This window comes from Lepus europaeus, chromosome 4 (assembly GCF_033115175.1).
Source record: "Lepus europaeus isolate LE1 chromosome 4, mLepTim1.pri, whole genome shotgun sequence".
NCBI lineage: Eukaryota > Metazoa > Chordata > Mammalia > Lagomorpha > Leporidae > Lepus > Lepus europaeus.
In genome coordinates, this window is record NC_084830.1 from 40,319,441 (window position 1) to 40,390,393 (window position 70,953).

Consider the following 70,953-nt stretch of genomic DNA (forward strand, 5'->3'; position numbering starts at 1 on the left):
GGTGCCATCTTGTGTGTTTTCTTACCCTCCTCCGGGTCCACCCAGGATTGCCATTGTCCCTCCATCAGCCAGATTTCCAACACAGCTGTAAGTTTCCCAAGAGCAAAGACTATGTGTTATTCCGCTTTCTGTCCCCGGTGTCTAATGCTAAACTCTTTTCCTGAATGAATGAATGAATGAATGGATGGATGGATGGATGTATACATAGAGACTCCATGTCTTCATCTGCAAAAGGGAAAACCTAGCCTTTCAATGTGGTTGTGAGGCTCGGATTTAGCTGATGCCAACAGCTGAACAGGTGCCTAGCGAGTCAGATGGTAACTTATGTTCTGTCATTGCCATCATTTGTTCAATCAACCTAAAGGCTATTCTCCTGCAACCAAGCCAGAAGACTGAACTGCACCTACTAGGGAGGGTTGTCATTCTGCTCTGATAAATTTTTCCTTCTCCAGGCTTCCTTTGAAGTTCAATGTCAATGGGGCCCTTCTCCAAGTGCCCCTTGTTAAGACAAGAAGTGGGGCTGGTGTTGTGGCATAGTGGGTAAAGCCGCCGCCTACAGTGCTGGCATCCCATATGGGCACCAGTTCAAATCCCAGCTGCTCCACTTCCCCTCTAGCTCTCTGCTGTGGCCTACGAAAGCAGCAGAAGATGGCCCAAGTCCTTGGGCCCCTGCGCCCACGTGTGAGGCCCGGAAGAAGCTCCTAGCTCCTGGCTTCAGATTGGCGCAGCTCTGGCCGTTGCAGCCAATTGGGGAGTGAACCAGCAGATGGAAGACCTCTCTCTCTCTCTGCCTCTGCCTCTCTGTAACTCTGCCTTTCAAATAAGTAAATAAATCTTTAGGAAAAAAAAAAAAAAGACAAAAGGGGATGCACACAAGGGGGTAAGTCCCAGAACTCCGTGAGGTCACTAGTTCTTGGAAAACAAGGTAAATACATTGAATGAAGGGGAGGAAGCACTAGGTGTCTGGGAAGGGTCTGTGACATGAGTGGTCATGGAAAGAGGGGCTGGGGTGGAGAGGGGACAGAACAAACGTTAATACATGAGAAGTTCAAGGGCACCTTGACATTGCGGTATTCCGGAGCTAAGATCGTAGCCACACCCCCACAGGCTCCTTAGACAGTCCTGCGATGTGAGGTTTCATTGCCCTATCTTCATTTGAGGTCCTGGGAGATAGGGGGCAGATATCTGACAGCTGTCAGCAGGCAGTATTCAGATTCACCCCAGGTCTATTCAAACCAGTTGTCACATGTTTCCCCGGCACGCTGCCTTCCCATGGTGTCTAAGGACCAGGAAAGCCAGAAAGCTCTGGGATGGGGTAGCCTGACTTCTGTTTCCTAACTTGAGCTACAGGGGTACCTCTGGGCTCACACCCCAGCACAGGACCTGGCCCGCAATAGGCTCCCAGCCAACATCACAAGGCCAATAGGAACTGAGTTCTGGCTAAGTTCTTACCAGTCTTACCAGTCCATAATAGCAGAGCTGACAAGTGCCAAAACTGATCATTTGTGTCATTCCTAGATGCTTCTCATTTTGTTTCTCCCACAAAGATATGTTTTTGGAAAGAGCTACTTTTTAAAAAGATTCTGTCCTGGTTGCTCCTCTTCTAGTCCAGCTCTCTGCTGTGGCTCGGGAGTGCAGTGGAGGATGGCCCAAGTCCTTGGGACATGCACCCGCGTGGGAGACCAGGAGAAGCACCTGGCTCCTGGCTTCGGATCGGCGCGGTGCACCGCCGCAGCGTACCGGCCGCAGTGGCCATTGGAGGGTGAACCAATGGCAAAGGAAGACCTTTCTCTCTGTCTCTCTCTCTCTCACTGTCCACTCTGCCTGTCCAAAAAAAAAAAAAATTTTTTTTGTTTGTTTATTTGAAGTGCAGAGTAATGGGGGAGGAGGGTGGTGGAGAGAGAGAAAATGGGAAAGAGTTCTTCCATCCTCTGGTTCATTCCCCAAATGCCCACAACAGCCAGAACAGGGCCAGGCCGAAGCCAGGAGCCAGGACTTCATCCAGGTCTCCCACATGGGTGTCAGGGGCCCAGATACTTGGGCCATAGTCTGGTGCTTCCCAAGCACATTAGCAGACAGCTGGATCAGAAACAGAGTGGCCAGGACTCAAACTCCCCATTCCACAAAGATCTTGAGTCAGGAACCCAGAGAGAAATGAGATCTCCATATTTTGCTCAAGAACTATTACTTCTTGTTGCATTTATTTATTTTAAATAGGAGTGATTAACCAGAGTGTTCATTAGATGCCTTCACTATAGGGTTGGCCAACATAATGTGTGTAGAATGTGTAATTCATGTGTAATGACTTTTATTTCATCCTAAGACATCCAAAATTAGAACCTATGCTTAGAGGTATAGTATCTTGGAGCTGGAAAGGCTGTTGACATTCATCTGTTCAAACACCCCATTGTTCAGATGAGCAGTTGAGACAATGTGGCTTGTCTAAGGTCTGGCTTTGTGGAGTGCCAGAGCTGCTTAGAAGTCCAAGATATTCTCTCTGGGTCATAAATATTCAAATTGTGGAGAGTGAGCCATCAAGGGGGAGTAAAATCAAGTTTGGCAGGCTACAGCCAAGTTTCCTTTTTTACTTTTAAAAAACACTTTGATGGGAGCTAACACTGCGACGCAGCAGACCAAGCCACTGCTAGCCAGGTGGACATCTACTACCAGACTGCCAGCCAGTTCTGGCTCCTGCGCTTCCAATCCAGCGCCCTCCTAATGCCCCCTGGGAAGGCAGCAGATGATGGCCCAAGTGCTGGGGCCCCTGCCACCCACTCAGGAGACCAGGATGGAGTTCCTGGCTCCTAGCTTTAGCCTGGCATAGACCTGTCAGTTGCAACCATTTGGGGAGTGAACCAGCAGATGAAAGATCTTTGTTTCTGTCCCTCTGTCTATGGCTCTGCCTTTCAAATAAAACAAGTAATCCATCAATCCTTTAAAAAATGAGACTTTGTTTCCTGGAGCAAGTTTAGATTAACACAAAAATTGCACAGAAGGTGCATTTGTTACATTTGATGACCCAACGTTGAAACACCAACACTAGGTAAAGTCCACAGCTTACATCAGGGTTCACTCCCCGGGCTGCGCAGTTCTAGGGGTTTGGGAAAATGCAATGTCACCCAGTCATTGTTACCACCTCCTGTAGAACAGTTTCACCAGAGCTAACGTGCCCTCTCTCCTGCCGAGTCTTCCCCTCTGCTCCTCCTGAAATTTCAGTCAACTTTTTTTTTTTAAAGATCTTATTTGTTTACTTGAAAGTCAAAGTTATAGAGAGGCAGAGGCAGAGAGAGAGAGAGGCCTTCCATCTGCTGGTTCATTCCTCAGATAGCCGTAATGGCCGGAGCTGCGCTGCTCTGAAGCCAGGAGCCAGGAGCTTCTTCCAGGTCTCCCACGCAGGTGCAGGAGCCCTAGGACCTGGGCCTTCTTCTACTGCTTTCCTAGGCCATAGTAGAGAGCTGGATCGGAAGTGGAGCAGCCGGGACTTGAACCGGTGTCCACAAGGGATGCTGGCACTGCAGGCAGAGGCTTTACCCGCTACACCACAGTGCCAGCCTCCCGACTTTTTAATATAGAGAGAAGTTTACAACATCATGATGCATACCTCACAGCAAAAGTATTATTTTGTGAAACTTATGTTTCAGATATATGTAAATATGTGTCTCTGTAGGTTAAAATCTAAAATATATTTCTTTCTTAAAATATTATTTGAAAGGCAGAGTTGCAGAGAGCAAGGGAGAGGCAGAGAAAGAGAGTGAGGTCTTCCATCTACTGGTTCACTGCCCAAATGGTCACAGCAGCCAGGACTGGGCCAGTCCAAAGCCAGGAGCCAGGAGCTTCATCTGGGTTTCCCACATGAGTGCAGGGGTCCAAGAACTTGGGCCATCCTCTGCTGCTTTCACAGGCACATTAGCAGGGAGCTGGATGGGAAGTGGAGCAGCCAGGACTGAAACTGGTGCCCAGATGGGATGCTGGCACTACTGGCAGTTGTTTAACCTGCTGGGCCACAGCAGCAGTCTCTAAAATATATTTCTTACTGAGGGGCCGAAGAAAAACAGTTCGAGAAAGATTCTTGAAATTCTAAGGGAATAAATCCAGAAAATGAACACACAGATGGAACATTTCATATATGAAATCAAAATAAGGAAAAAAACAAAACTAAGAGACATTAAGAAAATAAGCCAGCAGGCAAAAATTCTCTGAAGAGGGCGTACAAAGAGGTCAGAAAGTTAACTGTTTTTCACCAAGTCAGTTTTGATTTTCACATCGCCACTGGGACTGCAAAGCGTTCCTAGACTCTCAGAGCACGGGGTGGAAAGTTTTGGGGGAGGGGAGGCGGGCTTTTATCCTCACAAACTCATTCTGGTCAGAGTTTCCAAAGACGTGGTCTCTGGATGGCAATCAGCAAGGAGAAAAGTCCTTTTGGCCAGGATTTTTAAGATGTGCTTGGTTCTATGGTTTTGTATGTCTCAGTTTTTCTTCAGAAACATCGTGGAACTAACAGAGAGGCTGTTGTAGTTAACGTCATGTCATGCCACGTGTCTGCAGATTTTTTTTTTTAAGGTTTATTTATGTTTTTGAAAGGCAGATACAGAGAGAAAAAAGGGAGCGATCAAGTGAGAGAAGTCTTCCGTCTGCTGGTTCACTCCCCAAATGGTTGCAACAACTGGGATTTGGCCAGGCTGTAGCCAGGAGCCTGAAACTCCACCCAAGCCTGCACAGGGGTGCAGGGGCCCAAGCACTTGAGACATTTTCCGCTGCTTTCCCAGGCATATTAGCAAGAAGCTGGATTAGAAGTGGAAAAGCAGGAACTTAAAGTGGCACTCACACTGGATGACAGCATCCCAGGAGCCAGCTGAACCCAAGGCCAGGCTTTGGCCCTCACATTTATAAAGGAATGAAATTTATTCTTGAGTTGGAGTCCTTGATTTTTAAGAATATTCTGGGGCCGGCACTGTGGCATAGTAGGTAAAGCTGTCACCTGCAGTGCCGTCATCTCATATGGGTACCAGTTCAAGTCCCGGCTGCTCCTCTTCCGATCCAGCTCTTGGCTATGGCCTGGGAAAGCAGAGAAGATGGCCCAAGTCCTTGGACTCCTGCACCTGCATGGGAGACCTGGAAGAAGCTCCTGGCTTTGGATCTGCGTGGTTCTGGCCATTGTGGCTAATTGGGAAGTGAACCAGTGGATGGAAGACCTCTCTCTCTCTCTCTCTCTCTCTCTCTCTCTCTCTCCCCCCTCTCTCTCTCTCTGCCTCTCCTCTCTGCTTAACTCTGGCTTTCAAATAAATAAATAAATCTTTTAAAAATTATTTGAAGAGCAGTGAGAGAGAGAGAGATCTTCCATCCATTGGTTCACTCACCAAATGCCTGCAGGAGCCAAGGCAAAGTCAGGCTGTAGCCAAGAGCCATGAACTCCATCAGGATCTCCCATGTGGGTGACAGGGACACTGGTATTTGAGCCATCATCTGTTGCCTCCCAGGATGCATTATCAGGGAGCTGGATGGCAAGTAGAAAAGCCAGGACTTGAACCCAGACACTCCAGTGTAGGAGGTAGGCTTCCCAAGTTAATCCTCTGTGCCATGATGCCTACTATTGTACATACATAAGGGACACAAAGGATTTAACACAGGCAATGGCAATATAGAATACTATTATATATCACGAAATGATAACTATCATTATTATAATAAAAAAAATAATATCTTCCAACCCATACCGTCAGTGCTTCTCCTGAGATATAACTGTCCAGGTCAAAGTGAGGGTAAGTCCTTCCAGCAAGTGGACTGGCTCCAAATCTGACTTCTCCTTCCGTTTCCTTTTCACATAGGCACAGTTTCAGCCCCTTGTGTTGGGTAATCTCTAAATCACGCAAGGAGCCCCAGTGTACTTCTTGGTGCGAGGGGGGAAGGGGAAGGGTGGTGTTCTTGAGCTTACACCTCGTTTGCATAACGTACTCTTCGCTTTCAGGGTGAATTGAGAAAGAAGCCCCGTGGGCTGGTGGCGGCAGCTAGAGCAAAGAGTGGTAACTCGGCAGGGCTCTGCGTGTGGAGCAGGAAAGATGTGGTAGTGTCCTAGCACTCCACGTTCTTTGTGACCTGAGCTAGCGCACCTTACAGTGAGGGAGGACCAGGTATTGCACCTGACCATAGGTAAGGTCTTGAGCCCTGGAGCCTCGAAATGAAACTTCCAGGTGGTTACTGGGAGACTGCTCAGACTGCCAGATGTGGAGCGGTGCATTGCAAGCACAGATCTTGGTCTGGTGGTTCCTCCAGCAAACTCGCTACCAGCATATACAGCGAGTATCTCACATCCAAAACGCTTCAGACCAGGAGTGCTTTGCAATTTGGATTGTTTTTCAGATTTCGGAATATTTGCATTCACATAATGAGATATCTTGGGGGATGGGACTCAAGTCTAAATACGAAACTGGTGAATGTTCCATATATATATCTTGCACACATAGCCTGAACATCATTTTGTACAGTGTTTTAAATAATTTTTCACATAAAACAAAATTTCACAGCGTGGAATTTTCCACTTGAAGTGAAATGTTGCTGTTCAGAAAGTTTTGGAGTTTGGGAGCATTTCAGATTTTATGTTTTTGGATTAAGGAGGCTCAACCTACATGGTGAAATAGGATTCAAAAAAAAAAAAAAGAAATAGGATTCATAAAAAGATAAAGTCACTGTCACTTCTGAAGACTTGAGTCTTTTGCCAAAAATTCTCAAGAAAAGAATCACAGGGTTTGGTTCATGCGTGTATCCATTCTCTTATTCAATACATCCAAAAATACTTAGCAGTTTAAAAAATTCTCTATATTGTCTAAAGTAGATTGATGACCACCCGAGTAGATAGAAGTCAGAAGATTGGTGTTTGAGTCCCATTTTCACTAATAACCAGTTGTGAGATTTTGGGGAAGTCTCTTTGTTAGTAAAACATGTAGAAAAATTCTTAGCCTGGGGCGGGCACTGTGGCTCAGAAGGTTAATCCTCTGCCTGCAGTGTCGGCATCCCATATGGGCGCCTGTTCTGGTCCCAGATGCTCCTCTTCTGATCCAGCTCCCTGCTATGGCCTGGGAAAGCAGAAAATGGCCCAGGTGCTTGGGTCCCTGCACCCATGTGGGAAACCTAGAAGAAGCTCCTGGCTCCAGGCTTCAGAACCTCTCAGCTCCAGCTATTGTGGCTATTTGGGGAGTGAAACAGCAGATGGAAGACCTCTCTCTCTGTCTCTACCTCTCACTGTCTGTAACTCTATCTCTCAAATAAACAAATAAAATCTTTTTTAAAAAAAGTCTTAGCCTATATCCTAAGAATTTTTTTTAACAGTCATAAAAAGTATGAAAAATGAAAATGGCTGTGTGAGAGGAAAGATTGGCCCAAGGTCAGTTAGCCAGTAAGAGAGGTCAAAGGTGAGACATAAACTCAGGTGAGCAGATGTGGCCCGAGCTCGGGCTGCTTCATGAAGCGAAGGAACTTCTTTTTGCAGTCAGGATGCATGGGACCATAGGACACTGCAGTCCACGGAGGCGAAATGGGGGCATTTACCACAAACCTGAAGAGGTCTCACAGAATCCTGGGAAGGACCACAGCACGGCCCGTGTGCTGGAGCAGCCTCGGAGACATGGGGGCTGCTGCCTCTCTGTCGTCCTTGTCTCTGCACCTGAGCCAGCAGCAGCCTCTGCCATCCTCTGCTCGCTCATCCCTGGGACGTCACAGGGCAGCCACTCCTGTCCATCATGACCTCTAAGCTCCAGCACCCACAACCAACTGGCAACGCACAGGAGCTGAGGACTGGCACCTCCTGGGTCACGTGTGTGCTCATGCCTGGTCCAGTTGGCTATGGGCTTCCCCACCCCCGCCATCCCCAGCACCCAAGCCTAGGCTCACAGGTGCTCACATGATCAGGTGGGGCTGTATCTTCCAGAGGGCCGCAGGAGGCAAAGGTGCTGCATTGCCAGGCAGAGAGAGTTATCATGCAAAAAGAGGAACTATTTATAGAGTATACTCTGAATGTTTGTGCGATGCATTTCAGTTAGGTCCAAATTCCCTGGTCCAAAAAATCAATTCAATGTAATGTTGTGGCGGGCCCTGAAGACAGACATATGTATGTGTGCCCGAGACATGTCCACAGATTCTTTAGGGACAGGCTTATAAAACTACAGAGAAGCACAAAGAGGGTTAGGTTTCCTGGGGGAGTCATTCGAGTCTCCACATGGGTGCAGGGGTCAAACATTTGGGCCATCTTCTGCTGCTTTCCCACAACATTAGCAGGAAGCTGGATCAGAAGAGGAGCAGCCGGGACATGAACAGGGGCCCATGTGGGATGCTGGCACTGCAGGCAGTGGGTTTACCTCCTATGCCACAACACGGACTCCTGGGCACAGCGTTTTGAATGCATCAAATGCCACTGAATTATACCCTTTAAAATCGTTGGGTGTTTTGTTAATTTCTTTCTTTCTTTCTTTCTTTTTTTTTTTTTTTTTTGACAGGCAGAGTGGACAGTGAGAGAGAGAGAGAGAGAGAGAGAGAGAGGCAGAGAGAAAGGTCTTCCTTTTGCCGTTGGTTCACCCTCCAATGGCCGCTGTGGCTGGTGCGCTGTGGCCGGCACATTGCGCTGATCTGAAGCCAGGAGCCAGGTGCTTCTCCTGGTTTCCCATGCGGGTGCAGGGCCCAAGGACTTGGGCCATCCTCCACTGCCTTCCCGGGCCATAGCAGAGAGCCGGCCTTGGAAGAGGGGCTACCGGGACAGAGTCCAGCGCCCCGACCGGGACTAGAACCCAGGGTGCCGGTGCTGCAGGCGGAGGATTAGCCTATTGAGCCATGACGCCGGCCTGTTTTGTTAATTTCATCTCAAAACAGAGAAAGATTGGACAATTATTCCTCTAGAGCATGAGTGGGGAATCTCACGAGGCAGCTGGAAGGGAAAGGAAGGAGGAGTATCGAGGCTTAAGCCCTCAACTGCAGAGTAGTTCAGTGGAGAGAAGTGCCTGCAGTTGAACCCATCACAGCGCCTGGAGGAGTGCAAGGTGCTGGAAGCTAACCCACAAAGACATCTCCTTGACCAGGAGAGTTAAGACTGTGGGTAAGGAAAAATACACACCAAGCTGTCGGCGGTGAGCACTGGAATGGGGCAGGGACTGATAAGATTTCAGAGGGACTTCTTCCAGTATCTTTTTTAAGGAGAACGAATACTAAGTGTTGTTTTTAAGGCTGTAATTTAGGAACTTTAATTTAGAAGAGAAAGACTATGAGCCAAATAGCTTTTTAAAAAAATCAATAGATGAGACATTCAACAGAATGGGAAAAATATTTGCAAGCTACCTATCCAACAAAGGATTACTATCGCAAGTGTATCAGCAACTCAAAAAACTTAACAACAAAACAAGCAATCCTGTTAAGAAAAGGGTGAAGGGCCGGCACCGTGGCTTAACAGGCTAATCCTCTGTCTTGCAGCGCCGGCACACGGGGTTCTAGTCCCGGTTGGGGCGCCAGATTCTATCCCGGTTGCCCCTCTTCCAGGCCAGCTCTCTGCTGTGGCCCGGGAGTGCAGTGGAGCATGGCTCAAGTCCTTGGGCCCTGCACCCGCATGGGAGACTAGGAGAAGCACCTGGCTCCTGGCTTCAGATCAGCGCGATGCACCGGCCGCGGCGGCCGTTGGAGGGTGAACCAACGGCAAAAAGGAAGACCTTTCTCTCTGTCTCTCTCTCTCTCTCACTGTCCACTCTGCCTGTGGGGGAAAAAAAAGGGGTGGGGGAAGGACCTCAATAGTTCTCAAAAGGAGAAATACAAATGACTAACAAATATATATATAAAATCCTCAACATCACTAGCCATAAGGGAAATGCAAATCAAAACCATAATGAGATATTACGTCACCCCTGTCAGAACAGCTAGTATACAAAAGACAGGGTAACAAATGCTGGTGAGGAATGGACAAAGAGGAGTACTTACACACTGTTGGTGGGAACGGAAATTAGTGCAGCCACTGTGGAAAACAGTGTGGGGATTTCTTAAAAAATTAGAAATAGACTTGCCATACAACCCAGCAATCCCACTACTGGGTATATACTCAAAAGACTTGAACACAATGTATCAAAGTGATACTGGCACCACCATGTTCCAAAATGTCAATTAAAACTGTTTTTCAGGGACTGGCACTGTGGCTTAGCTGATTAAGACCACAGCCTCTGGCACCTGCATCCCATATAGGCTCCAGTTTTTGTCCAGGCTGCTCCGATTCCAATCCAGCTCCTCGCTAATGCATCTGGGAAAGCAGTGGAGAATGGCCCTGATGCTTGGGCCCCTGCACCTTTCTAAGAGACCTGAAAGAAGCTCCTGGCTTTGGTCTGGCCTAGCCCTAGCCATTGTGGCCATTTGGGAAGTGAGCCAGAGGATGGAAGATTTTTCTCTCTCTCTCTCTCTCTCTCTCTCTCTGACTTTAAGAAAAGAAAGACTATGGAGAGGGAACTTGAAAAAGGAGGGTCAGTTTAGGGGTAAGGAATGATTAACTTAATTTGGAACCTAGGTTCATTATACTCTTGTAGCTAAATGAGACTCTGTATCTGGCTATGTGGAATAATAATCATATTTTACAGATTAGGAAACCTTGAGTTTGAGATGACACAGAACACACTGGTCCTAGAGGCAGTTGGCCATTCAGTGCTGTATTTTATTTTCAATATTTATTATTTCCACCTACTTGAAAGGTAGAGCAACAGAGACCGTCCATCTGCTGTTCATTCCCCAAATGACTTCCAACAGCCAGGACTGGCCCAGGTCAAGGCCAGGAGCCCAGAATCCATCTGGGTCTCCCACATGGGTGGCAGGAACCCAAACTCTTGGGCCATCATCTGTTGCCTCCAAGAAGTAGAGCAGGAAGCTGGATCAGAAGCAGAGTAGTTGGAACTCAAATTGACACTCTGCTATGGGATGCCGGCATCTCACGTAGTGACTTACCCCACTGTGCCACAATGCCTGCCCATAGCTGCACTTTAATGAAAGAAACTGAGTGATACCAATACTGTATTTATAAGAACAGTCCCATCGAGGCAGGCACTGTGGCACAGTGGGTTAAATCCCTGGCCTGCAGTGCCAGCATCCCATATGGGTGCTGCTTCGAGTCCTGGCTGCTACACTTATGATCCAGCTCCCTGTGAATGCGCCTGGGAAACCAGCAGAAGGTGCCCCAAGTCTTTGGACCTCTGCACCGACACAGGAGACCTGGATGGAGTTCCTGACTCCTGGTTTCAGCCTGGTCCAGTCCTGGCCGTTGTGGCTATTTGGAGAGTGAAGCAGCAGATGAAAGATTCGCTCTCTCTCCTCCTCTCTCTCTCACTCTCTGTATGTAACTTTTTCAAATAAATAAATAAATAAATAAATCTTTGAAAAAGAAAAAGAAACAAGTCAAGGAGTCCAGGCCTCATTCAGGGGAAGGGGTTTTTCAGAGATATGGATACGGAATGGGAAGACCATGGAGGACCAGTTTAGGAGGTGCCTGCCACAATAGCTAACAATTACATTCTTAGACACCCATATATCTTTTTTTTTTTTTTAAAGATTTATTTATCTATTTGAAGGGCAAAGTTACAGAGAGGCAGAGGCAAAGACAGAGAGAGAGAGGTCTTCTATATCCGGCTGCAACAGCCGGAGCTGGGCCAGTCCAAAGCCAGGAGCTTCTGCTGGGTCTCCCACATGGGCATAGGGGCCCAAGGACTTGCAGCATCTTCTACTGCTTTCCCAGGTCATAGCAGAGAGCTGGATCAGAAGAGGAGCAGCCGGGACTAGAACCAGCACCCATATGGGATGCTGGCACAGCAGGCAGTGGCTTTACCCACTACACCACAGCACCAGCCCCCCATCTATCTTTGTGACTACTTCACTGCTATGGTTTGGATATGGTTTGTCCCCCAAAGGCTTATGTGTTGAAGGCTTGGTGCCCAGTGTGGCAGCACTGAGATGGTAGAATCCTTAAGAGGTGGGACTTAGTGGGACTCCACTGGGCAAGTCAGTACATTCTGAATCCACGGAGGTAGACACAGGCACAGGCACAGCTGGAGCACAAGGAAGCCAAAACTTTTCTTCCCCAAAGAGAAAAGTTCATGGAAATTTCCAGAGAGGAAAATTATGCTTGTGCTGACTCTGACAGAATAAACAAGACTTTATCAGGAGACGAGATGGGGAAGTTTAAAGTTTATCTGATGATTACAATTTGGATGGTGGAATTCTTTTGTACTGACTTTGACGGCTGAGTAGAAATACGGCAAACATGAAGCAAATATTTCATCATTTAGAAAAGCTCTGTCCTTATTAAAATGTGAATGAAGAAACTCTTAGGATTTTATCATCTGGTTTCAAATATATCAGAAATCCTAGCAGTTTACTGCAGTCTACATCTTTCTAAATTAGCATTTAAATTCATATTTTCTAAAAATATTATCAGCACACCGATCAACTCAAAACTTGTATGAAGTTGTCCAGAAATTTAAGAATACAATGTACAATGTGCCTATGAAAAAAGATAAACATTTCTCCTATTTTCAAGGCCTATTTTCACTGTAGTGAAGTTAAACTTCTGGTTTTATTTTCAGTTGTTGATTTTACTAATTGTGTGAGCTTTGTTCCCCCAGCACCCCGTGTTTGCCGACACGCCAGTGTGTTCCTGCTCTCTTCAATTATAGATTTGTTATTCTAGAAGCTTGTAATTAAGAGTATGGATGAACTGTGTTAAGTAAGCTGGCCAAAGTGGCAAAAATGGCAGAATATTCGGTAGGGTTCCCCAGGGCTTCCCTCCCCACGAGTAGGCCGCCGCTGCAGAATACGCTATCCTGTGTTTTTTCCCCTGCAAATCTGGCCTGCTCTCGGAGCCTGTCAGATTTCCTCAGGCTTTGCCCCAGTCTCACCAGACTCCAAGTCCAAGCAACCCCAGGGCAGGACAGAGCACCAGCGGGGAGGCCCCAACTCATGCCAGCTCAGAGTACCTGGAAGAACCCTGCTTTTGCTTTTCTGGCCATTGTTCTCTAACAAAAGGTTTAGTTCATTCTTTTCCTGTGCCTTAGCAACCGATTGTTGGAATCCAGTGCTGCACAGTCTGGTAACTCTGCTGCCAGTGGGTTCTGGTGCCCAGGAGGAGGAGGCAGGCCCCAACACAGACCCTCCCGCGTGAAATCATCTTCACGGACGGCGGTTGCTGGCAGCTGGAAATTTGATTTAGGAACCAATACACTGTTAAGCCCCATTGTTTTCCCGTACAAAGAACAATGAGACTGCTTCTTTTCAAGCATTCTTGTTATATTATAGTGCCCCTCATTTTCTATTCATTCACTTTCTTTGAACAGCAAACACTCTCTTCTTAGTAATTAGGAACAAAGATAAACATGAAACACCCCACTTATTGTCTGACAGTCCATTCCCATTTTCATGACTAAAATTTAAAATGTAAAATAATATTATACATTCCTTCCAAATTAGACCCAGGGATTTTATTTTATTTTATTTTTTTTTTAAAGTTTTTTTTTTAAAGGCAGAGAGAGAGAGAAGGAGGGAGAGAGAGAGAGAGAATCTTCTATTTGTTGGTTCACTCCCCAAATGGCCACAAAAGCCAGGGCTGGGCCAGTCTGAAGCCAGGAGCCAGGAACTCCATCCAAGTCCCCAGCAGGGGTGGCAGGGGCCCAAATACTTGAGCCATCTTCCTCTGCTTTCCTTAGTGCATTAGCAGGGAGCTGGAGCAGAAGCAGAGGAGCCAGGACTCCAAATGGCAACTGAATATGAGACATGGATGTCCAAACAGCACCTTAACCTGCCATGCCACAACACCTGCCTTGTGGTTTTCTTTCTCTATTGCAAGCTGTAGGTTTCCCGGAGGGGATGGGGAGAAATCCATAAAATGGCCAATCACAGATAAACAGCATCCCAGCGTTCGCATGGATGAACAAAGAACTGTAGAGAAATATCACTTCTTTAGGTGAATACGAAGTCTTATTTGAAGTGAACTTAAGCTAATTTCTTTTTAAAGAGCATGTAATGAACAGCGATGAGTGAGCTTCACCTGCACGTTGTGGTTAAGGACGGGAGTGTCTGAGGATTCTCTCTGGTCCAGGTGGGCAGACTCCCTCTCTCTCTGAGCAAGTGCAGGAACCCGAGAGCTTTCTGCTACATGATGTGCCCTCATGATGTCAGTTACTCCACTGCCAAGAAATCATTAGAGGCCCGTATGCCAGGCACAGTTACTCAGTGTTCTGGGAGTTTTTTTTTTTATTTTCTTCAAGATTTATTTATTTATTTTTTGAAAGAGTTACAGCGAGATCTTCTATCTGCCAGTTCATTCCCCAAATGGCTGCAACAGCCAGGGAAGGGCCAGGCTGAAACCAGGAACTAGGAACTCCATCCAGGTCTCCCATGAGGGTGGCAGGGGCCCAAGCACTTGGGCCATCTTCTGCTGCTCCCTCCAGGCTGTTAGCAGGGAGCTGCACTGGAAGTGGGGCAGTTGGGACTCAAACCGGCACCCATGCGGGATGCTGGTGATGCAGGCAGTGGCTTTATCCGCTACATGGGCCCCTCTGTGAGAGGTTTTTAAAAAGAATCAAAATCCTGGCCCTAATGAAACTTATTACCTTATTTCCCAAATTCAGACGACAATTATCACATTAGACAGGTAAATGAAAAGAGCCATGGAAAGGCACAAACCAGACCTTGGTAAGCTCAGAGGAGGGAGCCCGTCTCGCTGCAGGAAGCCCACTGCCCCTGGCTGGGCCCCATCCGAGACTGTGACTTGTCTCATTTACCAGCCAGCTGGACATATTCCAAGGACAAAAGAGGCACAACACCTGACGGCTCTGAAGCCTGGCCTTGGGCACTGGACATCTTTGGATACAAACCTGGATTCTCTCTGCTTAGCCTGGTGATCTGATCTTGAGCAAGTTATACCACCCCGTAGGGCTTGGCCCTTACACTGCTATGGATCTTAAACAATTTATGGCTTTTCTTTTTACCTTTTTCCCCCTCCTATCTGTCACTTTCTGTCATTCCTAACAGTGCCTAGTTTTGTAGCTCTGCTCACCTTTATAGCTATCTTTCTCCAAACTATCTAATTCTCCTGAGCAATGTGTTATCTAGAACCTCATAACAAAAATGTATCCCCAAACAGAAAGTCTATAGTGGGGTATCTGACTTGGAGCACCTCAAACCACAGGCACCCTGGAACTACACTTTCACTAATGTCATCCAAATACATGCATATATATATGTATATATATATATTTTTTTTCCTTTAAGATAGCCCATGCCTTTGTTGGTTTATGGAAAAGTTTGTGATCAACTAACATCTCCAGGCACCATTTAAATAGTAAACAATCAGACCGCTCTTGTCTTGCAGCTGTGCAGCTGATTCCTTAAACCTAAATGATGATCCTTTTATTCATCTCTTGTACAGGCCTGGACTCTTGGTTGCAAGTGACAGAAAGCTAACTGCAACTACCTTAGCTAAGAAACAGGAATTTCTTTGTGTAACTAAAGAGCAAGAAATATGGTAAACCAGAATGCTGACTCATGCCTCTTCATCATGAGCGTTGGTTTCTTCTGGGCCCCTGACAGCTCCCAGCTCATATGGTCTAGGAGAAATGATCCCTTAAGCCCTCCTTTCTGTAACCATTTCTCAGCAGTAAAATCCCAGGGGAAGAATTCTCTAAATAAATATGTCCCATCGTTATTGAGCTGCCTCCACCCCCAAGGTGGGGCGAGGAGATGTCAACCCTCGTATCAATTACTGTGGCAAGACCGGACAGGGCTGAGAAGATGGTGGCTCCCAACAGAGTTCATGGTATACAAGGGAAGGGTTCTTTCAAAGGGATAGGGAGAGCATTTCCTGCAGGAAAGGAAGTGGGTCAGAGTTTAAGTCCCCTACTCAAAGCAGAACTAGGATTGGTAAAGAGGGCTGTTCAACTGCTATGGTACTGTAGGTGGTGGGCTGAGCTTTTTGTCACACCCAAAACAATTATTTTCATGAAAGCAAGTTGTTCCTGTTTCTTGTCTCTATTTAGTTAAAGAACTAATATTTTTTTTTCTTTATTGCATTGGCTTTTCCTCCTTCTAGTTACAATCAGAGGAAGCAAATTTAGGTAGATATGTTTATAAGAGAATCACAAAACTTCAAATTAAATAACCAAATAGTCTTAAAAGTTTCACTAAAAGGACTGGGGCTGTGGCATAGCAGGTAAAGCTGCCACCTACAGTGCCAGCATCCCATATTGGCCTGGTTAGAGTCCTGGCTGCTCTTCTTCCAATCCAGCTCTCTGCTATGGCCTGGGAAAGCTGCAGAAGATGGCCCAAGTCCTTGGGCCCCTAAGCCCATGTGGGAGACCCGCCAGAAGCTCCTGGCTCCTGGCTTTGAATCAGTCCAGCTCCCACCATTGCAGCCATTTGGGGAGTGAATCAGAGGATGGAAGACCTCTCTCTCTCATTTTGCCTCTACCTTTGTAACTCCTCCTCTCAAATAAATAAATAAATCTTTAAAAAAAAAAAAAAAGTCTCACTAAGTACAATGTAGCCTGCAGTCACTAACAATCACTTAAGGAAGCAGAAGCAGCTCAGCTGACAGCAGCCAAGCTGGATTATTTACTAAAGAATACAGGGCAAACCACAGTTCCAGCTAGACGAGTTTGGATTTTGGAGCTACTCTTTTCTAAGGTCTTAACTAAAAAATGTAGGCCGTCAGCCAGGCAGCTGCTCTGAGAGAGAGAGAGATAAACTTATCTTGCCACTACTCAACAAACAATATACTTGTTATCAGATAATATCTGGCAGCAAAATGCAAATGTAATTAATTTTCCAGGGATTTCCTAACTTCCAAGGATTATAGGAAGACGTAAGGGAGGAAACTCCTGGGTCCTGCCCATTGATTATTCTAGTCATGACGATCACATTTAATTTGTAAAACTGGATTATTGCTCTGGCCTCTTACATAGGTTTCTAAAATGAGTCCTCTTATATCAACAGTGAGTAATTTTTGTTTGCTGAAGTAATCAAAGACATCAGCCTCTTGCTTATGACTGGCTTATCACAGAAACCATCCAAGTCACTCAGCAGAGGTCAAAGTGCTGATCTGCATCTAATGACAAACCCACTCACTGCAATGAAAACAGGGCATACATTTTTCTATTCCTTTTACCTGGACTTGAATCTGGCCTCCATTCCCCTTTGCTTGCCCTGTATACCACTGTTTTGTTTTTTTTAACATTTATTTTTGGGGTTGGCATTGTGGCTGTGCCTACGATGCCACCATCCCATATAGCTGCCGGTTAGTGTTCCAGTTGCTGCACTTCCCATCCAGTTTCCCACTAATGGTCTGGGAAAAGCAGCAGAAGATGGCCCAAGGTTGGGCCCCTTGCCACTCACATGGGAGACTCGGATGGAGCTCCTGGCTCCTGACTTTGGCCTGGCCCAGCACTGGCTGTTGCAGCCATTTGGGGAGTGAACCAGAGGATGGAAGATCTCTCTCAGTCTCCTTCTTCCTATCTCTCTGTAACCCTCACTTTCAAAATACTTATTTTGAAAGGCAGAGCAACAGGCTGGAGATGACGAAGATTGATCTTGATCTGCTGGTTTGCTTCTAGAATGGTTGCAGTGGCCAGGTCTGGGCCAGGCTGAAGCCAGGAGACAAGAACTGTATCCTGGTTTCCAACACGGGTGTCAGGAAGCTGTGTACCAGCTCCATCTCCCACTGCCTTCCCAGGTGCATTAGCAGGGAGCTGGACTAGAAGTGGAGCAGCTGGCACACAAACCGGAAGTGGCTTAACCTGCTTCACTGTGACGCTGGCCCCCGAGAGAACACACGCTTAACCACAGCAAGTACTAAACTGATTTTCACTGTCAGTTGCCAAGAGCTGTTAACGTTTGTCAAACTTACATATGTGACTGCATGAAATTTCTCTTATACTCTGATTATATATTTACCTATTTTTTTTAATAAGTAACACCCTTTATCAATAATCTAATTCATACGATCCTTTATATCTACTGGCACACAAGCTAATAAGCTTGAATCAATGGACCAGGATGATCTAAGTGCGAATGGTATATAATTTTATCTTAGGGCTCTTTACTTAATGATAATATTTCCATTGGCACTACCTGTATATTTGTGTCTGAGTAACTAGACTTGGCAAAATAACCAAAACCTCAAACCCCAAATGCAATTAAATATGCTGTTCTCATCATGTAACTATCATTCTATGTATAGTATGTTGTCTATTCCAACGTAGTATAGTTTTTAAGGTTCTATTGTATTCTTTAAAAGCTAGCATTGTTCTCTAAATGTGAAGACACAAATACTAATCACATGGGCACATAGGTTCAACAGCAGAAGTCAAATTGCTTCATGGTGTAAATGATGTTGGATGAGGCCCTAGTCCAGTGGCATGCACTTGAAAAGAGGTCAACATTCACTGATTTCGCTTCACTACTGCTCGCTCCAATCTCTGTAACCTTCTGTTCCTCCTGCATCTCTGACATGGCTTAATGGCCATGGACAACTTCTGAGACCTTAGTCATTCTCCATGAATGAGTACAACTGCTTCCAAACAGCTGCCACAAACTTATAACCCTTTCTCTCCCCACCTCTTTTTTTTTTTTTTAATTTTTATTTATTTATTTTGACAGGCAGAGTGGATAGTGAAAGAGACAGAGAGAAAGGTCTTCCTTTTTGCCGTTGGTTCACCCTCCAATGGCCGCTGCGGCCAGCGCATCGCACTGATCCGAAGCCAGGAGCCAGGTGCTTCCCCCGGTCTCCCATGCGGGTGCAGGGCCCAAGGATCTGGGCCATCCTCCACTGCCTTCCCGGGCCATAGCAGAGAGCTGGCCTGGAAGAGGGGCAACCGGGATAGAACCCGGCGCCCCAACCGGGACTAGAACCCGGTGTGCCGGCGCCGCAAGGCGGAGGATTAGCCTGTTAAGCTATCTCTCCCCACCTCTTAGTCTCCCCTTTTCAAAAATATAAACCACTCCCATGATTGCAACATTTCCCAATGCTTTTGGGATAAAAAATTCAAAATAAAAAAAAGTATGTAAATGTATTTACATATTTGAGAGACAAGGAGAGAGAGAATGTGCACACAAGCAAGAGAGCACTCCCATTAGCTGGCTCACTCCCCAAATGTCCACAAGAGCTGGGGTTGGGAACTCAATCAAGGTCTCCCATGTGGGTAGAAGGAACCCAAATACTTGAGCCATCACCCCTGGCTCTTAAGGTCTGCATCAGCAAGAAGCTGGAGTCATGAGCCAGAGCCAGGAACCGAACCAGGTACTCTGATGTGGCACACATCCCCGCTGCCAACCTTGGAATAGAGTTTACCACTAACTTGCCATTTGCCAAAGTCAGAACTCCTTTTTCATTATGTCTGAGGAATCCGAAAACCCTGATCACTCATTCCCCCTTGGAACAAATGCCCTCCTCCTCAAGTGGCCTGACAGTGCTATGTCATCATTCTCTACTTCTTTGGTGGGTCCTCTTGGTCTTCTCTGCCAGCGCCTCTTCTTCCCAGCATTTCGCTAGGTCTTGTGCTTAGATAGCTCTTCCTCTACACATCAACTGCTCTTTAAGGACCACGTCAAACTCATACCTGAAGTTCTCCAGATCGCCCTATTTCCAGTGGCCAGAAGCACAAAGGGAACAATCTTTTAACAATGTATCTTTAGGGGGCTGGTGTTGTGGTGCAATGGGTTAAGCCACCACCTGCAACACCAGCATCCCATATGGGCACCGGTTCAAGTCCCTGCTGCTCCACTTCCAATGCAGCTCCCTGCTAATGCGCCTAGGAAAACAGTAGAGGGTGGCCCAAGTACTTGGGTCCCTGCCACCCACATGGGAGACTTGGATAGAGTTCCCAGCTTCGGCCTGGCCCATCCCCCAGCTATTGCAACTGTTTAGGGAGTGAACCAGTAGACACAAAATCTCTCCCTGCTCTCCTCTCTCTAATTCTGCCCTTCACTTGGCTAAAACTTTATTTTTAAAATGCATCTTTGCGCATATCATGTCCTTGTTTAAAGGGCTCCAGAGTAAGAGTCCAAGTTCCAGTCCCTCCTTGGTTCCCCCTTGCTCTACCATTTCAATCCCATTTGCACTCATGTTCCAATGTTGGAGCCAGAAGAATGACTCGCCCTTCTCTAAGTCCGCTGATTTCTGTGCCTTCTTCTCATCTGTTCCCCTTGCCTGGAATTTTGGCTGTTGAAATCACCCCCACCTGTTCCCAGCAGTCTTTCTCTCACTTAGCTGCAATTTCCTCCGTTCATAAATTCCTTGCAGTGTTTCATCTGTTTATCTGTCAACAATTCAGTATTTTTAGTAGTTGTCCTATTCCCCCCCTGCTAGATGGTAAGCAAGATTTAAAGTGGGGCTTCATCTGTAGCTTCGCTTCCTCCAGGGGGCCTAGTGAGGTTGCCTGCCAACAGAACTTTGAAGAAATGAAAAAAAAAATGAAACCAAGATAGCACAGAGCAAGAGAGAGAAAAACAAAACTGGTGGTGTCCACAGCTGATTTCCACCCAGTATGCTCTAATCCAAAGCCTAGACTTCAGCATCACCACATAGCCCGCCTCTCACCAACCGCGTGGCTGCTACAGTGGGGAAGAAAGGGAAGAAAACATCAGGCTCTTAATCTCACAGACCTCAGTTCCGCAGAGGTGTGGTAATGGGTAATTTCATTTGTGTCCCTGAGTCTGGGTGTGCTACAGGGGAGCCCTCAGGGTCCCTGATCACCTGTGCTTAGACATCTAAAAAAATACAAGAATTAAAAGCTATGTAGGTGGGGCTGCCACTGCCTGCCATTCCCGCATCCCATATGGGTGCCAGTCCCAGACCCTGCTGCACCACTTCCCATCAAGCTCCCCGCTAATGGCCTGAGAAAAGCAGCAGAGGGTGGCCCAAGTGCTTGGGTCCCTGCACCCATGTGGGAGACCCAGACGAAGCTCCTGGCTTCAGCCTGGCCCTGGCCCAGCCCCAACTGTGGCAGCCATTTGGGGTGAACCACTGGATGATCTCTGTGTCTCTTCCTCTCTCTGGGTAACTCTTTCAAATAAATAAAAAAAAATCTTGGGGGGAAAAAAAAGCTATGTAGGTCACATTAGGCTCACTAGTAAAAAAGTTTGTTGCAGAGAAAATTCAAATGACCGCGACAACCAAGGGGTTAAAGTAATGTGCACTTTATAACATCACTAACCCTTCTCCAATACTGGTCCTGCATTAATAAAGCCCTACCCTGCACCAACCCTTTCTAAAACGAAGACATAAAAGCCACAGTCCTCGAAAAAAATTCCTGCAGCTCCTTGTGCACCCCGCAACCCACGGGCAGCGTGGACCGTCCCCCGCAGTCACAGGCCTCTGTAGCCACCCCAACACTGGGCCGTGAGGAAACACAGCCCCCGGGGCCTCCCAGGGCTTGCTACAGGGAACACCGCAGCCATGGCGCCCCAGGCCTCCGCGGGGGTCCGCGCCGGATCCCGGCCCAGGCCAGCCCGGAGAGCCGAGGCCAGCGTGCACCCCTGTCCAGCTCACAAAGCGCAGGGGCCCGCCGCGGGCTAGAGCGCGGGACTCCGAGGGCGGGGTGCCGGCCGGCCGCCGCGCGCGAGCTGAGCCGCCTCCCCGCTCGCCCGCCCACGTCCGCGCGGCGGGCCCTCCGCCTGCCCGGGAGCCGCGGGGTGGCGGGAGGGCGGGAAGCGGCCCGGGGGGACCCTGCACCTGCCCGGCCGGGTCGCACCGCCCCCCGCCCCGGTCGCCGGCCTCCTCCCTCTTCCGCCCCCTCCGTCGCCCACCAGCCCCCTCCCCCCTCCCCGCGGCAGCCGGGCTCCGCCCCGCTCGCGCGCTGCCGGCCGGCTGTGACGTCACCGGGCCCCGCCCCCGGCTATAAATACTGGCGTCGCCGGCGCCGCCTTCCCACACTCTGCCTCTCCTCCTGGCTGTAGCGTCTCCTTTTTTTTTTTCCCCACTCTCCGGTCGTCTCCTTCTCTGCCTCTTCTCATCTTTCTCGCGGTGGTGCTCTGCGGTGTGACGAGGCCGAATCCTCTCCCTCACCAGGCCCGCGCCTCTCTCCTCTGCCCGCGCCGCTCCATTTCTCTCCGGCCGCCGCCGCCACTGCTGCCCAGCTGGTGTCGGTGCCGCGCTTTCCCCCCCACGTCGTTCCTGCAGCCTATGGCCCAGGCCGCCTTGGGTATTTCTGCTCAAGGTAACCACATCCCTCTTTAAAAATTCCGCCGAAAAAGAGAAGACGCTTTACCCGACTCTTTGGGCCGTTATCTCACGTGAGTACCGATCCGAGGGCGCGGGAGGGGCCGCGGCGCGGGGCAGGCTCCGGGGGGCGGCCGGGTGCCCCCGCTGGGCCCCGATCCCGCGGCGGCGGCGGCCGGGTGCCCCCGCTGGGCCCCGATGCCCGCGGCGTCCCTGCAGCGCCCGCGGCCGGCCGCCCCGAACATGGCGGACGCCGGCGTGTGCGGCGGCTTGTCGGTGCCTCCGGCGGCGACGCGACTAGGGCGGCGGCGGCCCGCGCCTCGGGGGCTTGGGGGCGGCCGCCGGGCTCTGGGCCGGGCCGGAGCGGGAGCGGCCGCGGCTCGGGGCGAGGGGGCGTGTGCCGGGGGCGCGCTCGGGGGGTCGCGGCCGCCTGCCGCGGCGTGCGGCCCCCACCGGGCTCCCGTGGTGCATTGCTGTTTCCGGGGAGGGGGCCCAGCCTCAGCCCCGAGGGGCCGGGGTCCCGCAGCCCGGCCCGCGCGCGCGGCGCGGCCACCTTCGCCGCCGGGGTTGGGCGGGCGTGCGGCCGCCGCGCTGGGCTGCAACGGCCGGGGCCTGGGGTTATGAATGGAGCGGGGCGGGCCCCGCGCCGGCCACCGGTGACAGCTGCAGGGGAGGTCAGGTTCCTGTGGGGTGGTGCGGGAGCGCGGTCCCCCTCTGCTGGAGGAAAGTTGACGCCGCTCGGGGCCCGGCGGCGGGGAAGCCCCGGTGTCAGGTAGCGAGCCGGAGGCCTTTGGCCCCTTCTGGAAGCCTCGGGGCTGCTGCTCCGCCCCTGCGGCGCTCCTGATTGGGCCAAGTGGCCTTCACTCACCCACCCCAGTCACCTCCCGGAGCCTGAGGATTAGTCACCATGGCTTCGCTTTCCCGTCCGCGCCGCGGTTCCCGGGCAGAGAGGGAGAAGGGTGGGCTGGGTGGCTTATCTGGTGCTACCGTGAATGCCATCAGTCAGTGGTGGTGACGTGTTTTAACCCTCCAAGCACGTATCTGGGGAACTGCTGGTTCAGAAACGGGAACCGCTCGGGGACACGTGGTGGTCGAGTAGATGGAGCTGGTTTTGTGGTGGCATCTTGGGTACTTCAGTTCTATGTGTTCTGTTTCCACCGTTGAAACCTCCGCCTTGGAGTAGAATCTGAGAACTCCTGGGGGAGAGAATGGCGGGATGCACAAGAAAGGTTGCTGTGGACGAGGTTGGCAGACGCATGGTTAACTTAAGATTGTCTGGCAGGGCCCTTGATAACCCTATAATGTCTTACAAATGTGAGATCATGCAGATGCTGGTTAGGAAGACGAATAAGCCCGAGCCGTTTATGTTAATTAGGAAGGGTGGGCTCCTTGAATGACAAAGGTAAAGGCAATGAAGCAGTCTGTCTGCTCTAAGCTCCTATAAATTTTCAGACATAGAAGGTGAAATAATGGTACCCCCATCTAGATTCTACTCTTACTACTGTGCAAAATCTGCTTTGTCCATCTTATTTCTTGACACATTTCAAAGAAAGTCGGAGTACTTATTCCCCAGCTTTAGTATACACATATCTTTAAGTAGAGCTGGGTACCGTGAGGGTGGGGGTGTAAATTTACATAAGGGTTAGTTCTGCCTGTTCTAGAACTTAGATGTAAAATGGTATAGTACACTATGCATTCTTTGGCATAAAAGGCTTCTTTAACTCAGCGTGTTTTTGATGTTCACCCATGTTGTTCCTCTTTACTTACCAGTAACAGTCATTCTGTGACTATGTTGCTGCATTTTTTGAAAGTAAACATTTTAGAATATTTTAGTTTTTCACGGAAGTAGTAACAGGTCTTGCATACTTACGCAGTTAACATTATTAACATCTTACATTGTCACAGTACATTTGTCAAAACTAAGAAAATGACTTTTGTACTATGAATTCCAAATTTTGTTTGGATTCCATGGTTTTTCTTTACTGTGCCTTTGCAGGAGGGTGTTCCAGAATCCAGCCCAAGGCACTGCGTTGTCTTTAGTTGTCGGGTCTCCTCTAGTCTTTGGTCTGAGACAGTCTCTCAGTCTAACCTTGTCTTTCATGGCCTTGCCTTGACAGTCTAGAGAAGTATTGGCTGAATTATCTGGGTGAATACCTCCCAATTTGGGGTTGGCTGATAATTTTTTTCTCATAATTAGGGTGGAATTTTTGTTTTTTTTAGAAAGACTACTACACAACAACTGTAGAAATCAGTAGTCAACACAAGTGTATTTTCATAGAAATACTTTTTTTTAAGATAGAGTTTTGGGGCTGGCGCCGCGGCTCAATAGGCTAATCCTCCGCCTTGTGGCGCGGGCACACCGGGTTCTAGTCCCGGTCGGGGCACCGATCCTGTCCCGGTTGCCCCTCTTCCAGGCCAGCTCTCTGCTGTGGCCAGGGAGTGCAGTGGAGGATGGCCCAAGTCCTTGGGCCCTGCACCCCATGGGAGACCAGGAGAAGCACCTGGCTCCTGCCATCGGATCAGCGCTGTGCGCCGGCAGCAGCGCGCCTACCGCTGCGGCCATTGGAGGGTGAACCAACGACAAAAAGGAAGACCTTTCTCTATCTCTCTCTCTCTCACTGTCCACTCTGTCAAAAAAAAAAAAAAATAGAGTTTTGGAAAGTTACTGTCAAAGTGATGGGTGTTCTGTGTGTGTCTCTGGTCTACTCACCTCCTCAGACCCTCTTTGATAAAGTGATGTAGCTGGAGACATTCTTTTCAGATAAGTAACTTGATTGTGGTGTTGTGCCCGATCCAATTGGTTCCACATACCATTCTAAACGAAAATAATGTATCTCTCCTTTCCTTAAACTACTTCATCATATCTCATCTTAATGAAAATTCCATCTATGCTCTATGTAAATGGCCCTTTTACCCTTTGTACCCTTTTATTATCTCTTAAACATATACCTTTCAAATTTTGGAGTCATGTTGCCTGCCTGTATTTTTTTGTTCATTGAGAATGTGTCAGATATCTCCACTGAACAACATTGTTGAAGATCTGTTGTGTAACGGTCTTGATGTTGCACATCACTGCTTGAGTTGCATAGCAGGAAAAAGATGAATAATGTCTCCGCTACCCTGATTATTCTGTTCCTTTGAATAATTGAGAGTGAACTGTCCCCAGCATGAATTAGATTTTTAAAAATTATTTCTGAAATTATCTTGAGAACCTAACGTTATAATCATTGTTCCCTGCTGGTATGAGTTCTTTCCTTATCATTTGTGTTTTAAGTGTGATCAGCTTCCTCTAGCTAGAAAGAATGTTTTACCTCCCTCAAGGGTGCCCTTACCCTAGTTGAATGAGATAGGCTATATAAGGGCATGCTTAGGGTGCTCTTGAGGTTCTCCAAATTTTTGACCTTAGAATTTCTGGTTCATAACATTTCCTTCTCATCACTCCTTTTCTAGCAAGTTTGGTGAGACTGTATTACTTTAAAACAATAACTGCTGAATTGCAGATAGAAATAGAGGTCTTGCATTTTGGCTTACGTGACAAATCTGTCTAGTTAAATCATAGGTGGTGATCATTTCTAATTACTCAGTTTATTGCTTGGTGTGCCAAGCACTTTCACATTCATCTGTTCCTGGTAATAGATTGAAGTAGAGCTACACAGGAGGAGGTATGAAGAGATAAACCTTTTAAGAGGTCACTTGTCCAATAGTATGAGATAGTTCTCGGTAGTTATTTCAGATACATATATATTGTATTAGGTAAATCATAAATCTTTTTGGCATAATAGGAATTTAGACTTAAAGAAGAATCTGAATTTAGGAGTAACAGCGTATTCTAGGTAGTTAGGTAGTTACTACTAAAACACGTTAGATAGAAAGTCTTTCAAACATGATTGGAAATTTTAAAATTTTAGGCCACGTCCAGTCTGGGTTTTGGAAGACAAATACAAGCAAACATGAATAGAAGGAGGCTGGAAGCCCACAGAGTAAGTAGGTAAAGAAAGCAAGTTGGCAAGATGACCATGATGTTAAGTTCTGTGAATTATGTGGTACAGCAGCTTAGGAACAGTCACTACATGGAAAAAGTCCTTGGTACAGTTGTAAAACCCTTTGAAAACATTATGTGTAATGTGACTTTAATAAAGCAGACTCTGTTAAAACTAAAGTTACTCTCAGGTTCATCCTTAAGTCAACCAGCTTGAAACACAATCTACCTTTTTTTTTTTTTTTTTTTTTTTTTTTTAACATAGAACTACCAACTGTTTCTTTCGTTTCTTTCTTTAGGGCGAACTTTCTGACCAAGTATACAACTACCCAGAGGGCCTAGGAGAAGTGCTGTATAGAGAGCAGTTCGACTTCAACGCTGAGCCACCTTGGGAACCTAGCTGATGATAGGGGGGTTCCATCTCCTAACTTGTCCATGTAAGTATTTCACCTTTGTTTGGGGGCTGGGAGGAGGTATTGCTGCGTTGCTAAGTGTGTCTCAGAACCTGAAATTTTATTTACCTCTTTAAGTGCAGTGACCATAAAGTTTTTTGAAATTCTGAAATAGAAGCCTGATACTTATGGGTTCGACTTGACTGAGATGTAGGAATCATTTGCCAATGACTGAATCACTTAAAATATATCTTTGATATGTAACAAATATTACTATAAGCACATATTGCAGGATAAGTTTTAGGAAATCTTACTAGCTCCGGTATTATGCAGTGTGGTTTTGAATTTAAGATGTCATAAGATCATTCAGCCATTTAACTCGGTGGACTTAAGTACTTGGGCTTCATCTGAAAAAATAGATTTTTTTTTTTAGTAGTGTTCTCATTCCACTCTGTGGGAAACTATTCCCTACGGCAGGGGTGGGGAACGTCTGGCCCATGCACTGTGTCAGCCTCATAGAATCGTTTGGTCTAGCCCTGCCAAGGCGGCTGCAGGCAGGACTCAAATCCAGTACGTTTATACCTGGCTAATTTTTAAGTTGATAATTTTGTATGGCCTGTGAGTGATGCTGTAAATATCCACAGGGCCTTGGCAGACTCAATGTGGTTTTCTAGAGTTTATATTCCTTTTCATGAACTGACTTCATATCGTACTCAACTAGCAGGGAGAACTGGTTGTTTTTAGGGGACTAACTGGAAGATAATACATGTGTGTTTCCAGTCAGGCTGCCTTCAGGTTGTCAGGGACAGGCTTTGGCGGCTTGGTTTTCTGCATAGGGTTTGACTTAAGTTTTGAACTCCTGTGCCCAGTGTAATTACACAGTCAACTGTTGGTTGAATTTGAACTGCTAGATTTGTGTGGTTGATTCTTATAAGTATGTAGTAGTATATGGACTTCTTGCTACTGAAATTTGAATTTTGGTGTTGAAATTTGGACCTTTTTTAAAGTAGACTGGAGAGTTGGAGGGACTAGATTTAGACATTTTTAGAAAAGCTGAGTATATTGACTAACTTGTTATTTTAAAGACTTACTTAATTGAAAGGCAGAGTGACAGAAAAAGAGGTTGTCCCAAGTGCCAGCAACAACCAGGACTGGGCCCATGTGGTGGCAGAGACTCAAGTACTTGTGTGCCTGCTACCTTCCAGAATACACAGTCCCACGAAGCTGGAACAGGAGTAGAGCTGGGACTGCAACCCAGATCCTCCAGTGCCTGATGTAGCGTCACAAGCACAGCTGAATCCACTGGGCCACAGTGCCAGCCCCTGATTAGTTTTTCTGTGGCTGGATCTTGTTAAACAGATTTCATCAAATAAAAACATTTTATATAATTAGAGTATACTAAAGCAAGAATTTTATAAATACATTTGGTAAATCCAATTGGAATTTTAGGTTCAGGTTTGTCTGTTCTACTTCTCACATATCTGATGTTTTCACCCTAAGTTCACATGGAGATTTAAAATTTTTTTTTTCCTTCTTATGAAGTGGAGTCTAGTTGACATCATAGTCACTGATGGATGCCAAGGTGGGAGTTCAAGACCAAATTTCATCTTTCAAAGATCATCATAAAGGATATTCAAGTCCCATAATAACGGATATTAATGGGATCTGAACTTTGCATTCTTTCTAGTAGTGTTTTCTCTTCTATATATATATATATATATATATTTAAATTTTTTTCAGATGTACAAGTTTCATGTATTTCCTGTGTACAGATTCAGGAACATAGTGCGACTTCCCACCCATGCTCCCACCCTTCTTCCTCCTTCCTCTCCTATTCCTATTCTTAATTTTTACAAAAATCTATTTTTAGTTAACTTTATACACTAAGTATAGAGTAAATTTATATTATGAGGGGGGAAAAAAACACTTCCTCAAAGTCAAGACAAGGGCTGTTAAAAATCATCAAGTCTCAATGTCAGTTTCACTCATAGGTTACTTTTTAGGTACTTGATTTGTTACCACAGATCAGGGAAAACATATGGTATTTGTCTTTTGGAACTGTTATTTGGCTAAATATGATGGTGTAGTGTTTTCTCTTAAAGACACAAGAGACACTGGTATCATTAAGCTGATAGATTACTGAATGGTTCTACCAAATCCAGAAAAAGTCTAAAACAATAAATAATACTTCAGAAGCCAGAAAGTCAGTGGTGTGGGAATGGAGATAAATAGAATATACTGATTCTGCTGGTCTGGCAGCCAAGTTGACTGATTCTTAAATTTATTATGCCCAAGAAAAATGTATGTTAAGCTGTAATACTTTATGCTTTGCCGTAAAGCATCAGGTCCATAAATGTAAGAATTTTTTTTATTGATTTGTTTATTTGAAAGGCAGAGAGACGGTGAAAGAGATCTTCCTCCTGCTGGTTCACTCCTCAAATGCTGGCAATAGCCAAGGCTGGGCCAGGCGAAAGCCAGGAATCAGGAACTCCATCCAGGTCTCTTATGTTGGGTGGCAGGGACCTGAATACTTGTGTCATTATATGCTTCCTCCCAGGTGCATTGACTGGAATTTGGAAGCAGCAGTAGAAGTGTCTTCCAGGCACTCCAGTAATGGAATACTAGTTTCCCAAATGGTGGCTTAACCTGCTGGACCACAGCACCCTTTCCCCAAAGTAATTCCTTTATAGTTTCCTTAATGTGACCTAAACTAATTTTGGGAAATAAACTTGACCTGAATCTGTTCTAATTTGAGACTGTTTTTAATCTTATCCCATTTAATGTTAATATTCCTAAATTTTAATCTTAACCCATTTAATGTTAATATTCCTAAATTTTGCTAATATTGTGATTACAGAAGGCTGATTCATATTTTGGTTACATTTGTTTTATTTACATGTCTACACACAAAATACTGTTTCATATCAGAGATTACAAATTTAGGACTATCTGGTCCCAAATGTTTCTTGAATTAGTAAAAATGCAGAAATGTGTTGTTCTCACATATAAGTGTGCTCTATTGGATACTAATATCCTGAGATTAATTTTTTGTGGAGCAGTACTACTATTTGGAAACCATTAAAAGGACTTAAAACAGTAGCCTTCGTGGAACTTACTTGTCACATGGCATTGCAAGGCATGGGCTATATGAACTCTGAACTGTGTTTATTTGTAATTACCTCAGTTTTGTGCAGGTTACCTGAGTTCTATGATTTGGTTTCAGGATTAGGTGTTTTATTGTTTGTTTGTTTTAAAGATGTATTTGAAAGGCAGAATTACAGGGAGAGATCTGCCGGATCACTCCCCAAAAGGCAAAAACCGCCAGGCAGAAGCCAGGAGTGTCATCCAGATCTCTCACGTGAGTGCCAGGGGCCCAAGTACTTGTGTCATCTTCCACTGCTTACCCAGGTGCATTAGCAGGGCGCTGGATCAGAAGTGGAGCAGCTGGGATCCCAGTGGTGCAGGCTGCTGTGCCATAACATTGGCCCCTCAGGATTAGGTTTTAAGTCAAGGAACCACCTGAACATTGAGATCATTCCATTATGAACTCTTGTAGAAAGTCTAGAATAATATGTGTACAACATTTGAGTGCTGTACAGATATATTGACAATATTTTAATATTGATTTTTTTTTTAGGTTATTGTGATGGGCCCCCTAAAACTTTAAATCTGGAAAACGAAATAAGCCTGTAGTAATTCTAGTGGATCTGGTGATTAAAGTCAGATTAAATTAACTATTCTCATATACCTGATAGTGTAGTTTGTATTCAAGTACAGATGTGCCTTAGATATTGTGGGTTTGCTCTCAGATCACTGCAATAAAGTAAGTTATATGACTATTTTGGCTTCCCAGTGTGTATAAAAGTTGTTTACACTATACTGTAGTCTTTTAAAGTGTACATTATGTCTGAATAAACAATGTACATATCTTAATTAAGAAATGTTGTTGGAACAGGCATTTAGCCTAGTGGTTAGATGCCCACATCTCTGGATTTGATTTCCTGGCTCCTGTCCCTCAGGCCAGCTGCCCACCAGCGCAGACCTGAGAGGCAGCAGTGGTGACTCAAGTAATTGTGTTCCTGGCCTTGGCCCTGGCTGTTTGAGATATTTGAAGTGAACCAGTGGTTGGGACTTCCGTCTTTCTTATACAAATATTTAAAAATTAAAAATTAAGATTCCCCCCCCCCCCAATAAAATTTTGCTGCTAAAAAAAAAAGCTAATAATCATCTGAGCTATTTGGAAAAGGATGCCAGTGGACTTGCTGCATGAAGGGTTGCCACAAACCTTCAGTTTACAAGGTATGCCTGGATAGAGTAGATCCAATTAGTTTATTTGTTTAAATGGACTTCACCAATGGTTTTAAAACTTTTTTGCTGGCCGGCGCTGTGACTCACTAGGCTAATCCTCCGCCTGCAGCACTGGCACCCTGGGTTCTAGTCCCAATTGAAGCACCGGTTCTGTCCCGGTTGCTCCTCTTCTAATCCAGCTCTCTGCTGTGGCCCGGGAAGGCAGTGAAAGATGGTCTAGGTGCTTGGGCCCTGCACCCGCATGGGAGACCAGGAGGAAGCACCTGGCTCCTGGCTTCAGACTGACGCAGCCCACCGGCTGTAGCGGCCATTTGGGAAGTGAACCAATGGAAGGAAGACCTTTCTCCCTCTCTCTCTCTAACTCTGTCTGTCAAAAAACAAAAACACTTTTTTGCCCAGATGTCATAAGTTGACTGTTCTTGTAAGACGTTTATAAGGACATCAGCATTTTACATATTCATGCTCTGCCTTCTAATTGTTTTGAATTTACATGTCTTAACAGGACCTGCCCTATTTAAGTTAGGATGTTAACAAATATTCTTTATGAATTTGTCAGTGCTACTTTTTAAAAGTATGTTTATCAAAACCCTTGCCATGATAAAGTAATATTTAAATGGTGGCTCAGTGCTTGTGTAAAAGTAGAAAACTATTCTGTATATGCACAGTGTGATGATTGTCATGTTAATGGATAAACAAGATTTGGGGGACATGGTATTCTTGCTTTAGGTAAATTAAGAGAGCTAAAAAGATTAGAGGGGATAGAAGGCTCTTGCATTAATTGTAAAAGATAGATGAGCTGAGAAAAAATTTGAGTAGTGACTACTAACCTGTGTGTTCTGTTAAAGCAGTCTTCATCCAAACTATTCTTGCTTCAAGAGGTTTTCAGTTTGTTTCTCATGTATCTTCCTTAAAACCAAACATTTTGGGACACTGAACTCCAATTACTGCAAATGAGCTATTGCAGAAAGGTTTGGAAACCGTAAAACCTAAGGAAATAGTAGGCTGGCCATTGTGCAGATAGCCCAAGGAGGCACTCCTAATTGAATTGCTCACATACTGGCAAGGCCCAGAAAACAGATAATATGTCCTTCACCTGCATTCCAAGATCCTCCTTGCCCACTTAAGCAATTTGTCGCATAATGGAACAGAGGTTTAGCCATCTGGTTCTCTAATCCACTGTTCTTCATTGTATCACACAAGTAGAAAGTATTTATTTATCAATAGTGCAAGTCTCCATTTAGGAATTACTTCCTGTGAAATTTTGTTACCATTTGTTCATTTATTGTCTAGTGCTGTCAACTTTTGGATTGATCTTTGTTACTTGGGAGCAAAGGCATTTTTGGGAATGGGTTTTATTTTTTTGCTCTGTGATGTGCAGACTTAATCTCTAGAACTTTGAAAATTTCTTATAGAAACAGCATCCTTCAGAACAGTAGCCACAAGACAGGTGGCTATGAATTTAATAAATTAAAGCTAAATGAAATTAGAGATTTATTTTTTTAAAAAAAGATTATTTATTTATTTATTTGAGAGGTAGAGTTAACAGACAGTGAGAGGAAGAGACAGAGAGAAAGGTCTTCCTTCCATTGGTTCACTACCCAATTGGCCGCAATGGCCGGAGCTGCGCCGATCCAAAGCCAAGAACCAGGAGCTTCTTCCCGGTCTCCCACATGGGCGCAGGGACCCAAGGACTTGGGCCTTCTACTATTCCAGGTCATAGCAGAGAGCTGGATCAGAAGTGGAGCAGCCAGGACTTGAACTGGCGCCCATATGGGATGCTGGCAATGCAGGCAGCGGCTTTACCCACTGTGGCACAGCGCTGGCCCTGAGGGCAACATTCTTAATCACAGCAGAGAGCTGGAGTGGAAGAGGAGCAGCCAGGACCCGAACCCAGCGCCCATATGGGTTGCCAGCACCCCAGGCCTAGGATTAACCTACTGCTCCACTGCGCCCGCCACTACTTTTTTTTTTTTTTTTTTTTTTTTTTAAGATTTTATTTGTTTACTTGAAAGAGAGACAGAGAGAGATCTTCCATCCACTGGTTAACTTCCTCCGTTGCATGAGACCACATCCTAAGTGCTAGGGTGCTATCCAGCACCAGTAGAGGACATTTTACTCATCCACTGGAAGTTCTACTGGACAGTACTACTTTGGGAGAATTATTGTGAGCAGAGTAGCAGTAGCCGTAATCTTAAAGCATTTATTAACAAAACTGTACAGATTATATACAGTGTTCATTCTCCATGATTGTCTAATAAACTGATTGTTCCTTAACTGTAAGGGGTTTCCAGTTGTATATTCTATCTAGTTGAATTCTTCAGTTTCCTAGCATGTTCTTAGGATGTGACTCCTTAAATAACTCTTGTGTGCTCCTACAGGCTGCAATTAATATTAGCTTTATGTTGACATTAGATTATCTCTTATCTGTTTCTTACTCTTTGCAAGGATCCTCTGACACCCAGTTTGTAGTACCTTTAGATTCAACATAATCAGCATGCTGTATGTGAGTTGACCAAGAGTAGGATAGGGTATTAGAGTATGTTAACAAGGACATTGAAACAAAATAATTCCCACATACACAAACGGGAGTATTTGAAGATATCCTTTTTTAAAGATTTATTTATTTATTTGACAGAATTAACACAGAGAGAAGAGGCAGAGAGAGAGGGGTTTTCCATCTTTTGGTTCACTCCCCAGCTAGCTGCAACGGGTGGAGTCGTGCTGATCTGAAGCAAGGAGCCAGGAGCTTCTTCCCAGTCTCCCACATGGGTGGCCTTGGGCCATCTTCCACTGATTTCCCAGGCCATAGCAGAGAACTGAATCTGAAGTGGAGCAGCCACGTGTTGAACTGGCACTCATATGGGATGCTGGCACTGCACGCGGCAGCTTTACCCACTACACCACAGCACCAGCCCCTTGAAGATATCCTAATAGGACAATAAGAATGAGTAAAAGATTTGAAAACCATTTGTTACTAACCTAGCAGTTCTACTGTATTATGTGCCCTAAACTCTGGCACCTAGACCAGTGCTACTTAGAACTGTCAGCAGGATTGGGTCTCAGAGAGAGATGTGGTTCACTCCCAAATGGCTGCAACAGGCCCTATTGGGCTAGGCAGAAGCCCGGAGCCAGTAATTCCATCCTGGTCTCCCATGTGGGTGGCAGGAGCCCAGTGACTTGGACCATCATCTGCTCTCTTCACAGGCTCATTTGCAGGAAGCTGGAATCGGACGTGAAGCAGCCAGGACTCAAACCAGCACTCGGATAGGAGTTGCTGGGGTTGCAAATGCCAGTTTACCTTGCCATAATGCCAATCTTAAGTTTTATGTATAATTTTTTTTTTTTTTTTTGACAGAGTGGATAGTGAGAGAGAGACAGAGAGAAAGGTCTTCCTTTTTGCCATTGGTTCACCCTCCAATGGCCGCCGCGGTTGGCGCGCTGCGGCCGGCGCACCGCGCTGATCCGATGGCAGGAGCCAGGTGCTTCTCCTGGTCTCCCATGGGGTGCAGGGCCCAAGGACTTGGGCCATCCTCCACTGCCTTCCCGGGTCACAGCAGAGAGCTGGCCTGGAAGAGGGGCAACCGGGATAGAATCCGGTGCCCCAACCAGGACTAGAACCCGGTGTGCCGGCGCTGCAAGGTGGAGGATTAGCCTGTTAAGCCACGGTGCCGGCCAATAAAAACAAATTTTCCTTGTGCATAGGCGGCAGGTAGGCAGTGAGATCTTCCCTAAGGTAACTAAGTTTCTTTAAAAGGTTTATTCATTATACTGCATTGAAAATGGGAAAGCTAGAAAATTTAGGATTAATATACATCTCAATTACCAAAGGGGGTTAAATATTTGTGTGCAAGAACACACATACTGTCTCCAGCTAAAAATTCCATCTTTACATCGAATAATCAAAACACTTTGCTTTCTAAGGGTGCCTAATCATGTCTGCTCCATATGTAAAAGTAATACGGATTGCTGTGAAAAATCCTGAATTTCATTTTCTCCTTAAGATACATTTTAACATTTCTTCTGAGGCATTTTGTTAGATAGCCTGTGTACAGGCACTTCAACTTAACCTGTCTGGCTTATTCCTTTGGTTTTCTCCTTTTTTTTTTTTACTTCTTCCATCCATCCTGTTTATTCTTATTCCCTTTTAAAATGTTCTTAGGCAGTCACTTTTGGTGTTCATCCTCTAGGGTTACTCAGTTTTTTTCCAACCTCATCACCTGAAAATACTCAGTGTAGGCTTTTGTTACTGTTTGCCGTTTAATTTTGCTGCAGTATGGCAAAAGTTTATTTGATCTTAGGATCACCACCCAGTTAATTGGAAATCCTACCAGGTTGAGTATGTAGCTTCCTGGAACTGCTTTTTTTTTTTTTTTTAATTGATTCTAACTTGCTCCAGGCCTCACATCCATTATGCCGAAGTCATCCTTTTTCAGTCTTCTAGTGCTCTCCTGGGCAACTATTTATTTGTAAAAGTATTCTGTATGGGTAAGTAACCTTTTTTTTCTCTTGTAGGTAGTATGCAGAGGAGACTTAAGATTGTCTGTTTTTATAAGGTTGTGAGCTGTTGCCACATCATCGAGTGTTTATATAAAAATATAGGTAGAACTACCAGTAGGCATTTTCCGTAATAGTGTAAGTTTCAAGATATCTTAAGCTCTCATTTTTAATGAGCAAAAGATGTATTAGACAAGTGGTTGTATATTAAGGTTGGGTTTCCTGCGTAGGTGTCTCGAACAGTACTCTCAACCTTTCAGCTCTCCCTGTTCTACTTCCAGGGAGGTCTTCACTTCAGAAATCCAAGACTCATATTCATCCAGCCTGGTGTCAAGTGGGCTGTTGCTGCCAGAATTATCTTGTGATTATTTGAGAGATGTATCAGTTTCTTCTGAAGTACAATCAACTGTAGAAGCCTTTGTAGCAGGTGTGTAACAAGGCAAGTGCCCAGCTGCTGCAGCCGCTACTCTCGATGAACATGAGGACTGAACTTCCTCATGAACGGCTCCAGGGAGCAGCGTTTGGTTCTTTGGAGCCTTTTGTTTCTTTTGGCAGCTCTTCATGGAAAATGTATTGTCAAAAAAACACCGATATAAAGGTGTAAATAAGGGGTCGTTATGTCTTCTTTTCTTCCCAGCTATGAGTCCAAGAAGTGACTGCTCAATGAAAATAGTGTCATGATTATAGCAACTATAATAGTGTAGAATAATCTGAATTTTGGACCATATATTAATAAGATACTTGTTTTTAAAAAGAGTTTAGATATGCTTGTGTGTAGAGAACACTTTTTAGTGTGTATTATACCAGTAAACTTGAGAGCTTTTATTGAAAATAAACTTGTTACACTAAAACATTTTGATGAGGAGAACCTGAGATTCTCGCTGAGTAGATTTTGGAAAGTGCAATGCAACTAAGCCAAGGCCCAGCAGCACAGAGTGGAGTGAATGGTGGGCCATGATGTGTTGGAGCCAGTAATCAGTGCCATTGCTCATTTGGAAGCCAGAAAGTACAGCGCAGTGTCCATTGGGAGACTTGGGGAGAGGCCTGGTTTCACTGTGCTAGGAGCTTGTGAGGTCCTGGAAAGTGTTCCTTGTGCTGTCGAAAACCGGAGTAGTAACAGCGTGGACCTGGCGTGCAGTATAAACTGTGCCCACTCACGACATATGCACTTAGCTTTCATGCTGGCTCCTTGGAACATGCCATGTTTCAGATTTTCGGCTTAACATGTAATTTGCCAATTAACGTTAGTGTTTCTTAAAAATGCTCTAGCTAAATGTTTCTTAGTGCTTTAAATGAAGCAAAAATGTTAGAACACAAACCCTTTTTTGTTATCAGAGTGCTGTAAAGTGTTTTTGCCAGCATATTAAGAAAAATATAAAGACTCCAAGAGGTATGGCGCTCCTTTGAGTTAGGGGTATTGAAGGTAGGAAAGACTCAAGATCAGCCCAGCCTTGCCGACTTTTCAGTTGTTGGAAATTTTGAACTTCCAAATGACACTAGGTTTGCACAAAGACTATATTGCCCAAATTGTATTGGAAAACCTGTATCCTTGAAAGTATTTATATTTTGCAGGTTGTTCTGAGGGGTTAGTTTTTCCTGGACCTAGCTTGGGTTTACAGTAACTGATAGTTGAGCATTGAATTTACTTGTGGGTGACTTGCATATCAAAGCTATGCACTCCTTAGGAATGTGAAAGATGGGCCTCTGTTTTCAACAGTTCTTGGAGTTCCTTACCACCACTTCTAATTCTGTTTCTAAGACCCTCCTCTGGGCCAAGAATTTCTGGGAATCCCAAAGCCTTCAGGAAGTATGTAATTATTTCCTCATCATTCTTGGTAAAATTAAGGAAATCAAATAACATTGCATATGCTGCATCTTGTTAATGCTTTTGGGTGTGCCTGAATGCTTTTTGTCAAACTGCTGGTACAGTAAGAACTTTCTTATCAGCGGGATCCTTTTTTGTCAGTTTGGTTAACCACCTGCACTACTTCTAAAGTGACCATTCCATTTCAGAGATGAAAAGTCACTTCACAAACAATATATATTTAGAGCAGGACTTGCTTTCCAATATTTTTACTCACTTTGGTAGTATATTTTCATTTTGATGCCATTATTTGCCAACTTTTTGTTTGACTTTCGATTCACATTTCAAATGATTGCCCTTGTAGAAAAGTCTAGTTTACAGTGACAGGAAGCAGTTCTCTGGTTGCCTTGGTTGTGTGGGGTGGAGTCAGATTTACTACAAAAAGCACATGGGAGAACATACCTTTATGGTAATGATGATAATACAGTTGTAGATGTTTGTCAGAATGGATGCATGTTATTGCATGTTAACTATTGATAAATAAGGTGGATGAGAAAAGAAATAGTTTCAAGTTTTAGGATCTCCAAATCTAAAACCAGACAAAGAATAAGAGTAATAGAGTCATAGAAAGCAAAGTAGAGGGGCCAGTGCTGTGGCATAAAGGGTTGAGCTGCCAGCATACTGTATGGATGCTGGTTCAAGTCCAGGCTGCTCCACTTTCAATCCAGCTCCCTGCTGATGTGCCTAAGAAAGCAGCAGAGGATGGCCCATGATGCTTGGGCTCCTGCACCCATGTGGAAGACCTGGATGAAGTTCCTGGCTCCTGGCTTCAGCCTGGCCTAGCCCTGGCCATTTTGGCCATTTGGGGAGTGAACCAGCAGATAGATCACTGTCTCTCTCTTTGCCTTTCAATTTAAGTAAAATAAATCTTAAAAAAAAAGTAGGAAGGCTAAACAGTTTGATCACCAGCATCTCCAGAGGTAGCCTTTTTACTTAATTACTTGTGCCTCAGTGTCTTCATGTGTAAAATGGGGATAGTACCGTTATTGTAGTTTTGATGGTTAAGAGAATACTGAATAAAGAGCAGTGCCTGGCATACTGCTATAAACATGCTTGCTGTTATATGTAAGCCAGTTTAGCAGGCAATGAGAAGTTGAATCTACTAGATAATGTTCTTGAAATGGCTGGGAAAAAAAAAAAAAAAAAAAAAACCTCTCTGTTCCTGTGATTTATTACTCCAGAAAAGCTGTCAAGGATGTGGCAATCAGCAGGTAAGACTAGATCCAGTGCATGAGGATCTGAATGTTAGAGGAAAGTGACCAGTCTTGTAAGTACTGCGGCTCTAGGACACGGAGGTTGATCTTGTCCTGGTTGAGGTTTTTAGCACGTGGCAGCAGTTAGTTGCCTGTGGTGGTCCATAATTGATCATCAAAGTGTTCCCCAGTGAGAGGGTACATCAGAGTTTGTTAAAGATGGAATTAAAAGAGAAATATTTTGGTGCAAAACATTTTTAAATCCATGCATATGAGAATTCTTAAAAGTTCATGAAAAACAGATTTCATGGGCTTCAAACATCTTGCACCTGGAAAAACTTTTAATTCAAGTATTAAGTGCCCTCCTACTTACATACAGTAGAATATGCTTAGAGATTCAAGAACCGAAATAATGGGATAAAGGGAATTTTTAGCACTTTTTAAGGTCTAAAAATCTTGATTAATTTTTTCCGTTAGTAGAATAGATGGAAGCTACCTGTTAAAACAACAACAAAAACCAGCGGTACTAATCAGGAAATTCATACTTTGCTCCTTATTTACCTTGACATTTACCTTTCTGAGTGAGTGGCCCCTTTCTATTGCCTTTAGTGCTTGCTTGAATGTGTCCCTGAGATTCATTTTCTAGCTGGAGTTGCTTAAAACACACATCCTTACCCAGGGCAGATTTAATCATTTGTGGTGTAGCAGCCTGTAGAAGAATGCCCAGGTTGTGGTTTGACTAAGTACTAGATTTTATGCAGATAAGCGTAAATTTACTCCTTTGGTAAAACAAAAGTAATTCCTCAGCTTTCCATGTCTACCACAGCATGAAAGAGATCGGACAGTTGGACTAAATGTAGTCAGGTTCTTGGAATATAAAACTGTTAGTGTTAAAGATAAAGCTAAGTATTATTGTATCTCATGACATTTGACTACAAGTATATCTTATTGAGGAGTTGTTTTGGGGTACTTTGGGAACCATTGAATCGGGATGCACTTCCAGGATAAGAAACCTTACTTGACTTCTAGCATGGGGCCTGGGGAGGGGGGTAGGGGGGAGGAATCAAGGACACAGGCAGGGGCCGGCGCCGCAGCTCACTAGGCTAATCATCCGCCTGCGGCGCCGGCACACCAGGTTCTAGTCCCGGTCGGGGCGCTGGATTCTGTCCTGGTTGCCCCTCTTCCAGGCCAGCTCTCTGCTATGGCCCAGGAAGGCAGTGGAGGATGGCCCAAGTCCTTGGGCCCTGCACCCGCATGGGAGACCAGGAGAAGCACCTGGCTCCTGGCTTCAGATCAGCGCGATGCGCCGGCTGCAGTGGCCATTGGGGGTGGTGAACCAGCGGCAAAAAGGAAGACCTTTCTCTCTGTCTCTCTCTCTCTCACTGTCCACTCTGCCTGTCAAAAAAAAAAAAAAAAAAAAAAAAAGGACACAGGCAGGAAGACTGAGGTTTTACAACGGGTTGCTGAGACAGCCGGTCTAGGCCTGTTATTAATGTGGCAGTCTGAAAGCGGTACCAGACAGTGAGACAACAAACCAGTGTTATGTCAGTGTATGCTGCTACAGAGAAGAGGAGGTGAACTGGGGGAGGAGGAGAGGTTTATTTGGTTGATTGATCAGCTGATTGACTGGAGAAGGATAGGGTTAAGTCTGAATGAAGCTTTTTTTTTTTTTTTTAATCCTTAATAACTGGCTCAATGTACAGGTAGCTGGCTTATACCTTGTTACTGATTTTGATGACATTTTTGTGTAACATTTATCCTGCAGTTATGTGTTATGGATGCAGTGTATTGAAGTCAGACTAGTATTTTAATAATTTCTTGGCTACAAATAGTTGTCTGTACTTTATTTTCTAAAATTTATTTGAAAGGCTATGAGAGAGGAAAAGATCTATTTGTTGGTTCACTCCTGAAATGCCTGCAACAGTAACAAAGCCAGGTGTCCAGAACTCAGTCCCAGTCTTCCATGTGAGTGGCATTGACCCAAATCCTTGAGCCATCACCTGCTGGTTTCCAGGGTGCTCATTAGCAGTAATGCTTGGAACCCAGGCATCCTGATATGGGATGCAGACTTTTCAAGTGGCTTCTTAATCCATCCTGTCAAATGCCTGCCTCAAACTGTCTAGTTAAAATGAGTAAAATTTTGTTACAAAGCATAACACAAGAGACTAATGTAGCCTGGGTCTGCAACACTGGGTACCTAGGTTGACCATGGCTTATGATAAATTGTGCACATATGTGAATTACCCTCTGAAGAATACTGAGGGACTGATGTTCCGCACAGTGACAAAGTCACTGCTTGGGATGCCTGCGCCCCCTATTGGAGTGCCTCGGTTGAGTTCCGTTCACTCTACCTCCAGTTGAGCTTCCTGCTTACGCACACTCTAGGAGGTAGCAGGTGATGGCTTAAATACCAGAGTCCCTGCCACCCACGTGGGAGATCAGGATTAAGTTCCAGGCTCCTTGCATCTGTCTTTCCCAGCTCTATTGGAGGTATTTTGGTGAGGGAACCAGTTGATCTCTCTGCCTTTTAGATAAGATGAAAATAGAAATTTTTAAATAACAAATTGTACTGGGCTTTTTTTTTTTTTAAGAGATTTACTTTTATATTTGCATTTACTTTTCAGTGGGCATTGTTTCTGAGTGTTACCTGATTGTGTAAATTCCTCACTAAATTGGGCACTTGCCATAGGCTTTCATAATTATTGAAGTAATACCAACTTTGATACAATTTCTGTTTTGACAGTTTGTTGCATATTCTAAGGACCCAGACATAGGCTTGGTGGCCCGTCTCTTGTTTTTCCTGGTTTATGACTTTCGGCTTTGTGGAATACGGCTGAGATGAAAGGATTTATTGACGATGCAAACTACTCCGTTGGCCTGTTGGATGAAGGAACAAACCTTGGAAATGTTATTGATAACTATGTATATGAACATACCCTGGTAAGTGCCATCTCACATTTCTCAAATACATTGTTAATATATTCCAAATTTGAATACATCGGTGCTTTATTAATTTCTAATGTGTGAATCTGATAAAATTGCTTGATTCAGTTGTTTTCCAGCTTGACTTGAAGCACACCTCCACTTTTGTTCTCATTGATGAGTGTGATGTGGTTTTTTATTTCAATTCATTCCATTAAAAAACAAAAAAACTTCTTGGTGGCCGTTTCTCTGCTATTCCTTTTAGTGCCTGGCTCTTGTGTGTCCTATTTATTTTCTTGACATAATTGCCAGAAAACTTTCTAATTGATACATGACCCACATTTAGGTTTCTTGACTTTATTCTTCCATGGATTTTAATAAAATGTACATGTAGTCTTGGTTGTGGATTTTGACTGGTAATTTATTCTAAGTGCTTAACGCCTCTGTACCACCCCAGGAGTCAACTTCAGCAAAATCACGCTCCCTGCTACTTACCTAGGTGATTTACTTTCATTTTAGACTTAGTTATAGAATTTATTGACTTGTTGGAGCTAATTTCTCATATTCCCAAATTTGTTGAAGAATCATTGTTGTGTTACTGGTGTCCAGTAATACGATAACCCCAAAAAGTCTCCATTTTCCTCTGGCCCTTCAGTCTACATACATATAGATAGACTCAAGTTTTATGCTCACTCTGGAAAAATCCCTTTATATCTCTCCTTCTTCGCCATTAAGCTTCTTGGGGAAAAAAAAATAGTGACACTTGTTACATTATTCAACCGATTTCTGCCCATCTATCAACAGGAAGCTCCTGGTTAGATTTTGGTAACCTTTTCTTAGTCACCTATCCTTTTCTGGCTTTTGCAACAGTTTCCTGCTTCAGGTAAATTCTTTGAAATATTTCTCTTATCCATTCTTGGCCCACAGCCTAAATTAAATTATCCCACAATTAGTAGGGTTTATTTGGAGTCCTCTGTTCTGTTTTCTGATAGCCTCATTGCATTATGTGGCTCAAAGATACTACTTCGTCTTGTTTCTGAGTGGGTCTGTCTGCCCATCTGTCTTTTTTCTCCCTACCATCCTTTATTGTCTTCTGTAGTTCTGTTTTATTAATTCAGTTTGCCTTTGCTCAGATCATCCCAGTGACCTCCTAACTGACCTGCAAGCTTTGCATTTTCAACTCCTATGGTGCCTAAGAAAGGAAACTGAACCTGCCCCTACCTTTTTTTATCCTTGTTCTTTTTGTGGTGCCCTTAGAATACTGTGAATGACATGTCTGTGACAGTGGGTAACTTGATCACAGCTGTTCCAGAATTGCCATATCACTTATTTATTGGAGGGGGGGTGGGCCAGCAGGGTGAGATCGATTGATCTTCCATCCACTGGCCTCACATGTACGTGATGGGCTCAAGCACTTGGGTCATCCTCTGCTGCTCTCCCAGGTGCATTAGCAAGGAGCTGGATCAGAAGCAGTTGGAACTCCAGTATGGGATGCCAGCAGCTTAGATTGCTGCACCACAGTGTTAGCCCACAAGATGTAATTTTAATGGAGCTGTATTTAGTTTTCTTAACATTCCTGGTTCTCACTGTATTAGAAAATTAGATGCTGAGCTGCCAGCTGTGTTTTTTATGTTTTTTATAATCAAACTTTTTTTAAAAAGCTTTATTATTTATTTGGAAGGTAGAGTTATGGAGAGAAAAGGAAAGAAATCTTCCCACCATTAGTTTACTCCCCAAATGCCACAATGGCCAGAGCTGGGCTAGGCCGAAGCCAGGAGCTTCTTCCAGGTCTTCCATGTGGATACAGGGGCCCAGGAACTTGGTCCATCCTCTGTTGCTTTTCCAGGTGCATTAGCAGGGAGCTGGATTGGAAGTAGAGCAGCTAGGACTCAAACCTATACCTATATGGGATGCTAGCATCTTAGGCGGTGGCTTAAACCACTACACCACAGTGCCAGCCCCCTATAATTTAACTTTTAAAAAACTTGTTTGAAACAGATCTCCTTCATGCTGGATCACTTTCCAGATGACCACAGCAACAAGGGTGGACTAGGTTGAAGCCAGGGTCAGCTCCATCCAGGTCTCATGTAGTGGGCAGGAATCTACTCAGAGCCATCACTGCTCCCTCACAGGGTGCACATTATCAGAAAGCCCATGAAGGACTCAGGGCTGGAAATTCCAGTGCTGTGAGCATCCCAAGGAATGTCTGAACCAGTGCACCAAACTTCCACTGTTTAAAAAAGTTGGAGACAGGGCTGGTGCTGCTGTGTAGCCAATTGGGCCACCACCTACAGTGCCGGCATCCCATATGGGCACCGGTTCTAGTCCTGGCTGCTCCGCTTCGGATCCAGCTCTCTACTATGGCTTAGGGAAGCAGTAGAAGATGGCCCGAGTCCTTGGGCTCCTGCACCCATGTGGGAGACCCAGAAGAAACTCCTGCTCCAAAGCTTTGACCATTGTGGCTGTCTGGGGAGTGAACCAGCGGATGGAAGACACACATAACACACACACACACATACATCCCACCGCCTCTGCCTCTCTGCAACAATGCCTTTCAAATATATCTTATGAAAAAAAAGATTTGGAGAAGCATGGAAAGAAAGGTTTCCTTCCCTCAACTACCAAGAAGTGAACTTGAAGCATTTGTCACTTAAATTGATAGGTTTTTTAATCTCCAAGGAGAGAATATTTTATATGGCAGTATGTAACAGCAAAAAGGTCTAAAAAGAACAAATATGCTTTTATTAGTCACTAGATCTGGTTAATAAACTTTAAATATGCTGGTGAGCATGTTCATGATCTTTTGATTGTGTGTTTTTTTGTTGTTTTTTTACATAACCATAACAGACAGGGAAAAGTGCGTTTTTTGTGGGAGATCTTGGAAAGATTGTGAAGAAACACAGTCAATGGCAGAATGTAGTGGCTCAGATTAAGCCATTCTATACAGTGAAATGCAACTCTGCTCCAGCTGTACTTGAGATTTTGGCAGCTCTTGGAACTGGATTTGCTTGTTCCAGTAAAGTAAGTTTTGTTTTTGTTTTATTACAACATTTTAAGATTCACCTAAACTTTTATTTATCCACAGCATAGAACAGTGCAAGGAAGTTTGACTTTTGGGTGGAGTTTTTAAATAATTGTTTAAATTTGCAATTTAATGTTGGAAATTTAAAATTTTATTGTGATCAACCTTTGTGAAGCTTTCTCTTTATTATTAATCAAAAATTATTTGTTCTTCTTTCTTAGGCTAGAGCTAGCCATAGAGCAGGCTACTTCTGACTGCATAGGCAGCTATTTCTAAACTACCAGATTGCTCTGGTACTTCTTTTTAAAGGTTTTTAAGACAGAGCATCACCAGTAAATGAACTGTAACATTTTAGAATCTTAATTTAACCTCAGACAATTTTTTAGCCAAAAAAATGAGTATAAATTAGTAATACTTTTACTTTCAGATGACACTATCTAAAATCTTATTTCACAGAATGAAATGGCTTTAGTGCAAGAATTGGGTGTGCCACCAGAAAACATTATTTACATAAGTCCTTGCAAGCAGGCATCTCAGATAAAATATGCCGCAAAAGTTGGAGTGAATATCATGACATGTGACAATGAAATTGAATTGAAGAAGATTGCACGTAATCATCAAAATGCTAAGTAAGTGTAAATCTAAATACTTAAGAATATTGTCTTGCTACTTACTTAGAGGGTTGGGTTTCTCTTTAGGCTGGAAAGAAGGAATATGGTAGGGCAGTGGTGTGATGTGATTAACTCACCTTAGTTAAGTTTCCTGGGTGCTGTTAACATTCTATTGGATACCTATTCTTATAAATCTGTAACTCAAGGGAGAAATTTTGGTGTGATCATCAAATTGTGGCTATAGCTGTGCTACATTAACCTTCTTAGTTATTTGATAAGTTGGGTGTAAGATGTATGAGGATACCTCTGAAAAGTTATGGAAATGGAATTAAAAGTTAATTTTGATGTGTAAAGATGAAAGGCTAATCTCATGATAAGGTGGAATTACCACCTTGGAAATCACTGAGCACACATGGGTGTAGAACCTGTGTGTATTCATAACGTAATATGCATTTCTACTAACCTTTAGACATGCCCTTGTATTTTCGGTTGTTCTCCTGTATAGGTAATGGCTTTAATCTACTTATACACTCAACTTTTCTTGAGTGGTTAACCTACATGAAAGTGTCTTTGGACCCTTGTTCATAGATTCCAGGTGGTTTCCTTTAGCTTTACATTTTTTCTTTTTTATTTATTTATTTTTTTTTTAATTTTTTTATTATTTTTTATTTTTTTTGACAGGCAGAGTGGACAGTGAGAGAGAGAGAGAGACAGAGAGAAAGGTCTTCCTTTTGCCGTTGGTTCACCCTCCAATGGCCGCCGCGGTAGCGCGCTGCGGCCGGTGCACCGCGCTGATCCGATGGCAGGAGCCAGGTGTTTATCCTGGTCTCCCATGGGGTGCAGGGCCCAAGGGCTTGGGCCATCCTCCACTGCACTCCCTGGCCACAGCAGAGAGCTGGCCTGGAAGAGGGGCAACCGGGACAGGATCGGTGCCCCGACCGGGACTAGAACCTGGTGTGCCGGCGCCGCTAGGCGGAGGATTAGCCTATTGAGCCGCGGCGCCGGCCACATTTTTTCTTTTAACATAAATTTAAGCTTTTTTTTTTTTTTTTTGCAACTATATACATCCAGAGGTACTTTTTGCAGTTTTGGGGCAGAATTCACATTGTGAACTGATGTTATTTCAAGGCTTTAGAATAAGAGTGGAAGTGTATTATTATTGGGCAAACTGTAGAGAACACCTGGTTTTCTTTAAAAAAAAAATTTCCTATTTGTGATCTTCTGAAGAAAGGCTTGGGTTGGGCTGTTTGCTCTTTTAGATTGTAAACTGGTACATTCTTGAGAACTGGCCTGTTGCCTTAAGTAAAATAATTTGCTGTTATTGGCTTCGCCCTTTGATTGTCACGTATTCATCAGGACTTTTCTTGTAAAGTTTCACAAACAGCATTTGTGTATTACATCTAGTGCAGAGTTGGGGAACCTTTTTTCTGCCAAGGGCCATTTAGATATTTATTAACATCATTTGCAGGCCATAACAATTATCAGTTTAAAAACTGGCCTGCCACAGATTTACTGAATTTCGAGTCCTGCTTGCGGTCACCTCTAGGTGACTAGGGCTAGCTAGACCAGGTGATTTTGGGGGCCCAGGAGCTGGATGGTCACCACTTCTGGTTTGGTGGTTAATTCTAATAATAGAAAAATTGAAGTAGTCTAATCATTCTGCCTTGGTTGTGATAGTTTGGAAAGAAATACCAAATTGAGTTCAGTCAGTAAACTATAAGTTTGCAGTTGAGAAACATAAAATAACTCAAAGCTTCTCAAGTTTTTCATTTAGAAAACTGCTGGGATGCAGGGGATGGATAGGAGGCGCATCGGGAGTGTGCAGTGAGAGTGACTTGGCTAAGGACAATTTCAGGACTTTGGAGACATTTAAAGCCCTGGTATTTGTATTGAAAGACAATTATGGCATTGCTATTCAATTTAGTCTTTCTAGGTGGAGTGATGGACTTCATTTGAAAGTAATGTCGTCTTTCATTACAGGGCCCAACCGACTCTTGGTGCTACAACAAACAGTCTTAACTTGCGCCTTTTCCAAATTCCCAACCTTGTAAGCTTCATGCTGTAGGTCCTAATTGCTAGTTTTTTCTCTATACAGGATTGTTTTTCATTAGGTTCACTTGACTCGTCCGACGCTGGATTTTGGAGCACTGGCAACATAATCAACACACTTCCTACAACCTTCAGGCTTCACATGTGCTGATGATGGTGTAAACCAACTCTGCCCCAATCATCTTCCCCTTCTCTTAGGGTCTTACTACATATTGCAACAGAAGATAATATTGGAGGCGAAGAGGGTAACATGAAGTTTGGCACCTCACTGAAGAACTGTAGGCATCTCTTGGAATGTGCTAAGGAACTAGATGTGCAAATAATTGGGGTTAAGTAAGTATTTTTTTTTTTTAATTTTGTTTTATGGTGATAACATGTTGCTGGTTATTGGTGTAAGACTTTATTTTCATGAAATCTGAAGATTGGACTTCTTTGGGTTTGTAAATGTATTTAAGAAAAACAAACATGCTTTCTCCTTTATTACTGAACCTCTCCTAGAGACAAAGCAGCCCATAATATCCTGATTAGGTTAGTGCAGTGTCATTGATTGCGCTTCTTTTGGGTTGGTAGAAGTCTAATGCATATTAAAATGGCACTCAAGGGGCTGGCCTTGGCACAGTGGGTAAAGCTGCCACCTGCCACCTTGGCTTCCCATGTAAGCACTGGTTCAAGTTCCAGCTGTCCACTTCCTGATCAGCTCCCTGCTAATGGCCTGGGAAAAGCAGCGGAAGATGGCCCAAGTGCTTGGGCCCCTGCCATCCACGTATGAGACCTGGAATAAATCTTTAAAAAATAAAATGATATTCAACTTCTAAGTTACATTATTGCATTTTTGTTTGCTGTGTGAAGACTTTTTCCTCCTTTGAATCCCCATGGAGGGATGAGTTGGTGTTTGGTATAGCTTTATAGTTTATTTATATATTTATAAAAATATATTTATATATATTTATAAAGTTTATATATAAACTGCATAGTTATATATATATATATAGTTTATTATTTATTTGGAATAAGACAGAGTTGGAGGGAGAGAGAGCCATCTTCTATCTGATAGTTCATTTCCCAAATGGCTACACCAACAGGGACTGGTCTAGGCCAAAGCCAGGAGCTGGGAGCTTCATCTGGATCTCCTGTGTGGAGGTGCCCAAGCATTTGGGCCATCTTCTGCTGCTTTCCCCCTGCACATTGACAGGGAGCTGGATCAGAAGTGTAGCAGCCAGCACTACTTGAACCAATGCCCGTATGGGATGCCTGCATCACAGGCAGCTGCTTAACCCACTATGCCACATATGTCCAAGTATCCCAAGAGCTATACCAAGGGGCTGGTATAGTGGGTTAAGCAGCTGCCTGTGATTTCAGCATCCCATATGGGCATTGGTTCGAGACTGGAGAGCAGAGGTTTGAGTCCTGGCTCTGTTCCCAGCCTAGCTCATGGGTCCCTGCCACCCATGTAGGAAACCTAGATTGAGTTCTGGGCTCCTAGGTTTGGCACTATTGTGGGCACTTAACAAAATGAACTAGCAAATGGAAGATATCTCTGTCTGTCTCTCTTTTTCTTTCCCTCCCCCACCCCTTTTCCTCCCTCTTCCTGTTTCTCTCTCTTTCAAATGTGTAAAATAAGTAAATAATCCCAGGGCACTTTAGTATGTGTTTGTGTCCTCCTCCTCTCCCTCGCCCACTCCCCTTTTTTTGTTTTTCTAAAAGGTTTATCCACTGGTTCACTTTCCAAATGCCCGCAACATTTGAAGCCTGGACCCTGAAACTCTGCATGTCTCCTGTCATGGCAAGGGCCCAGGTACCTTGCTGCCTCCCAGGATGCATTAGCAGGAAGCTGAACTGGAAGCAGAGCCCATCCCTCCTTTGTGTTGTTGTTGTTGTGTTTTTTTTTTTTTTTTTAATTTGTTTTTTGTTTTACTTGAGAGGTAGAGTTACAGAGAGAGAGGTCTGCCATCTACTGGTTCACTCCCTAAATGGTCTCTCATGTGCGTGCAGGGCCCCCAGCACTTGGACCAACTTCCACTGCATTTCCCAGGGAGCTGGATCAGAAGTGGAGCTGGATCAGGTGGAGGCTTAACCTACTGTGCCACAGCACCTGCCCCAGTGGGTTTTTTTAGTGTGAGATAACAAAGACCTGAAGAAGTTTAATGATTTTATTATAGTTTGAGGACATAGCAACAGTAAGTTCTAGATTTTCTGGGTTACTAGTCTTGGTTTAGTGAAAGGTCTTAGTTTTTAAATGACCACAAAGGTAATCTTGTTAATAGTTTGTCTTTCTGTACCATTTTGTGTATAGACATAGGTGATTTTTAATGAAATGTTTATAAATGAAGAATTGAATCTTGCTATATGCCAAACAATAGACTCCATGTTTGTCCAGCTAGTTGGTAATATTGGCATGTTTGAGAACTCAAATTTCAGTGTACTTTTATTCTTCAAGTTAAGGAAAAATCAACTTTTTAGGAATACAGTTTATGAATTTTAACATTTGTATAACCACTGCTGTAATCAAGAAATAAAACCGTATTTCAGTGAAATTTAAGTATTCTGTTTGGAAGCTTTAATAGTAACACTAAAAAAAGTATGACTTACTCAGTTCATCTATGGGGTCAACACTGTGGCGTAGCAGGTAAAGCCACGACCTGTGTTGCCAGCATCCCATGTGGGTGCTAGTTCAAGACCAGGCTGCTCCACTTCCAATCCAGCTCCCTGCTATGGCCTGGGAAAGCAGTAGAAGATGGCCCAAGTCCTTGGGCCCCTGCACCCCCACATGGAAGACCCAGAATGGCTTTGGATGAGCCCAGCTTCCACCATTGCCTCCGTTTGGGGAGTGAATCAGTGGATGGACGACCTCTCTCTGCCTGTGCCTCTCTGTAACTCTGCCTTTCAAATAAATAAAAAATCTTTAAATAAAGAATTCGTTTGTATTTTTATTTTGGCACAATTGATGCAATTTTGTATTTGGTTGGATGAGTGTTTAAAGCTTTTGTGATCCAATTTGATTGGCACTTGTTACTTCATACACATAAGCATTTCCTGTTTAATTTCCATTGAGCATGATTTCTTATTAAAATTCTATTTATAGAATGAGGATAATCAGGTTAATAATATGTATACTTCCAGTGTCAGTACATTCAGTGAATGATAAGTTAAAGGACTTACAGGACTATAAAACTTGCTGCTTTATTGTTCTGTTTCTTTATTTCAGATTTCATGTTTCAAGTGCTTGCAAAGAATCTCAAGTATATGTCCATGCTCTATCTGATGCACGATGTGTTTTTGACATGGCTGTGAGTTCTTTGTTTATTTTGTTATTTTTAAGCCAGAATAGTTTTTAAGACTAAGACTTGATGTTTTCTACCTGTGTGAATTTCTCTCATCACACTTAATGTCATACACACTTCAGATAAGCATTCCAGGCTTAATCCATTCTTAATAAATGGGCAAAAGAGTGAAATAGTAATATACTATAAGACAATACAGAAAAGATCATAAGGACAATATATATATATATATATAGCATCAAAATTAGTGTTTTTTTTTTTTTTAATAAAACTCAAGAGAATTTGCTATACTAAAGATCAGAACAGAATTTAAAGTGTGTTTTTCATTTCTAGGGAGAATTTGGCTATACCATGAACATGTTAGACATTGGTGGAGGCTTCACAGGAACGGAGTTTCAATTGGAAGAGGTAACTTTCTCAGTGCATAGACAATTTGAAAAATAACTTTGTTACTTAAATAGAGGGCATAAGCCGATAACATTTAAAATCATAAGAAAATGTAGTTGGGGCCAGTGCTGTGACGCAGCGGGTTAAAGCCCTGGCATGAAGCGCTAGTATCCCATATGGTCGCTAGTTCTAGTCCTGGCTGCTCCTCTTCGGATCCAGCTCTCTGCTATGGCCTGGGAAGGCAATAGAAGATGGCCCAAGTCCTTGGGCCCCTGCACCCATGTGGGAGACCTGGAAGAAGCTCCTGGCTCCTGATCAGCGCAATTCCCCAGCGCAGCTCCCCAGCCATCTAGGGAGTGAACCATTGGATGGAAGACCTCTCTCTCTGTCTCTACCTCTCTCTGTAACTCTGTCTTTCAAATAAATAAAATAAATCTTTCTTAAAAAAAAAAAAAGGAAAAGAAAATGTAGTTAGTTGGAGTTTAAGCCACCACCTACAACTCTGGCACCCTATATAGGTGCCAGTTCAAGTCCAGCTGCTTTACTTCTCATCAAGCTCCCTGTTGATGCACCTGGGAAAACAGAAAATGGCTGAATTGGTTGGGCCCCTGCACCGATGTGGGAGACCTAGAAGAAGCTCCTGGCTCCTGGCTTTGGTCTGTTGCAGCCATTTGAGGAGTAAACCAGCAGATAGAAGATCTCTCTTCTCTAACACTGCCTTTTAAATAAATAAATTTTTAAAAGAAAATTTAAAAAAAAAAAAATACAGTTAGCTTCAAAAAATTTGATAAAATCCTTTGAATCCGGCCAGCGCCGTGGCTTAACAGGTTAATCCTCCACCTTGCGGCGCCGGCACACTGGGTTCTAGTCCCGGTTGGGGTGCTAGATTCTATCCTGGTTGCCCCTCTTCCAGGCCAGCTCTCTGCTATGGCCCAGGAAGGCAGTGGAGGATGGCCCAAGTGCTTGGGCCCTGCACCCGCATGGGAGACCAGGACAAGCACCTGGCTCCTGGCTTCGGATCAGCGAGATGTGCTGGCCGCAGCGGCCATTGGAGGGTGAACCAACGGCAAAAAGGAAGACCTTTCTCTCTGTCTCTCTCTCACTATCCACTCTGCCTGTCAAAAAAATTTAAAAAATTAAAAAAAAAAAATCCTTTGAATCCTGTTACATCACAAAAAGTTTCTAGTTCTATTGTTTTTCTGTACTTTTTGTAATTAAAAAAAATTTTAAAGCATTTATTTGGAAGGCAGAGTTATTTGGAAGGCACGTGGTACAGGGGCCCCAAGCACTTGGGCCGTCTTCCACTGCCTTCCCAGGTGCATTAACAGGGAGCTGAATCAGAAGTGGAGCAGGTGGGACTTGAACCAGCATCCCAAGTGGCATCTTTACCCACTGTGCCACAGTGCTTTCCCCATGTGTTTCTGTACTTGATGTCATGAATGAACCCACAACTTTGATAACTTTAGTTATTTTCTTTAGATGGACTTCATTCCTTAGCTCCTCACCTTCCTCCTGCCCTCTTCTTTGTTTTCTATAGTATGTAGAAACTTGATTTTCTTTTTTAAGACTTATTTATTTGAAAGGCAGTTGTGGGGTGAAGGTGGAAAAGGGAGTATGGGACACAGAAGCCTCCATCTGTGGGTTCATTCTCCAAAACAGCTGGGGCAGGGCCAGGCTGAAGCAGGAACCTAGAACTCCATGTAGGTGGCAGGGAGCCAAGCATTTGGGCCATCTTCTGCGGCTTTCCCCATGCACATTAGCAGGAAACATTGGAATTGCCCTGGTAGGAACCAGTGCTTGGATGTCAGCATCATGGGCAGTGGCTTAACCCATTGTGCCACGAAGTCAGCCCCCGATGATTTGAAATCTTGCTGCTTATAGCAATCAAGTATAGAAAAATGACTTAAAAAATAAATAAATAAAACCAGTAGGTATTTGCTATTGGAGTTAGGTGTATATATTTTTTTAATTGTCTTCCTGGCAGTTACAAAGTAAACTTTGACTTGAAAACCTGCCTAATTAATTGCTTGAAGATAACTTCAAAATTGCTCAGCTTCATAGTGTGTAATTGGAACTGTGTGATTTTCCTAGAAAACTTTATTATCTATTATTCAATATTGTGACTTATGTTATCCAGTATTGACACTGTATCTGGGATTATAATCCATAGGTTAATCATGTTATCAGCCCTCTGTTGGATGTCTACTTTCCTGAGGGATCTGGTATTAAGATCATTTCAGAACCTGGCAGCTACTATGTGTCTTCTGCATTCACACTTGCAGTTAATATCATTGCAAAGAAAGTTGTTGAAAATGGCAAACTTTCCTCTGGAGGTGAGTTCTAAATTTCAGTTTTGTTTTTGTTAGTAGATCATTCTACTTAGTTTCTGGGTAAAAGGACAGGTGCTTCTTAGCCAGCTGTAGGCAGCCGGGGAACTTTGCAAAAAGCCATAGCCAGGATCCTATTCTACGATATTTCATGAATCCAGCTCTCGGTATACTGATGGTGCAGATACGAATGTTGTGATTAAACTATCAGGTGATTGTTTCTCGTCCTTTGTGCCACTGTTTCATTGTGATCTGTGTTATTTTCCTCTCCCCTTACGTGGGTCACAGGAAGACTCTGCCCATAGTTCCTTAGGTACCCAGGGCCTACAAAAAGAAAACCTTTCAGTTTGGTGGGGAACATCCTGCCCATGGACCATCTAAGGCCCGTGAAATCATTTTGTAAAAAATAGCGATCATTGAATCTGTTAATTTATTTTACTGTCCCAGATTCGAGTCCTTGTGTGACATGTCCGTAACACTTTTTCTGGTGCGTCAAGGTGTTTCAGGCTCATTTTCTCCTTTCCCTGCCTCAATCCTGTACTCGGTTGTTTCTCCAAGAGGTCCTTGTTCATTTTTGTGCACTAAAAGCAGAACTGTTGGGTCATAGAACAGATGTTTTCAAAGGTGAAAGTGTTTCCAGTAAGTAGGTGGTGGTAGTGGTTCGTTGTGGTTGTGAATTGCTCTTCTAAATTAATAATACAGAGCACTTTTTCATGTGTTCTTGGGTCCCCTTTGTGAACTGGGTGCTCCATTTTTTAGGCTGTTTTGTTTGAGGGTTTGTCAGTAGTGGGTATCAGTCTTGATTTTTGAGTTTAATAGCTTGAGAAATGTGGAAATTGCATCCATTTGTTTTAAATATATCAATCTACTTAATGCCTTTTACACTATTGTGCAGTTTACTATAAATTGATCTTTGCTTTCCCTGTTTTATTTCAGTAGAAAAAACCGGAAGTGATGAACCAGCCTTCGTGTATTATATGAATGATGGTGTTTATGGTTCTTTTGCAAGTAAACTGTCTGAGAACTTAAATGCCATTCCAGAGGTTCACAAGGCAAGTTTTATTACAAAGAATGCTAAGACCTGTTTGGCAGTTTACAAACCAAGCTGCTGGGTTTTTGCTTTGTAAGGGTATACCCCCAATTTTTTTTGGAAGTGCTCTACAGTGGGGGGAGATGCCTTTTTTTAAGGATTCGCATACTTTTTTTTTTTTTTTAAAGGCAGAGTGGATAGTGAGAGAGAGAGACAGAGAGAAAGGTCTTTTTTTTGCCGTTGGTTCACCCTCCAATGGCCACCGCGGCCAGCGCATCTTGCTGATCCGAAGCCAGGAGCCAGGTGTTTGTCCTGGTTTCCCATGCGGGTGCAGGGCCCAAGGACTTGGGCCATCCTCCACTGCCTTCCCGGGCCATAGCAGAGAGCTGGCCTGGAAGAGGGGCAACCGGGACAGAATCCGGCGCCCCAACCGGGACTAGAACCCGGTGTGCCGGTGCCGCAAGGCGGAGGATTAGCCTGTTAAGCCACGGCATACTTGTGGCTGAGTCACTTTAGTTCATTGCTCTGACGTGGAGTTAGCAGTACCACTGAGGCTAAAGAAGGAGCAGCCTGGCCCTTAGACCTACGCTGTCCTTCCGTGGCACGTTGAGTCTGACACAGTGAAGTGTGCTTATCCATCCAACAAGTTCTGTATCTGAGTGTGAATAAAAACTAAAGAGAGCCACACTTTTCTTTTCCTACAGAAATGCAAGGAAGATGAGCCTCTGTTTACAAGCAGCCTTTGGGGTCCATCCTGTGATGAGCTTGATCTAATTGTGGAACACTGTCTTCTTCCTGAGCTGAATGTGGGAGATTGGCTTATCTTTGATAACATGGGAGCAGACTCCTTCCACGAACCGTCTGCTTTTAATGATTTTCAGAGGCCAGCTATTTATTACATGATGTCATTCAGTGATTGGTAAGGTGTTTTTTGTTTGCTTTTTAAAGATTGATTTATTTGAAAGGCAGCTTAAAGAGAGACAGAGGGACATCTGCTGGTTCACTTCCCAGGTGTTTTCAAAGTCTGGGGCAGGGCTGAAGCCAGGAGTCAAGAGCTTCTTCTGGGTCTCTCTCCTGAGTGCAGGGCCCCAAGCACCTAGGCCGTCTTCCGCTGCTTTCCCAGGCACATTAGCAGGGAGCTGGATTGGAAGTAGAACAGCCCGGTGGTTTTATTTTTAAACAACCGGGTTATGTGAGGTGATTTTTTTATTTGCTAATAACTCCTGTATCAAGTATGTGACTTAAAATAATAGATAAATGATAATCTTTTAAAGGGTTGTTTAAAGACTAGATATAATCCTATTTCCTTGTCCATTTGTGATGTGATTGCCGTGTCTTTGGGCTGAAATTCAGATTTTTGCTTATTTTTATGTAGGTATGAGATGCAAGATTCTGGAATTACTTCAGACACAATGATGAAGAACTTCTTCTTTGTGCCTTCTTGCATTCAGCTGAGCCAAGAAGACAGCTTTCCCACTGAAGCTTAAACAGGCACTAACGCTTCTTTAGATCTGAAGTTGCAGGTTAAGCTTGTCTGGTCTACATTCCAGTGTGGGGGGAAAATTCAAACAATCTTATTTGTTAATTATCTTGGAAACAAAAATGATTAGTAATAGCCAATTGGGACCAGACGAAATCAGTTTTCATCTATAATTCATTGGGGGTAATGGGAGATTTAGATAATGTATCCAGATTTAAACTTACCAGTTTGTTCTACCCCTTAAGCGTTTAAAGTAAAATATGCAACAAAATGGATGACTTAGCGGAGATGGAAGCCCATTAATTGGGTTCCCCATTAAACCGTTTACATACAAGTACACAGTTTTTATACTAAGGATTCGTGTTTAAAAGTCTTGTAAAGTTAATGTCTTTCACCCAGATATATCAGATGTCAGTGGAAGACGACCAGTGTGACTTCATTAGATACGTTTAGTGTATTTAGGATGTGTAAATTTGTGCTTTGAACTGTAGTTTAATAAATGTAAAATTGCATCATAGTATTTGTTGTATTTGACCTAATGTAACCCTTGTATGATTGCAATAAAATTTTGTGTAGATTTTACTGTTTTTTCAGGCTAAAACTTGGGGGAAGGGGCTAGCTAGCAAAGGTAGTTTTGGAATAGATGTGTATATGGACTGTTGTCGAAGGTTATTTTTCTTTATAGCCCATTTAAGTTTAGTTTGGCTCAGAACTTTTTCAGTTATTTAATTAGTAATTTAAGTAAAGTGTTTGGTAAATCCTTGTGAAGCTCAGATTCATTATGGAGAGTTGATGTGCAGTAGTAGGCATGATGTTAACAGTTTAACACCAAAAATGCTAATCTTGAGTAAGCCAGTTGTCATCAGTGGGTGTTTCTGTGTAGATAGGATACATAGAGTACCTTAGTAAATTCTTGGAATCACAAATCTTGTGGCTGAAGTGGAAGATTCTATTAAATACTTGGGGAAAGGTGGGGGAAGGGAGATAAGATTGCAGAAAGCTGCAGAGCACTAAAACTTAAAGAAGGGCTACACCTCTATCCAGAAACCTGACGCTCTTTTGCACGGATATTTAAATTCAGAGTGGGGGGTGGGGTGAATGAAGCACACTTAATTTCTTCAGTTTTCTAATTTCAGTCATTGCAAGTTTAGGCTTTTTTTGGTTTTGGTTTGAACTATTCCCTTATTTTCTTATTTCCCATTTGTTCAGCTTAGTAATTGCTTTTAATTCTTTTTATACTAAATCTTTATGGTGGTTAGGGGAAGGGAGTTAGCATCACTAACCTGACAGTTGTTGCCAGGAATTTGCTTTGTTCACTGCTAGTATATTAGTAATCCTAGATCTCAGAATCACAATAGTAATAAGCAACAAGGGTCATTTTTTTCCTAACTTACTCTATGTTCGGATGTGGAATTTCTGTCTCCCAAGAGGAAATGTGACTTCACTTTGGTGCCAACAGACAGAAAATTCTACCTGTGCTACATAGGAGAAGTTTGGAATGCACTTAATAGCTGGTTTTTTGCACCTTGATTTCAAGGTGGAATGAAATTAATCATGAATCTCTAATAAATTTGAATCTCAAACCAGTAGGTGCTTACTATTTTTGATTTGATTATACCCATTTGAATTTCACGGGTTCTATTAATGAAAATAAAATTAGGACCCCAAAGTCCTTGTCATTTAATTCCCTTGGACTTTTCCAAGGGGTAATATTTATGGGGTTTTATGCAAAATTCCAAGCTGCATTGCAACATTTTTCTTTTTATAAATCATAGCAAGGAGGAGGAATTGTTCCCTGCCTTCTTTACATGTACACTGTTGTGGTCCAGCAATGCCAAACCTTTTAAAAGGTGGTACAGCTTTTGAATTCTTGACTGCAGGCTTGGGCTTCATGGCGTGTCGGTTTTGCTGTGTCTGTCGCAGAGCTGTTCTACGTGAAATAGCTCGGAGTTGCAAATGTTACATGGGAATGATTTGGTAACGTAAAGAAATGTCTGTGTTGTATTTTAAAGACTGTTTGCCATAAATCTGAAGTTTGAACCTTGTATTTCAATTTGGTATGCTAAAACAGTTCATGAATTAATGTAAAAAGAATTTTTTTTACAATATTGTAATCTCAGTTCAAGATTTAACTGAAAATATACGACCCAAATGATTTCTATATAGTAAAATGAACTGTAAAGGTGACTTGTGTGTGATTCTGAATATACAGATAAAATGTTCTTATTCCTCATGTTTTATTTGGTGGCGTCATGAAATAGAGGGGAAATTGTACATAGCTGCTTTGTGTACATAACTTGCAAGTGTTCTTTAGGAATCTTCCTGGATTTGTTACCAAGTAGATTGAATATGTTATAGAGTAGTGCTGGGAGTTAGGTATGGAATGGTGAGGGTGTTGGTAAAGTCCAGTAATGTATACTAAATGAAAGAACCAGCAGCTCTAAGGTGGTGTAAGGTAATGGAGTCGCGGCTGCATTGGCAATAGACGGTGGCATAGGAGTGCAGAAGATCTTGTGATAAATGGGTAGCACCTTCCTGTGGTTAACTTTGGCCCTAGAGTCCATTTGCGCTGTTTCCTGAATAACGGTGTTAGACTTCTTTGTGCATGTTGGCGCTTACACCTTTGTTGCCCCTCAGTTTTTAGTAAAAACCTGCAGAGGGTGGGGCACATGGCTAAAGTTTGTCATTTTACTTCTGTAGATTTCATTGGTTTCCTATTTTCTGAGCTCTGTAATTCTAAGTCTTGTGTTTTTCACTTCGGTGAAATTGGAAGTTTCTAAACTTCCAAGCGAAATTGGAGCAAACCATTTATTTCTAACATTATTCAGATTTTGACATCTTAACCTACTTCCTTCCAGCCCTGGATATTCTGCTTTTATCTTAAAGTGTCTTTTTAAATGATTTTTTTATTGTTTGAACGGTGGAGAGGCAGGAGGGATCTTGCATCTGCTGATTCACTCCCAAAATGGCCGCAACACGTGGGGCTGGGCCAGGCCAGAGCCAGGAGTGTGGAACTCTTCCTGGGCCTGCCAAGTAAGTGACAGGGGCCAGCATCCACTGCTTTTCCAGGTGCATTAGCAGCAAGCAGAGTAGTGGGACTCAACACTGGCCATGCTGCGGCATCTTAACGAGTTGCCTCACAGCACCCACCCATCTTCTGTTTGTTTTGTCCCTTTCAGGAGTGGAAGGACTCCTTAGCTGTCTGGGTAAGCTTTGTGACACAGTGGTAGAGAGCTCATGGGAGGATTTGAGTGCGGTTTGTCAGCTAAAAAAATCATCTGTCCAGGCAAATCAGTTAAGACCTTGGGCTGTTACATTGAGATCTTGCAGATCGGTACTCCGCCTGAGGGTGGCGGGCCTGCTGCCAGCCAGCATCCTGGAAACCCAGCAGGGTGAGAGGGCTGAACTGCTGCCAGCGGATAGGACGCCTGTACGGGGTGGGAGGGCCCTTGCCCAGGCCTGCAATGTAGGAGAAAGGATCTGGCTCTGCGGATTAGGAGTGCTGCTGGCTTCTGCCTTCACAGCCGCCCTCCCCCCCTTTTGGTTGCTGCACTGCTTGCAATTGCATTTCCTGAAAATGCTGAATTAAACACTGATCTGCCTTCCAGCTTCCATTTTAGTTTTTCTTCCCACCCTTGTGCAAGAATAGGTGTGCATTGCCAATCCACTGGGGGTAACATGCCCCTTGGAAAATGCCACATGCTTAAGCATATTTGTCGAAGTAAGGGCCCTTTAGATTCGGGGAGACCAACTAATGTGCCTCAGAATGAAATCGGGGAGGAAATTGAAAGGCAGCGGGCTGTCCAAGCTAGAAGAGGTAGTGCTGTGCCCAAGGTTACAGCAATAGTGCATGAAGAACCTAACCGATGATCCTTTGCCTCTGTGATGACACAGACATAGAATTTAGTTTTTGCATTCATCTAAAATTGCTCTCAAATTAAGGGCAAGTTAGGTGATGCTGCCTTCATGCTGCCTCCCCAGAGGAACTGGCTGGAGAGTATTTGGGACTCAGAATCAAGGGGGTCAGGGAGGGCGTTGGGAGTGCAGAGCTGAACAGATGAAGTTGACAGAGGGCCTGGAAAACTCGACCCTGCCTCCCCAGTGACATGGTACTGAGTTCCCTCCCTTACCGCGCATGACTCAGGCTTGTTTTAAAGGAGGGGCTTCCAGCGCGGTGCTCAAACTCAGTGCAGTGGGAAGTAAACACTGCAACAGTGTTGCCCTTCACCATGAAAAGGGAAGTGGAAGGGTTGCAGCTTGCAAGTTGCCCTCAGATGGGGAAGGACATTGGCTGTTAGATGGAAGTTAGGAGGCTGCCTGTGGGTGGGGGTGGCCAGTGGCGCACCAGAGTGCCTGGGATCGAGCCCTGCCTCCACATCCCATCCAGCTTCCGATAATGTGTCTCAGGAGGCAGCCACAGTGACCTACACACTTGAGCCCCAGCACCACTACCTCCTTGGTAGACCTGGCCTCGGCCTGGTCCAGCCTTGTCATGAGCATCTGGAGAATGAACCAGCCGATAGAAGCCACTGTCCCTCCCTCTCTCTCTGCCTTTCAAACAAAACTTAAAGATGAAATGGGTAAGGTTAGCACAAATGACATCAACCTGAGATCTTCCTGCTAAAGGGGGGCCCATTTGTAAGCATCTATAGGATCCCGGGAGGCTGGGAGGCTTTTCACAGCGCAGTCGGAATTCCCCAGGCCATAAAGTCCAAGTGCGAGGTGAGGTTTCAGATCGGTTCCGTGCAGGCTGCAACTCCAGCAACCTGGTGGCACTGGCAGGTCGTCCCACTAGATGGCGCTCCTAGATTGCCTTTGCTCGCAGTGTGCACAGCTGTTTGCACCTAGTGGTTAAACTTTGTCGCTTTGCTGCTGCTTCCCAGCCTTTACATCGCTATAGTGTGCTTTGAGGTGAGGAGGAGTAGAAGGAAGGGACATCCCTGCCTCACTTTCCCTCCCCTGAGTCCAACAGCCTTTGCCACTGCAAGTCCCAGAGTCCAGGTTTCAGTTACCAAGCCAGCTGCTGCGCAGAGTGCCCTGCGCCTCCAGGCACGTGGTGTTCCCAGGTGGGCTCTGAAGGCCCTGGGGTTAAAGACCTCAGGTCCACCCCAGAGGCGACTGCAGCCACACAAAGCCAAGCTTGCTTAGCCTGGTCCACTCAGGGAACCCACAGTGCAGGCCCACCTTCAGAGGCAGGCAGAGGGTGAGAAAGGGCCTTTGGTGGGGTAGGTGGGTGGGGAGGGGGTGGGGGGTGAAAAGGGACTCTGGCTAATTGGTTCAGGCCCAAAGCAGCGGCACAGTTGCCTGTATGGTGCTGTCCAGGAGTCTTCGCTTTTTGTGATTGAGGAGTTAAAATCCTGAAGGTGGTTTCTCAGACACTGATTCTTAAATGTCTTCATAGCCAAAGTGTGTCCGGCTTGGGGCTTTGCACACAGACTTTGAAGTTTTACCACTGAAATATGGGTGCACCAAGGTGAGACCTAGCCTGTCCTCCACCTTCCCAAGATGCCTTGCTCTCGGGGAGCCATGTTTTCTCTCCACATCTTCAGGCGGGTTTTTTCCATCAGGTATCACCCTTTGGTGTGGGCCTCTGCTTTCAGAGGCTAAGGGGAGTGGCACTTCTTGTCGTCTGAAACTGACATGAGTATTTTTTGCATTTTGTCCTTTATCTGTGATTCCCCAGTGCCCATCGGCTCTCTGCAGGTGGGCTGAGTCCTCTCTGCCACCCAGCCTGTCCAGACCAAGCATGTGGCCATTGTGGTGACGTCCCTTTGTGTTCTAGACAGCACCCCTGCCCCTGTTGTGGCCATCTGCCCCCACCCACCTTCCACCCGGCTCTGCACCAGGAGGCTGCCCTACATGACTGCCTCAGTGGGAACAGGCATTCCCAGGCCCACTCCCAGCTAGCTGGATCTCAGCCTCCCACATAGCTCCATCAGGCTGTCTTTGCGTCTGATAGCCATTTCTTCTTGCCCTGTGCCTTCAGCCCCGGGGAACTGAGCCTGCTTAGACCTCACTGATGGGTCCCGTGTGCCATCTGTGGCCCGCATGTTCTCTCTGCCCCCTCGGATCCCAGCATGCAGCCCCTCCTTTCCTCTCTTCTGGTCCTGCCTGGCTTGTCCTGAGATGAGGTGAGAACTCCACACATTGCCTCGGGGACAAGCAAGTAAGACAGAATCTCACGCATTCAGTCACACATTTGTGGAGCTCCTCCTCGGTGCCAGGCGCTGGGAACGGTTCCCGAGGGAGACCAGCGTGGGTCTGGTCGGTGTGCACAGCTCAGACTACAGAGGAGCACCACGTGGTGCTTGACGGCGCGCTCCCCTGGGGAAGTGACAGTTGCACGGAGATGTGAATGGACAGTAGGAGCTAACTAGATGGAGAGACGGAGAACATTCCGTGCAACTGGTGCAGGGCGTGCAGCAGTGAGAAGCAGGAGGCCTCGACCAGGTGCCACAGGAGCATAGGCTTGGCACACAGGTGCCACCACAGGGCCACCAGGCTGGGCCCTGCGGACCTTTGTATGGATGTCCACTTTTTATTAAGAGAAATGGGAGGAGGCATTACTGTTTTTATGGCTAGCACCTCAAACCATTCTGCAGGTCATGAGCCTGGACAGCTGCTCTCAAGGGCCCTGGGGTGTGTGTGGGCATTTGTGCTTCAAAGGGCTTTGTCCAGCTCTCTTAGGGAGAAAGGATGGAGTAGGCATGGAGTTGGCAGCGGACCCAGCGGGGGGAGGGGGAGGGGAGAAGGGAAGGATTGGAGAGGGTGCGTGGGCGAGGATGGGAAGGAGGGGTGACAGCTGAGTTTCTAGCATGTGCAGCTTGGCAGATTCGGGCTTGGTCCCTGGCAGGTCGCAGTTGAGGACAGGCGTCATAGGCAGGTTTGGGGTGGGACTCAGGAGAGACAGAGCAGGGGACCAGTATTGCCTGGAGGCTGCACAGGAGCAGCACCACTCAGGTTACCGTCGCCTGGCCTTTTTCTCCAGGTGTGTCCTGGGTGGGGGTGTGTGGAGGAGGCCTCTCACCCAGACCCCTGGACAGGATGAAGAAGGGACAGGCACACCGTGCCGAGCCTCTTGGAAGGTTAGCAGAAACACATTCAGCCTCAAAACCCAGTGAGCTGACTTGCAGCTGATGCTACGGTGCACGCACCCTACCTGGCATCAAGTCACACACTTCGCCACCGGAATGCACTCCGTCTCCTTACAGGGGTTGTTCCAGACCCGATGGGGGGAGTGGGGCGCTGTGAATGAGTCTTAAGTCCCAAACCCACCCGGCCTCCAGACTCCCGTTAAAGGGGCGCAGAAACCACTTTACCATCCGTCTCTTACGCCTAGGGCTCAGGGGATCATACAGAGAAATGTTAAGTGGCCCTGATGATGTAAAACATGATCCTTTTAGGTTCACTCCCCAAACGGGCCAGGCTAGACAAAACAAGAACCGGGAGCTCCATTTGAGTCTCTCCTACGTGGGTGGCAGAGACCCAAGTACTTGAACCATCGCCTGCTGCCTCTCAAGGTGCACGTTGGCAGGGAGCTGGAACCCAGAGAGGAGCCCAGACTCCAGCCCAGGCACTCTAATATGGGACGCAGCATCCTTGGCAGCGGCCTAACCTGCTGGGATGCAATGCCCGCCCCGACTAATCGGTTTTCGATTTCCCAGATCACCGAGGACGGAGCAGTGAACAAAAAAAGGCCTCGGCATTCAGACCTGACCATGCGCAATTTTTTTATTCTATTGCGAATGCATGCATGCGTAGAACTGCAGTGCGGCTGTGTGGATAAGGACACTGGTTTGCACTTCTGCACGTCTCAAAATGTGCTGCACACAACGCATTTGTGATTTAGGCTGCCTTTTTTTTTTTTTTTTCTTTTTTAAGAGCGTGATTTTTAATGAACCCCCGTGCTGCCGACAAGCCCGAGCCTCCACAGTCAGGCGTCGCTGCAGGTCCGTTCGGGGCCAAGGGGTTCCCGGTGCAGCGCAGACGCCGCACCAGCAGAGGGCGCTGCGCGCTCGGGGCGGGGCCGCCGCGCGCTTTTCTCCCCAGCAACACCGGCCGGCGCGGCCCTCGGAGGCGCGGCCTCGCGGCTTCCCCGGCCGGGCCTCTCCCCGCCCCTCCCCCACCCTGGGGCGGCGGCCGCGACCCGGGCGGGCGGGGGCTGCTGGCGGAGCGGCCCGCGGCGCGCCGGGGGAGGAGGAGGACGAGGAGGAGGAAGGGGAGGAGGCTGGCCCGGCCGCCGCTGGCGCGCACTTTGGAGCCGGATGGGGAGACGTGACCGCCGCGACTCGAGCTGCGCCGGGAACAGGCGCGGGGGCGGGCGGGGCGGCCGGGCTCGGGGCACCTGGCGGCCCCGGGCGGATGTGGGGGCCGCTTCCGGGCCCGGGGCGGGGGGTGCGGGGGTGGAGGGCCGCCGGGGGCCCCTTCTTGCCCGCAGCCTTTGGTCAGAGCGCCTCTCCGGGACCCGGGAAAGAATACGTGGCGTGGACGTGGATGCCCCCACCCCACCCCCGCCAGCCTCGGTTTGCTGTTCTGCAAAGGGGGGAAGCAGACACCCACCGCCCATCGTAAGCCTGTGGCTTGCGGCGACCCCCAGAACCGAACGGCCAGAATCTGCGCGGGACGGAGCAGGACTGTCATCCCTAGACCCGGGAGGGGGCCCCCGGGCTCCTCCGCCTTTCCCACGGCCCCTGACCACCCACCGTGCGCCCCCATCTCCACGGGGAAGCCCCTCCGTTCCGTCCGGGGATTCGGGGGGGTGGGAGGGGAGCGTGCGTGAGCGTTTCTGAGACTTGCTTTTCGCCTTGGGTTTCATGCTCCAGGGTTAGGACCGGCTTTTCCAGAACTCTTAGTTGCAAGGCTTGAGCAAGAAAAAATTCCTGGCTCCTGGAGCAGAAAGACAAGGAGGAGTGAGGGCTGGTCTTCCGGATCGCAAGCTCCCGAGTGGGCTACTGCCTCAGTGTTCTCAGCTGTCAAATGGGAACGCCACTGGGGGATGGGGTGACAGGAGCCTGAGGCCCGGGAGGAGCCTCTTGGGCTTACCGACTACCCTCGTGAGTCAGTTCTGCTGTGGTTGTGTGGATCCTCCCCCCGCCGCAGCCTGCTCAGGCTGGCCACCGCCTTGGTCACCCGTGCCATTTCACTTGAGCACCTCACCCAGAGCCTCACTGCTCTCCCGTACAAATCCTGAAGGCTGGGGAGGTGGGGTGGACAGACATCCCGAGGGGGACAGACGGGCCAGGTAAGGCCCAGGCCTGGAGGCGCCCCCTACGTTCATGGAATTTACTGCAAGACAGGAGGAAGGGCAGTTACTGAAAAAGGTCCCCGGGCTGAGCTGCCCTACCTCAACACCCTCAACAAGACCCTTTGGGAGGGGGCCAGAGGATGACGCCACCACGTGTGGCGCTGGCATCCCCTATTGGAGCGCTGGCTCGAGTCCTTGCTGCTCGGCTTCTAATCCAGCTGCCTGCAGAGGCAGTGGAGGCTGGGGCCCCTGCCACCCGTGTGGGAGCCCAGAATGGAGTTCCTGGCTCCCAGCCCCGACTTGGCCCAGCCCTGCCGATTGCCAGCAACTGGGGAGTGACCCAGCAAGATGAAAGATCGGTGTCTTCCTCTCTCTGATGCGCTATCAAATAAAGAAATCTTAAAACAGACACACTCAAATTCCTAATGTCTCCAAGAGAACCACAGGAATCATCCGTGCAGAAGGCAGATGACCGCTTGCTCGGCCCTGGGCCTCTGAGGCCAGCGTTGCAGGAGACGGTGCCACCCCCACGCTGGGCCCCCTTCCAAGTGCGTGCGGTTGCTGGGAACCGGCTCCAGTTCCCACTGCCGCAGGGTTCCACCACCAGTGCGGTTCCTGGTGGTTATCACAGCTCAAAAGGTCAGCCAGCTCTTGGGAAATAAATATTCGCCTCGCCCAGGTTCCTGCCGAGACCTTTGGCCCCAGCTGCAGAGTGGATGCCTGGGAAAGACACAGCCCCTGCCAGCCTCGGGCAGTCTGGCTGTTGCTGGAGGCCGGCCAAGGCTGCTGTCAGGGGTTGTCCTCGTGCTGGGAGGCCGCACTCCGGGTACGTAGCTGACCCGGGCGACGGGCTGCTCCACCCCCAGGCCAGGGGCCTTGCAGGCACCCCCAGGTGTCTGCGATGTGCTGTCAGGGGTACTCACACAGGGGCATCTGAACTAGGACCCTGCAGGAACACAGGGGCATCTGAACTAGGGACCGCCAAGGACCCTGCCTGTGCAGGAACAGTCACACCGCCCTCCCAGGCCCTCCCCTCCGGCCGGCCGCCGCTGGGACTGAGCAACTGGGCGATTCTTGGAAGGGACTCCTGTCTGGGAACCAGGGAGACTCGGTGCCCCGGGGCAGTGGGCGGAGCCTCAGTGACTCCAGGTCCCTCGGGGCTGCGGGCCGTGCTCCGAGAGCCCCCTGCCCTGCCCTGCTGGGCCGCCTCGGCCCTTCCCGTCAACCTGGACCACTTGCCCTTCCCAGAACTCACCCTGCCCTTTCCTGCTGCCTCTCGGTTTGGGTTCCAAGCGTTTGTCTGAATGTCCTTTCCCCGCGCGTTCAGATCATTGGTCTTCAAGGTCGCTTCCGAACTCCTGCCCCTCCAGGAAGTGCCCACCCGCGTCGGCCTGCATCCCCGGGGGCCGCACCCCCCATCGCTGCTGGGGGGTAGGGGCAGGGGGTCTCCAGAGTCCAGGTTAAATGCAGGGGTGTGAGGAGGTCGGGGGCACGTGGCGGGAGGGGCCTGCCTCAGCCCTTGGGTGCCACGGAGTCTCCACTGCGGGGCCAGGTGGACATGGCGCACAGGGACCCCTTCTCTGCCGCCTTCGGCTGCACTCTCCGCGTGCCAAAGGGCCTTGCGGTGAGCCGTCAGCAGGAGCAAAGGGCCGGGGCCGGCAGTGGAGCCAACACGTGGTGTCCACAGCACCGCTCGCCGTCCCCGGAGAGGGTCGTGGGGGGCGGCCGTGAGCCAGGAAGAAAGGCGTCCGGGCCGGCGCGCTGGCGCACGCTCTTCCCGCGGGCAGCCCCAGTCTGCATGCCGCCGAGCCCCGTGCGGGTGCCTGGTGACCGCCTCCTCCCCACGACGCGGCCACTGCGACCCCGGAGGGGGGACCCGGGCAGCTGCCAGCTGCGCCCGCCGCCTCCTGCTGGGGTTTTCCGGCTCGGCGCGCCTCGCACGACCTCGCCCGCGCCCGCCCGGCCGCGCCCCCGCCCGCAGCGCGCGCGCGCACAGGGCAGGGCTTTCTGATGAGTCAGCGCGAGCGCGGGAGCCCCTGCTGCGTGACGCACCGTGAGTCACGGGCGCCCGGGCCGGCGCGGCCCCCACGGCCGCCGCGGGCGCCCCCTCGGCGCAGTCCTGCGCGCCCTGGCCCGGCTCCCGGTGACATCAGGCGCTGGCCGCCCGGCCACCCTCTGAGTCAACAGTTCCCCAAGCGGAGCCCGCTGCCAGGGCCCGGGAGAAAGCGCTGCCTCCGGGCCAGGCGCGGCGGGGGCGAGTGCGGCCCGGACAAGAAGTCACGAGGGAAGGGGGCGCGGAGAGGGCGGAAGCCGCCCGCCCGGCAGCCCGCGGCGGGGAGGAAGCCAGCGGCGCGGAACCGCGCTGGGTGGGCGGCTGGGCCCGCCCCGAGTGGCCTGCGGTGGGGACCCGCGGGAGGGCTGCGGGGGCGGGGGAGGGCCTTGCTGGGAAAAGCCCCCGGGGCCCCAGGGCATGGGGGGCGCAGTTGTGCCTTATCCTTGGGCCCAGGTGTCTTTGATGGGAGCAGGCCAGGCCCTCTGGGGGACAGCTGCCCACGTGGAGTTGGAGCTGAAGCGGCATAGCGCAGGCCTCACCTGACTCCTGGTGGACAGGCTGTGTCCTCAAGACAGGGTGGGGGTGGAGGGCAGGCCTCCCTCCCTCTCCCCAGTCAAGGAATTGGAGAGCCTCAGGAAACAGGGAGGGCTCCGCGCAGGTGGAGGTGGGGGAGTGGAAGGAAGCAGGAAGTATAGAAGGGGCAGCCTGAGACTCTGCCAGGGTGATGCTGGAGATGCTGTGAGAGGCAGCCCCTGTGCCTTCTAGGAGGCTCAGCCGAAGCCCCTTAAGAAAGCATCACCTGTAGTACACTAAGTGGCTTCTAGAACCTTCTTTAACCCCAGCGGGTTTTCCCTGACCGGGTCATACAGGAAGGCAGCTTGGTTTCCTTCCCTCCTGCGGGATCGCACCTCACCCACCCAGGCCACCACCCAGCCACACCCAAGCACGTTGGGGGCCTCCAGGTGGGCTCTGTCTGGCTGTTCTGTGCAGAGGCACAGTGCAGCACCTGGTGCACCTGGGGAGCAGAGGCGTCTCTCTGTGGCAGCTGGGTGAAGCAAACCGGCCCGGGTCTGCAGGGACCCAGGGAGCTTCCTCTTGCCCTGCTCTACCCTCTGGAATTCACGCAGAGAGAGTGCCCAGTATACTTCTCATTGGGCATCCTTTTCCAAGGGCCCGTGCCAATCCAGCGCAGCTCAAAATAGCATTGAGCCAGACTTCTGGGAAGCCCGGTGCTCCAGCATCTGCAGAGAAGAGTTAAAAATGACAGCTGTTGGGAAACCAAGGCGCCTCATTTCTGAGATGGGATGCGATGCAGGGCCCTGTGACAGGGAGAGGAATGGAAAGTGTTGCGGGGAAAGGCCTTGAGCCTGCTGTGGTGGCTTTTCGGGGAAGTTCGTGGGCTGGACCACGGGAGGTTATCCTGGGCACCAGGGCCAGGTGCTGTGGCAGGATACTTAAGCCACAAACACCACAGCCTGCAACTTCCACGGTTTCCTTCAGGCCGAACACCTGAGCACCTTCCACCCTCTCATACCCTGAGTGATGCTTCAGGCTTGGCCCAGCTCAGGGCCCAGCTCCATAGAGGTGCCCCCTGCCACCTCCCCCCCCCCCCAAGTTCCCTTGGCCTTCAGCCCCTCCCTGGGGGCCTTTCCAGGCCTCAGCCGCAGAGGCTGTGTGTTTTTGGCCTTCTTCTCCTCCTGCCCCTCCCTCTGGCTGGACCGCCTGGGAAAATGAGTTGGCTGTGAGCGCTGCCTTCCTCTGCCTTCCCGGTGAAACCTTGGAGGCTTCCTTTGTGTCTGCTAGGGCTTCCTGTTTGCTGAGGCTGCTCCCACTGGAGACACATCTTGGGTTTTAAGCCAGCCTGCTTTGTGCCTAGGAGCAGCCCTTGAGCCGTGGCTCCGGCTGGACCCCCAGCAGCCATCAGCGGGAAGCCTTGGCTCGTCCCCTAGCAGCTGGACCGGGGCAGTGGGATAGAAGCGCCCCTTGTTCACAGCCAGTGACTGGTGCTCTCAGGAACACAGGTGACGTCCCCTGCGTGAAGCTGCATTCGCAGAAGAAGCAAAGCAGGGGCTGCTGCACTCCACTCGTCCCCAAAGAACATCACTAAATGCAGGACTCCTCGTACACACTGGAAAGACTCACTTTCCTTGCAGCTTTTTAGGAACAGATGTATGGGAAGTGAAGTACGAGATCAGGAGATGATTTGAGAGGGCTGGGTGCGGTGACAAATTCTGTATTCCTGCAGATGCCTTGAAAGTTAGGATGAGACCGAGTTGAACAGGAACATCTGCCTGAAAAGGCTTGGCACAGGATCAGAACAGCTGGCAACCTTCCTAGCTGGTATCGCCACACTGGGAAGCTGCCTGCCTCTCCTCTAAGCCGCCTTGTCCGCCTCCCGCAGCAGAGAGCGGGGACTGTGATAGTCCTGGCTCCATATATGAGCTCGGCCACCTAGAGCTGCCTCCTGACTTTTGTTCAGTCCCCAAATGGCTGCCACAGCCTGGCCTGGGTCTGACTGAGGCCGGGAGCCTGGAACTCCATCCTGGTCTCCCACGAGGCTGGCGAGGACCCAAGCACTTGAGCCGTCGTCTACTGCCCTGCTAGTGCGTTAGCAGGAAGCTGGATTGGAAGCACAAGGTAGGATTGAAGCAGCACTCTGATTCAGGGGGTGGACGGCTCAGGTAGCAGCTTAAATCCGCTGTGCCCCAGCACCCAGCGCTGTTTCTCGCCTGTAGAGATCATTCCACCCGCATGAAGTTTAAAACCACTTCTTGTCTCTCCTTACTCGCAGTAGAGCACTTCTGTGACCACACGGAGGGAGGGAAAACGTAACCCCCAAAAGCCGATTCGATGCAGGGTGCGTGTCCTACAGTTTAATTCAGTTCTGACACTGTCTACCTGAAGTTCGAGTCAGGTCCCCAAGGTTCAGGGCTCAGGGCGACAAGACTGTCCCCACTTCAGATGTCAGTCCACATCGGGGCCTCCAGGACGTCTGACGAATCAGCTATAAATCGGAGGTTTTCAGGACCCCTTCCTGGTTAAGTACAGAGGGTTTCTCAATGGATGCAGTTGAGCAAGATGGCGGAGATGCACAGGGCAAGGTGGGGGAGGGGTGCAGAGCTGGCATGCCCTCTCGGGGGTGCCAGCCTCCAGGCATCTGGCAGCCCAGAAACTGCCGGCCCCACTGGGGAGTCTTTCCGGAGGCTTCATCATATAGGCATGGTGGGTTGCTAAACCCGTTTCCAGCCCTTCTCCTGGGAGTCTCAGAGACTAGGACGTGGCTGCTCTCATGCTTCTGCTCACGGCTTGCTCTTTCTGGTGACCAGTCCTCACAAGGTCACCTCCTTGGAACAAAGGACATTCCTATCACCAGGAAATTCCAAGGGATTAGGAGCTCCATGTTGGGAGCGGGGGTCAAGGGCCAAGTGTTAGAACAAAAGAGGCACCCAGCGCCCCCGTGTCGTTCAGGAAATCAGAAGGATTTTAGGGGCTCTGTGCCAGGAACCAGGGCAGAGACCACATGCATATTGCTTGTTGCATCACACTATGGCAACCCTGTCGGGCTCCTGTGCGGCCTGGAGGAAGAGGCGCCCGGTTAATTAAGAGTGGCTTGAAATGTTTTTGGTGCTGCAACTGTTAAGCGCGACAGCTTCCTTGACTGTTCAGGGCCAGTTCCGTCCAGGATGGGAGAGCCACCTGTCTGGGTAGTGGCACAGCCCTGCCAGCCAGCCAGCAGGGGCCCCGAGAGGAGCGTGATAACGGAACTGTGGGAGGCCGCAGCAAAGAGGACCTTTGCCCAGACCAAAGCGGGCAGGGCGAGCCCCTGGACGAGGCCCAATAAGTACTGATCATCCTGTGTTGAGTCCCAGGAGTCTGAAGCTAAGTGCTAAGCCTGCGTCTTCCGTGGCCTCTCGCCCAGGAGCTGTGACCTTGAGGAAGCACAGGACCAGACCCCGTTGCAACAGATGAGGACTCGGGGCTGGACTCTTGCTCCTGTGACCGGGAACGTGAAATGCCCCCAGGAAGGACAGCTCAACACAGACAGGATTGGGCTCTCTTGGGGGGGGGGGGGGGGGAGTGAGAAACCGGCCTTTGAACCTGAGCCCTGGG

At 46.8% G+C, this 70,953-nt stretch overlaps 1 protein-coding gene across 3 annotated transcripts; it reads left to right on the forward strand.

Moving 5' to 3' along the window:
- Positions 1 to 21,928: 21,928 nt before the first annotated feature.
- Positions 21,929 to 57,768, forward strand: AZIN1 (antizyme inhibitor 1). 3 transcript variants are annotated; one of them, XM_062188156.1, is made up of 13 exons: positions 21,929 to 22,281; positions 26,486 to 26,623; positions 35,662 to 35,807; positions 41,181 to 41,377; positions 44,207 to 44,380; positions 44,838 to 45,010; positions 47,240 to 47,374; positions 50,247 to 50,328; positions 50,656 to 50,730; positions 52,880 to 53,042; positions 53,973 to 54,088; positions 54,771 to 54,985; positions 55,442 to 57,768. In XM_062188156.1, the coding sequence occupies exons 4-13, from the start codon at positions 41,276 to 41,278 to the stop codon at positions 55,551 to 55,553; spliced, it is 1,347 nt and encodes a 448-aa protein (XP_062044140.1). In that variant the 5' UTR covers positions 21,929 to 22,281; positions 26,486 to 26,623; positions 35,662 to 35,807; positions 41,181 to 41,275; the 3' UTR covers positions 55,554 to 57,768. The 3 variants fall into 3 exon arrangements, with proteins under 3 accessions (XP_062044140.1, XP_062044138.1, XP_062044141.1); XM_062188154.1 differs by lacking the exon at positions 35,662 to 35,807; XM_062188157.1 differs by lacking the exon at positions 35,662 to 35,807 and having other exon boundaries at positions 53,976 to 54,088.
- The last annotated feature ends 13,185 nt before the right edge of the window (positions 57,769 to 70,953 follow it).

Coding starts and splice junctions, on each gene's coding strand:
- AZIN1 (XM_062188156.1), top strand. CDS start 41,276: ATGAAAGGATTTATTGACGATGCAAACTACTCCGTTGGCCTGTTGGAT. Junction 50,731..52,879: donor CGGAGTTTCAATTGGAAGAG/GTAACTTTCTCA, acceptor TATAATCCATAG/GTTAATCATGTTATCAGCCC. Junction 54,089..54,770: donor CCATTCCAGAGGTTCACAAG/GCAAGTTTTATT, acceptor CTTTTCCTACAG/AAATGCAAGGAAGATGAGCC.